The 72,089-nt window shown below is 37.0% G+C and overlaps 1 protein-coding gene and 1 long non-coding RNA gene across 4 annotated transcripts; both read left to right on the top strand.

Annotated features, from left to right (window-relative positions):
• The first annotated feature begins 36,462 nt into the window (after window positions 1-36,462).
• On the top strand, window positions 36,463-58,803 carry LOC110777038 (uncharacterized). The gene is made up of 2 exons (XM_056832237.1): window positions 36,463-36,926; window positions 58,497-58,803. The coding sequence occupies exons 1-2, from the start codon at window positions 36,463-36,465 to the stop codon at window positions 58,801-58,803; spliced, it is 771 nt and encodes a 256-aa protein (XP_056688215.1).
• A 783-nt stretch (window positions 58,804-59,586) lies between these two features.
• On the top strand, window positions 59,587-62,608 carry LOC130462972 (uncharacterized). 3 transcript variants are annotated; one of them, XR_008923733.1, is made up of 3 exons: window positions 59,587-60,585; window positions 61,198-61,269; window positions 61,376-62,608. It is a non-coding gene; the product is annotated as an uncharacterized lncRNA (long non-coding RNA). The 3 variants fall into 3 exon arrangements; XR_008923734.1 differs by lacking the exon at window positions 59,587-60,585 and having other exon boundaries at window positions 60,999-61,269; window positions 61,376-61,459; window positions 61,583-62,608; XR_008923732.1 differs by lacking the exon at window positions 59,587-60,585 and having other exon boundaries at window positions 60,999-61,269.
• The last annotated feature ends 9,481 nt before the right edge of the window (window positions 62,609-72,089 follow it).

The following is a 72,089-nucleotide window of genomic DNA, read 5'->3' as shown; positions in this document are numbered from 1 at the left end:
CAAGGAAACATCCCTCCCCTTTCTTAGCTTATTTTTATATAAATATCTTTAAAAACTAAGTAGAACTTTTTATGATCTGAACCCTTGAAACTGCCAGTAAGTGGATATGTAACAGATTTACATTGTCTCAGCACATTAGTGAGTACTATTTAATTTCTTATGCTTACCACTTATACCATGTTGGATGATAATATTTCTTATTTAGAAAGATCATAGTAGTATTTGCAGCGCGTCGTAATTGAGAGTGCAGTAACCGTACCTAATGCTTAAGCGCTGAAACATTAGATGGTCTGAAAACTAAGGCAGACATATAGTGTGGGCTAAGCCATAGATGTTTGGTTATATGCTTCATTATATGTTCTTTGTTTCTCTCATTCTTTTCCTTCAGCGACATTGATTTTTTCCCTTTTCTGTTCCCATAATAGTTATGTTAGTAACCATTTGCTCTTCTATCTATTTTGTTTTTACTACTGTCAACATATTCTCTTACAGTTACCCAATTCTAATTGTTGTTTATAATAATTCACATTATTATGTGTGAAAATAATTACCAAGTAAGATTGTAAAGTAAGGATTTTTTTTTGACAAATTTGCCTCTTTTTACTATCTAATATTGTCAAAATTTACGCAGGGGGCTTATAAAATTTAGCATTCTCAACTGAAACGATGTTAAGAAAATAGAAAAGAATCCAAAAGTTGGGTAGAAGTAACCACATTATTTCATTTGTATACTATGGTTGTTACAGTCTCAAAGGTTATACATAGTTTTATCTAGACTAACGTGTTTTGTTTTCGAATGAGTATAACATAAGTAGGAAAATGTTATTCCCTTGTCAGTGTAATTAAAGAATTATAGAGTTTTGATTGTTGTTACTGTAATTACACTCTTGTCATGCTGTTAGATTTTTGTCTAAAGGTGGTTTTAGATTGTAGGCAATTAAGTAAGATCACTCTCTTAAATTATAATAACATGGTCTATTCAATGATAGATTAGGCAGGACAACCTTAGTTGGGTGTACCTGTTTTGAGTTGATTGAGTTTGACCTGTCATGTGAATTGTGGGAGAGATTGATTCCAATTGAAGAACTTAGGCTGCTTTGGTAAACTGGTAGCTGTTGTTTGTTTTTTGTAGTGTGTTGGGTCTCTTCCTTTGTAAATCATCTTTGTTACAATTGTATATATATTACTTATATAAAAAAAAGGAGTGGAACTTAAAAAGAACTCAAACATAAACTAGCAACTTGAGGCTACCTATCTTGGAGATAGTGACTTTACGTCATAAGTGTCAATAAGGCAGTTTGTTCTTTGTTGAGGCTTTACCTGTTTTGTTAACAATTATAGAACAATGCATTTGTTTAACTACTAATTTTCTACTTATTACAGTTTTTTGAAGAAAATTATTCATCGGAAAATGTGGATGAGGTTAGAAACCTGCGGGTCGAGTATTTGCTCAAGCAAGAAGCGGATGAAGAAAACAAAATTGATGGTATGAAAATAACTCCATAGTTTCGGTTTCAATTGTTAGTAAATTGGTGTGAATGATTATATTTTGGGACTGGTTTTGTTTTACATTTTCGGAAACTGCGATGTAAAGCTTTGACGTTTATGGATCTTTGACGTTATGGAAATTACAATTAATGTAAAAGCTTTTGTGTTTTGAGCATTACTTTTTTTTTGGTAATATATGAATTATTATGAAATTGTTCTCAAATTATTACAAATTATATATTATAGCAGCAGGTTTGGTTTTATGGGTTTAATGCCTTCTAGTATCTATAGCATTGCAACCCAGCAGGTGTAATTTCAGGTTATATATGATGGTGTACGTATTTCGCAGCTCTTGAAGGTGTAATATATATTAATGTTGAATTGGTACATCTGGTGTATTCGCAGGTTCAAACCTGCTATTATTGATTATTTTTTTTGATTTTTTTTTTTGCAAAGAGACCCGTTAGGTATAAAAATGGCTCTTTAGTTATAATAATAAAAAAATTCAAAGAGACCTCATATCTAACATATGGGGTCTTAATTTGTAAAATATTAAAATATTAAAAGTAACAAAGAGACCCCCTATCCTATATACGAGGTCTTAATTTTTTGAATTAAAAGAATAAAAAATTCAAAGAGACCTCTTATCTTACATATGAGATCTCAATATTTTTAACAAACAGATCCCATATCTCTAAAAAGGGGTCTCTTTCCCTTCTAAATTATTTTCGACCAAGTTTATATAAGAGACCTTCTTTCTTACGTGAGGGGTCTCTAGCTTTTAACAAACAGACCCCCTCTAAATGAGGGGGTCTCTTTATCAAAGAGACCTTTGATATAGAGACCCCTTGAAAGGAGGTCTCTTATGTCATTTTGGAAGGGTCTCTTTGCCGTTTTTTGTAGTAGTGTTTCTTGATTGTGGTGGATGGAATGAGGAACAGCTGACACCAGTACACACTAATGCTCATAAGCACAGAATGCATTACTTCTTCTATAAACTTCCACTCAACAGTGTCATAGGCTTTCTTGAGATCCAGTTTCATCATACAACTTGGACTTGAATTTCCCCTATTATATAACTTGATGATATCTTGACAAATCAACACATTGTGTAAGATAGATCTGCCTGCAACCAATGCCCCTTGAGTGGGAGAAATAATAGCTGGCAGGATTTGCCTGAGTTTAGAACACATGATCTTGGATATACACTTGTAAATCACAGAGCAGCAAGCAATAGGTCTGAAGTCACTGACAGAGTTTGGCACTGTCAGTTTAGGAACAAGAGAGATAGAAGTTACATTCACTTCCTTGAGAATTTTCCTAGTTTTGAATAAATCCCCAATGGCCAAGCAAATGTCATCTTTGATAATTGGCCAAGTAGCTTTGAAGAATTGGCTGCTGAATCCATCTAAACCAGGTGCTTTGTTGTTAGGGATTGTGTTGAGAACTCTTTTGACATCATTTTCATCTATTGGAGCTCTCAAAATAGCTAGATGATCCTCATTCAGTCTAGCCCCTTGATCAATCACAATTGACTTCACTGCAGTCCTATTTTCCATGGTTACACTAAAGAGTGAAGTATAGAATTAGGTAAAAGCATCTTGAACCCCATCACTGGACTGAACCCAATTCCCCTCTTGATCGTGAATAGAGTTGATCTTGTTCTGCTTCCTCCTTTGTTTTATACTCAAATGAAAGTGTCTAGAGTTTTCATCTCCTAGTTCAAGACATTTGAGTTTGGCTGTTTGATGAAGGAAGGATAGATAATTCTGGTGGGCTTGCTGGTAGGCTGCATTAGCTTCTTTCTCCTCAGTAGCTAATTGACTGTCACCAGGTGCAGCATGGAGAGCATTCTGAGCCACAAGGAGTTCAACATGGGTTTTAATATCAGTAGCTTCCACTGCATCAAACCCAGATTTATTCAGAATTTTCAACTCTGCTTTGATCCATTTCAATCTCTGCAGAACTCTAAACATGTGACAGCCATGAACATTTTTCTTCCAGTTTGTTTCAATCAAGGGCATGAACTTATCAGAATGGATCCACATATTGTAGAACCTGAAGGGCTTCTTTTGTTAGACATTTTTATAGCAACTCAAGATCATAGGGCAGTGGTCCAATTCTTCTTCAGGCAAATAAGCAGCTTCAGCAGATGGGAAAGTGTCCTCCCATTGATTGTTAGCAAGCACTCTATCAATTCTAGTGAACACTCTAGCTGAACCATCTTGTTTGTTGGTCCAGGTATAATGTCTCCCCACAGTTTTGACTTCATTAAGCTGACAAGTTTTCATGCAGGATCTCATTGGTTGAATTTCAGCCATTCTAACAATAGAACCAATCCTGTCTTCAATTGCCATAATAGCATTGAAATCCCCCATGATCACCCAGGCTGAAGAGATCATGGTTGCAAGAGAGCAAAGATCCATCCAAAGAGATTCCCTCCCTTTCTTATCTGAGTAGCCATATATGAAAGTGCAATAAAACTTTTTGCCACTTGGTTTTGCAGTTACATGACAATGGACAAGTTGGGGGCTCATAGAGATGATGTTGACTTCAAAGGCATCTGGATCCCACCCCACTATTATTCTTCCATTCTTATGTTGACTGATGTTGGTAGTAAAACACCACCCAGGACACAGATTGAGGTAAAGAGGACCCATCTTAATCCCCTTAACCCTAGTTTCAAGGCAACTGAACAACTTAATTTGGTGATAGAGGAGGAATTTCTTCACCTTATTTTGCTTCTCCACCCTGTTCAGTCCCCTCACATTCCAACAAAGGATATTATCCATTAGGCAAAGGGGATTTCACCCCCTGGCCTAATGAACCATCCCCTTCCACCATATCAGAACACACACTTTCCACCTCATGTAGCACTGCAAAGCTATTCCTAGTGTGTACTGGCCTTAACTCTTGACATTTCTGCCAACTAAAACCTGTAGCCTGTATAAACCCTTCATCCTGTGCATCAGTAGTTACATCAGCAGCAACTGTGTTAGTCACAGTTAGACGGGCTTTCTTAGTTGGTTGTTTAGGAACCCAAACTTTCTTGGTAATAGGCTTTTTGGTGTGGATCTGACAGTCATTAGCTAGATGTCCCATGCCTTTGCACTTTGAACAGATCAAAGGCAGCCAGTCATAAGTAACTTGTTGATCAATCAAAGCACCCTTCTCATTCACAAATTGAATTGTGGTAGGAAATGATTGATCTAGTTGCACCTCAACTAGCACCTTTGCAAACATAAGCTTGTCTCTCTTAAGGGTGGCCTGGTCTACTCTAATGACTTGACCAATCTGGCCAGCAATCTTATTCAAACTCTTCTCAGCCCAGTATTTCACATCTAGAGCAGGTAGTTTAATCCAGATAGGTAAAGTTTTCACAGGTTCTTTTGTAATATTGGCATCAGCAGACCATTGTTTAATGATCAAGGGTTTTGAATCAAAAAATTGGGCATTCCCCTGTAACACCTTACTACAGTTCTCCATTGTTGTAAATCGAACCAGAAAGATACCCTTTCCAACTAATGACACTTTATCAACCCCCATCTTACCCCAAATTCTATGGAAAAAGCCTTCCATCACATGTTGTGGTGGATTAGCCCCCAAAACATAGCAAATGACAGCTGATTCCCAGAAACTCATTTCCTCCGCAATGTCATCAAAATCAATACAAACAGGAGGGGGTTTATTCAATGTTTCAGCATTATCAATCACAGGAATAGGATCAACATCAACAGTTTGATTAAAATCGCAAGGAAGAACAGGGGAGATTACTCTGTTTGTGTTCCCGCCAATTTGAGAACGAAAATGGGTTCGAATATCATTACCTGATTGGAGGCCATTAAGCCAGGCATTGAAATCATTCCGCACTTGAGATTGATGTTGCAAATCTTTTAGTGCCGTTTTGGGTGAGAGAATCAGTTCATCTGGGTCTGGGTATTCAACTTCGCTCTTCTCAGAATCGATTCCTTCAACCTCCATTGATGAGTTCAGCAATTCCTTTGTGGTCGCACGTGTATTAGGTCTATGTGAGGAAGGAGCTTGTCCTGTCTTCTTCCCTTTCTGAGATGATTGGTTGTGCTTGCGAGGCCTTGCCATGGCGTCGAAGACGAAGGAGAGGTTCCTGCTTCGAACCCTCTCAAGCGCAACCCACAATTTGCGTTACCATATAAATTATTATTTAAATCCTTTAATTTATTTTCAGTTGATTAAATTAATTAATTAAAATTTAATCAAGGTTTTAATTTTAGTAAAATAATTAGTATAAATAAATTTATAATAATTAAATTATTCAAAATTAAATTCCGAGAAAAAAATTAAATTACGAATTTAAATTTAATTAAAGTCTTATCAACCGAAAAATCAAAATTAAAACGAACCAATCGGGCCAAGACAAGGCCATGGGTTCGCGCCCATGACTCGTCGAGTTTACGTAGCAGCAGCCCCCCATGGGCTGCCGCTCGATTGATCGCATCGCAAGCCACGAGCAGCCACGCGCAAACGCAGCTGGCGTGCCAGCGCGCGCTGGCCGAAGCAGCGAACAAGGCAGGCGCTGCCTTGGCTTGCGAGCTGCGAGCAAGCAAGGGGCATCGCTGCCTTGGCTTGGGAGCAGCACGAGCAAAACGACGGGCCACGAGCAGTAATGGCTACGGTACGAGTGCGATGGGCCTGCGAGAGAGGGGCCTTGCTCCTCATGGCCTCGTACGGCGACAGCGCACTTGGCAGTGTTGGGCTGGGCGCAAGCCTAGCCCGTATTGCACAAAATTTGGCATTTTTTGTTCATTTGGGCTTTAAATTTAATATTTGCATTAAATGGCTAACGATGGACAATTATTTTACTATTTTATTTAACTTTGGCCGGTCTGTGAGTTTAATTAAATATTTAATATCAAATTATCCGAAATAAAATATTGGTTTGAGTGGGAGCCGCTCAATGAAATAAAAATAAATTATTATTTTTAATTATCTTCTTATGGCACTTTATTTTAATTAAATTAAATTTTGATTAGAATAAATTCTAAGGATTAATAATTTGGAATTGATTAATCTTTTAGGACCCGTTTATGTGAACGTGATTTTTAAATAAATCACGTAAATACTTGCATATTTAATTGGGCCATTCGTTTTAGGATACGAATGGATGAATGGATGAATGTATATTTTATGTAATGCATGTACTCAAAGTGACTAGTATGGCCAATCTAGGATAGTTAAATACGGTCTGCGAGCCGTTTTATCTTTGAATGTAATATTTTAAATATGGTCTGCGTACCATTGAAATTTTGATGTAATTTTTAATTATTTCAAGTATTTCTAGTTTAGAACTTTAAGTTAGCATTGAATGAAGTTCAAGACGATGCCAAGCTAATATGGTGGTGAAGAAGATTGGATGCTTCAAGACAAAAGTTTTGTGTCATACTAGTTCACCAAGTTTATCTATGCACTACATATATTGTGAATGAATGTATATTATGCATGAATGTTGTTTGTATGCTCGATTAGATTTAGTTCACTAAATAACCGAACCAACATAGAAACAACTAGGTCCAAAGTAATATTGAGTTTATAATTGCCTTCCAAATCAAGCAATTACAAAAATCTAAGGACCTAGCGTAGTAGGTTTCCGCCAAAGCGAGGTGCTATTTTAGTTGACTTAGATGGTAAGGTATCCTAAAGGAACACATTGATTGTGGTTTTAACTCAAACAACAATGGCATATGTTGTGGCAATGAAATAAATTATGGTATTAATTTATTAACCAAGAGTAATTTGGAGATTACTAGAAATAGGTATTTCTTACCTAAAATCTTAAAAGACTTAAGACATGCCAAAGCTGCTTAAGGATTTAGGACTTTTAGGGTCTTGGAATCGTTTCATTCATTTTGGACCATGTTTTTCTTTTGCATGAATGAAATGTTTAATAGCTTTAATGATTACATGTTAGCATTTATTTCAAGGTTATTAAAGGTTATGAATGGTTATTTATTGCAAATTCTTTTCAAATGTAGTAATCAAATGGCCGCAAAGAAAACAACAATCAAATCATCGGAAATTCTGGATGTCGAGTTAAACTTGACTAATTATCTTGAATGGGAAATGAAACTTATCGAAGTTTTAAATGTTAACGACATGCGCTATGTCATCGAACAACCTTTTCCTAGATATTATGCACGGGGTATGACTCCAGAAAGGTACAGAAACTGGGCACTTCACAAGGGCCAAAATGGGAGAGGGAGGTTCATTACCTTTGAGCCTCATGATCTCATAAGTCAACTAAGAGATAGATGTCGTGTGAGGTATCAACCCAAGGGCCAAAATGGTGGCAACAGGGTTGATGAATTGGCTAATTCAATGAGCAATCTCAAACTCATTACCCCACACAGGTCGTGTCTAGAGAACGAGCTTCTAGAGGCACAAAAGTGCATTTACTCAACTAAGATGGACAGAAACACACCAATTCTGTCTCATGTGAATATGATGACTGGATTATTCTTCACAATTGAGAGACTTGGTGGTTCCATCAGAGAGTCAATAGCTATTGCACTAGTGCTGAATTATCTTCATAGGGATTATATGGGGTTTAAGATGCACTATCTCTTTAATAAGAAAGAGAACACATTCAGTGAACTTGTGGAATTGCTCGAGAAATTCGAGAGAATCCTTAAGTTCAAGCAAGACCCTTTGAATGTGAAGTGCACCAAATTCAAGAAAGTGTGCAAGGGGAAGAAAAGAAAGGGTGCATCTTCATCCACTCCCTGAGGGCAACTGGCGCCTTCCAAGAGCAAGATGAGGAAGAACGCTTCTCCTTCTACATCGAAATGCTTCAATTGTAATGAAATTGGTCATTACAAACGAGATTTCCCCAAACTAAAGGAAGAAAAGAAGGACGGAAAGGTCGCTTCTCCTTCAGGTATGTATGTTAGACATTGTAATCTTTCTAATTCTACTTCTTGGGTATTAGATATTGGTTGTGGCTCACACTTATGTTCCAATTCGCAGGGACTAAGGAAAAGTAGAAAGCTTGATAAAGGCGAGATGGAATTACGAGTGGGAAATGGTGTACGGATTGCTGCATTAGCCGTAGGATCTTATTTTATTTCTTTGCCTAGTGGTTTTGTTTTGGAACTAGAAAAATGTTACTATGTTCCTAGTATCACCAGAAACATCATTTCCGTTTCAAGTTTGGATTCTAAAGGTTTTAGTTTTCAATTTAAAGACAATAGTTGTTCTTTTTCTTTGAATGGAATATTTTATGGTTCAGCACAACAAGAAAATGGTCTATATGTGTTAGATACGAGAAAACACATTTATAACATAAATACCAAAAAGGATAAAACTAGTGATTCCGATCTCACTTATCTGTGGCATTGTCGATTAGGCCATATAAACACAAAACGCATGGAAAGACTTCAAAGTGAGGGCATTCTAGAATCATTCGACTTAGAGAAGATTGATCAATGCGAATCTTGTTTACTTGGCAAAATGACAAAGTGACCTTTCTCAAAGGTGGGAGAAAGAGCAAGTGAACTACTACGGCTAATACATACGGACGTATGTGGGCCTATGAGTACGAAAGCTAGAGGTGAGTTCAGCTATTTCATAACGTTTACGGACGATTTCAGTAGATATGGCTATATTTAATTAATGAAACACAAGTCTGAATCGTTTGAGAAATTCCGAGAATTTCAAAATGAAGTAGAGAATTAACATGGAAAAAAAATAAAAGGTCTAAGATCAGATCGAGGAGGTGAATATCTTAGCCACGAGTTTGATGACCATCTAAAAGAATGTGGTATTCTTTCTGAATTGACTGCTCCGAGGACACCTCAATGGAATGGAGTGTCGGAACAGAGAAACAAGACCTTACTCGATATGGTCAGGTCAATGATGGGTCAAGCCGAACTTCCTTTAGAATTTTGGGGACATGCGTTGCAAATAGAAGTACTCACACTGAATCGTGCTCTGTCGAAGGCTGTTGAAAAGACTCCATACGAATTATGGACTGGGAAACTTCCAAAGTTATATTTTCTAAAGATTTGGGGTTGCGAAGCATATGCCAAGCGATTAATTTCGGACAAGCTCAAACCAAAATCTGAAAAATGTTTCTTCATTGGGTATCCAAGAGAAACAAATGGGTATTACTTCTACAACAATTCAGAGAACAAAGTATACGTTGCTCGTGATGGTGTCTTTTTGGAAAGAAATCATATTTCCAAATTGACAAGTGGGAGAATAATAAACCTCGAAGAGATTCGAGACGAACAACGAACCAAGAAATCTTTAGAAGAAGTTCAAGGTGATGAACCTCCAAGGCCTTTAGAAGAGCCAGTGGGAGTAGTTCCTCAAGACGTTGTTGCCCCTCGTAGGTCACAGAGAACTAAGGTTCAGTCGGATAGATGGACAGGCGTCCTCTTGACTGAAAACTTAGATGTTCTCATATTAGATAGTGATGAACCTATGACTTTCAAGCAAGCTATGAAGATCCCAAGCCCACTAAATGGTTAAAGGCCATAAAATCCGAGATAGACTCCATGTCTGAAAATCAAGTCTGGGATTTGGTAGATTTGCCGGATGGGTTTACACCTATCGGATGCAAATGGGTCTTCAAATTGAAGAAAGGCAAAGATGGAATTGTATACATATACATGGATAGATTGGTAGCAAAAGGTTACAGGCAAGTTCACGGCATTGACTACGATGAAACCTTTTCTTCAATCGCTATGCTTAAGTCTATTCGGATAATCCTTGCGATTGTCGCGTTTCATGACTATGAAATATGGCAAATGGATGTCAAAATTGCCTTCTTGAATGGTGTTCTTGAAGAGACTGTGTTTATGACACAGCCGGAGGGTTTTGTCGATCAAAATAACCAAGGAAAGGTATGCAATCTTAAGAAATCCATTTATGGATTAAAGCAGGCATCAAGGAGCTAGAATAAACGATTTGATGAAGCAGTCAATAAGTTTGGATTCATTAATAATCAGGACGAATCTTGTGTATACAAGAAGGTCAGTGGGAGTAAAATTGCATTCCTAGTCTTGTATGTAGATGACATACTACTTATTGGAAACGACATTCCTATGCTGGAGTCTGTAAAGACTTAGCTTGGAAAGTATTTCTCAATGAAGGACTTAGGAGAGGCACAATACATATTGGGTATCAAGATCTATAGGGATAGATCTAAGAGGATGATTGGACTAAGCCAGAGCACTTACATTGCCAAAGTGCTAGCTAGGTTCAATATGATGGAAGCCGAGAGAGGCCATCTACCCATGACACATGGCACATATCTAATCAAGACTCAGTGTCCCAAGACATCAGATGAGCACAGAAAGATGAGTGAAATTCCATACGTTTCGGCTATTGGATCCATCATGTATGCTATGATTTGTACAAGGTCGGATGTTTCGTTCGCACTCAGTGCAATGAGAAGGTACCAATCAACCAGGTGAAGCGCATTGGACTGCTGCCAAGAATCTCCTAAAGTACCTGAAAAGGACTAAGGATCAGTTTCTGATCTATGGTGGTACATATGAGTTGATTGTTAAAGGCTATACGGGCGCAAGCTTTCAAACCGATAGAGATGATTTCAAATCACGGTTTGGTTTTGTGTTCTGCCTTAATGGCGGAGCAATAAGCTGGAAAAGTGCTAAGCAAAGCACTATTGCGGATTCTACAACTGAAGCCGAGTACATTGCTGCTTCAGAAGCAGCAAAGGAAGTTGTTTGGATTCGGAAGTTCATCGAAGAACTTGAGGTTGTCCCCTCCATTAAAGGACCAATGGCTTTGTATTGCGACGATAGCGGAGCCATTCCCCGGGATAAGGAGCCTAGGAGCCACCAGAAGTCCAAGCACGTGCTGCGGCGATTTCATATACTTCGAGAAATCGTTGAAAGGAAAGAAATCAAGATTTGCAAGGTTGGAACTGACGACAACGTCGCGGATCCATTGACTAAACCGTTTCCACAAGTGAAGCACAACGCACATGTAGCAACCATGGGAATCAAGCATATTGGAGAATGGCTTTGATTTTCTAAGTTTTGTTTTAGAATATCTGTTAGATCTGTGTTTAAAACAATTGGTTTAACCATTTCATATTTATGAAATTTCTTATTTCATATTCATTTAATTTGGTTTAGAATTAAATGAAAAGTCCATGTGATTCAAAGCATTCAAATTGGATGTCAAGATGGATTCTTCGACAAAGAAAAACCCATAAGTGAACTTGAATATTGAAGTCACAAAGGATCCCTAATCCAGGTCATTGAAATGTGGACGACCAATGACTAATGAAGATTAGATTGCAAGTAGATTTATAGTTCGGTTTCTTGAACTAGATTTACTGGATGTTAAATCTTTTGCATAGATACTTATTGGATCTTGTATCGGATTGACCATGAGAAAACTTTAAGAGATTAAAGTCATGTCATAAGAAGTTCTCATTAATGGTGATTAGAACCATTCCTCAGAACATGATTAATTATGATTGCTCGTTTGAGAATTAGTTCTCTCTAATGCTTGCAAACGTCGTACCGTAAAAGGAGGCTATAAAAGCAGTTATTGGGCGTACTATGAATCAAAGTGAGTGTTCATAGATTGCAAGAATGGATTTTCCTCCTATCTTTGATAGGATATGGTGTTGTTGTGTAACAAGGCCTCTCTGAGAGTTAGATACTGTGAAAATGCATGGTCGTGCTCAGAATGGTTAAGGCTTAACCTTCTGTAAAAGTTTAACAGTTGAACTCAGTAATCCGAGAAACACTTCTGGACCTAATAAGGATGGCTTGGATCTTACCTTATGTTCAGCAAGTAACACTAAGCGACAAAGGAATGTGAATGCACACTTGTCTTAATGACAAGTGGGAGACCGAAGGAAATGTGTCCTTCACCCAAGGTGCATTAAGTCTAACACCAAGGTTCAGATTAATTACGAACAATTAATTCAGTGAGATCAAGTGATCGGAACAGCTAGTTGGAGCAATGCTTCCGATCAGTGAGTTCTAATCTATATTAGGCTCACGGCTTACTTTTGACTAGCTGAACCTTTAAGGTCACACCAACGACATGTAACAGATCACCGGATTAAATGAATCGGAAATTCATTTAGGCCCTGTTTGGTTAGGAGCTGTTAGCTGATAGCTGGTTTGACTACCTGTTAGTTGTTAGCTGTTTGCATTAGCTGCTTTGACTAGCTGGTTGCATTAGCTGTGTTAGGATATGATACATATGACAATTCATAAATCATGCGGAAAAACCATAAAGCCAGGAAAGCATATTATTTACACATAATCATTTAGCATAGTTTAGATGCATACACTTTGTTGCGTGCCTTCCCTAGCTGCGCCCGAACCGAACAAGAACAAGTCTTTAGGACTCCAAATGTCGTCCCTCCGTAGATAGTCCACAGCACGTCCGGATCCGCCTTAAGCTTGACCAACTAGAATCGCCCTTAAGGTACTTAGAATTTTCGGCTATTGTAGGCAATTATATGACTGAATTTTTGCTCTCAAAAATCACTTTGAATACTTGAATCGTGTATACAAATAATGACCCTAGGCCCTTATTTATAGAGGTATGGAAACGGAATTGTAATCCTACTAGGATGTGGATTTGTTAATTAGAACTTTATTAGGACTCTAAATAACAAAGCAAATCTAATAGGATTAGGATTTTAATCTTCGCACGAATCCTAATAGGATTAGGATTTCCCGCACACGCATCGTACAAGCCGTGCACCCGCGCAGGCCTCGCGGCCCACGACAAGCGCACAGCCCATGTGCGGGGCTGCGCGCGCGCGCGCCCTTGGCTGGGCCTGGCCTTGCGCTGGGCCTGGTCGAGGCGTGCGTTGCTGCGTGCGGCTCGCTGGGCGATGGCCTGGCTTCGTGCTGGGCCTTCGTCTAGCGGGCCTCGTCCGATGCTAATTCGTACGATACGCTTCCGATTAAATTCCTGATTCCGGAATTCATTTCCGATACGAACAACATTTAATATTTCCGATTCCGGAATTAATTTCCGTTTCGAACAAATATTTAATATTTCCGTTTCCGGAATTATTTTCCGATTCCGATAATATTTCCGATTCTGACAATATTTCCGTTTCCGGCAATATTTCCGATTCCGGCAATATTTCCATTTCCAATAATATTTTCCGATACGTACCATGTTTCCGTTTCCGGCAACATCTACGACTTGGATAATATTTATATTTCCGATACGATCCATATTTCCGTTTCCGGCAATATCATCGTTTCCGGAGTATTCATTTCTTGCCTGTGACGATCTCAGCTCCCACTGAAACCAAGATCCGTCGATTCCAAATATCCATAGATGGAGTATTTAATGCCATTAAATACTTGATCCGTTTACGTACTATTTGTGTGACCCTAAGGGTTCAGTCAAGAGTAAGCTGTGGATTAATATAATTAATTCCACTTGAACTAAAGCGGCCTCTAGCTAGGCATTCAGCTCACTTGATCTCACTGAATTATTAACTTGTTAATTAATACTGAACCGCATTTATTAGACTTAATATTATATGCATACTTGGACCAAGGGCACTATTTCCTTCAGTCTCCCACTTGTCCTTAGGGACAAGTGTGCATTTCCTAATTCCTTTGTCGCTCGATGCTTGCTCTTGAACATAAGGTAAGAGTTGTCATCCTTATTATGTCCAGAGGTGTTTCTCGGTTTCAGAGTTCAACTGATCAAATAAATAGATAATCATAGCCTATGATTCATCCGAGCACGGCCATGCATTTCACAGTTTCTAGCTCTCCGAGTGGCCTTGTACAACTTTTAAGCATCTCATCCCGATTTATGGGAGGACAATCCCAATCTTGGGATCTTGAGATTAGACTTCGTTTGGTAGGTGATTACCTGAGCGTTGCCTTTATAGCCTCCTTTTACGGTGCGACGGTTGGTCAACGTCAAAGCAACCAGTTCTCAAACAAGTAATCTCAAATCACTCAGGTATTGAGGATTTAGTGTCTAATAATTTTAATGAAATTTACTTATGACAGATTTTCATCTCTTACAGTAAAGTTTCATAGGTCTTGTCAGATACTAGTCTTCCCAAAGTAATTATCTATGCAAATGATTATGACATTGCCATGTCCACATAGTTCAAGAAACAGAACTACTAGTCATCTTGCATTCTAGTCGTCTAACGTTTTCTATGCGTCCAATTTTATAGAAAACTCCGACCAGGGACCATTTTCAACTTTTGACATTCAAGTTCACTTGATAGACATTTCTTAGTCACAAGACTGGTCCTGACAGTCTATCTTGAATATATCGTCAAATTGAAGGGACTCATCATTTAATACTAAACCAAGATTAAATGGAATATGAAAAATACATTTCATATATGATAAATGTTCAACCCCAACGTTTTACAACCATGAGCCTCTAACCCATCTTTAAAACACTTCATGGAATTCAAAGCTATGCTTGATTTCCAGTGCTACAATGTGAGTGTTGCTTCTCACTTGTTGCATAGGTTTAGTTATCATGCTTTGCTAATCTTAATATCCTTTTCATCGAATGTTTTTCGAGATAGGATGATAAGACCTTTTGAGTTTGTTTATTATGTGATCTAGTCTTTCTTTCTTAAATAGTGGTTCTACGCATTTTGCAATGAAGAACCATCAAGTCAGCAGACATGTGATCTCCCCAAGTTCACTGAAGAACTCTTTAACATAAACAACCCTGTTTTATTGCTTCTTAGGCAATAATTACTTTTACTTCAACTGTTTAGGTTGCTAGTGATGCTTTGTTTGGATTTCCTTATCCAAGCAGTTCACATATATGTGGAAGACTTTCCAACTATATCTTAGAACATTAATATTTAATTTCCCACGCAACAACTCATGGTCTCCAATCCATGTTGCCATTTCAAAACACGATGCTCTATAGCTTGTCCTTGCCAATGGTTAACTCCAAAGGGATCTTGCTTGATCCTTTACCAGTGTTTATGCGTGTAGCATCAATTTTTAGCATATCTTTATTTCCTTGAATCAAGAACTATTCCTATGTACCTTTTCAAGTACCATAAGTATTCTTGATCTCAATCTAGTTGATCTTCACTTAGATCAATAGAGATTGGTATATGTTCGTCATGCCTAAAGTCATACGATACCTTTTTGGCGATCCTCATATTATATCATACATGATAAATTATTTTGCAGAATAATTCCCAATTGAATTCTATTCATGTAACTTTAGCTCATTCTAGTTTCAGTAGATACTAAATCCAGCTAAACTATTTGACATATAATAAAGGTTAAGAATCTTACTTAGATCCTTTGATGTTTAACTTAGTAAATGTTTATACATAGTTCAAACATTCTTTACTTAGATTTATTCATATGGGTTGAATGTCTCCAATGGAGTATTTCGTGTTTGATTTAGTAAATGCCATTACTTAATCCAAAACAATATTATAAGATCTTTATAAATAGATCTTAATACCCAGTATGCACTAATTTTCGCCATGGTCCATCATTGATGAATAATTTCAAACCTAAGTTTTTAGCATTTGAATGTTATTTCACAATAGAGAGATATGTGTGTGATACACATAGGACCAATTAAGTTTTATGTACTCCCACTAAACTTCTTATATATCTATAAGAATCATGTACATTTTATGAAACTAAAATACTTATTAGCTTCACTAAAATACAATTTCAATTCCCAATTGCTTGCTTAAATCTGTACTTAGATTCTATAAGCTAGCTTTCTTTTTCGAGCATTTATTTGGATCCACAAATCCTATGACATACCATGTACATAGTTTATTCCAACATTTGATTGAGGAATACGTTTTGTCATCCAATTGCCATATTTACCAATATGCAATCATTGCTTGAATTATAGACTTGAGCATTACGATTATGCATGAGGTTTCAACGCCGTGAATTTGCTTGTAACCTTTAGCAACTAATCTAGCTTTGTGTGTGAACACAATTTCATGTTTGATGGTTTTTATCCTTAAAACAAACTTGCAACCAATAGGTGTGAAACTATTCTTGCAAATCAACAAAATTTCAATTTTGTCATCAAAACATTGAGTATGTTTTATGGCCTCTAACCATTTAAAACATTTGAGTCTATATAAGGCCTCTAACCATTTTAGGGAATCTGGGTTTCGTCATAGCTTTCTTACAGGTCACAAACTCATTAATCTACATGATAATAGTTTGACTGCAAGTTGTAGGTTTCTTCACTATCTAATAGAAGAATTGCATAGTTTTAGTGATTTGAACTCTATGCCTACTTGGGTATAGAACATCAAACAATAGAATATCAATAGCCACTTGAAAGTCCTTTGAATATTCTGTTCTCCTTGAAGCACTTGTAAAGTCTTCTAAGAGATGTCTATTCTTTAAAGCCACTTCTAAAGTTCTTAAAGAATAAGTTCGAATTTTTTGAAGCACTTCGAAAAGCCTCAGGAATGTCCGTTTATGTTTGTTGTTCGCCTCGAAGACTTTCGAGGTCTATTTTCTCCCACTTGTCATTTTGGAAACGAATCTCCAAAAGGATATTATTTCGAGCAAACAAACATTATGTTCTCAAAAATTCGTGGTAGAAACAATACCCTTGTGTCTCATTAGAATAAATCATAATGAAACATATATCTAGACATGGGCCTTAGTTTGTCGAATAACAAACACTAAGCTCCCACTGAGTTTAGCAACTCCCTAGATATATATTATGAAAAGATATTCTGAAATTACTTTTCAACAGCTTTGACGGATTTGGTTTAGTTTGGTGGTAGTTGAGCATTTTGTTTTAGAAATTATAGGAAAAGTCTTAATGATTCATCATTGATCGAATCAAGTATCAATTGACGTCGATTATTCCAACTTTAGATATGCCATATCTTATGGAGCTAGATTGTGAATTTTACTACACACAATCATTGATGATCATTCTTGGTATAAGTAATCAACAACATGATCTAACCTAGATCTTTATGATTTCTTGCCAAGTGGATTTTATACTTCTGAATCTTTGAACTAGCCAAACAGTTTCAACTTATATCACATTTGAGTAAATAAACCTATATTCACTCAAATCCATGTGAAATAATAAAGTCATAAAATCTTTCTTTAGCTTTGAACTCTATTGTCTAGGCGTTCTAACAATAGTTCATATCTTTTGTTACTTTCAACAAGTAAGACTAGTTGTCTTAAAATGATATAGAAATCAATCAACTTTCAAAAGTCCATCAAAATAGAGCTTTTGAATGTTAACTCGTTGATATGGTCTAAGCAACAATGCCAAAGATTAGTGGAACTCAAATCAAGGGGTTGATTTGAACCTAGTAAAGTTCTTTAAAGAGTTGTTTGTTTTAATCAAGCATATTGACTCAACCTGTAATTGACCATTTCATTCAAATAAACAAACAAACATTGTTTTTGTTTTTCTTGAATGTGAGTCTTTCTGTGTTTGAAAACAGAAATTTAGGTATGTTGATTATGGAACAAAATAGCCATTAAGTTCCAGCCTTTGAAAGGACTTACAACAAACTAGATGACCCTACAACTAATGTAGCATTGCCATGCTTCATTTCCCATTTGTAGGCCATTAGTGTAGCCTAGCTTCCATTGTTTGAGTTATTACCGAAGTAAGAACCTCAAGCGGTATATGATACCAAGGAAGTTTGATTGCTAGGTCACTTCTCTTTAAACATAAACTTATAGGTAGAACCAGACTCGTAAATTCCTTTCATTTGTTCCTTTGTTTTCCTATTTCTTGTACCCTTTCTTATAGTCTTAAGAATTGAATTCTCTAGTGTTGACTTTTATACTTTGTTAGACATGTCCAATGTCATTTTATCAAAGTTCTTACCATTTATGTTGAATATTCTGTTTCAACTTAGATGATCTTACCAGAAGCTTCTAAAGTTCTCTAAGCATCGATCTATTCGAATGTCTAGGAACTAGACTCATTCGAGAATTAAATGGAAAAAGGATTTTAGGTTGTTAACCATTGGTAAATATGAGCGTTTAAACTAAATGCTTTATGATCTCAAAACTACATTGTATTTTGAATTCACAAGCACCAATCGGTTTGCCATTCGACTTTGATACTCGAAAACAACCATAAAAGTCGATATAAGAAACGTACATTTTAAATTGCTCACTTTCTCTCATTTCCGTGAATCGTTCTTGGATTCACTACTAATCGAGGAAATTTACTGTTACCTTTCTAAAAGGATTTATTGCAGTGCAAGATATTCAATTATAAACAATAATTAAAGCATACATTGAAGCATGAAAAGTCTAAACATTTATCATGAATAATAACTTGAAAATTAAAGCAATCATGCAATTCAAACAAGTTATTAGCATTTTATTCGAATTTAATGTCCCGGCAGGTGTGAATAAAATGATTCCAAGATCCTAAAATCATTGAAGAATTAAGCACAGTTTGTCGACTTAATTCTAAAACATCTTAGGTAAGCAAAAACCGTTTGCTAATAGTCTAGAAACTATTCTTGGTTGATAGGCACGTCTAAGAACTTATTAGGTAAACCTATCGATTTTGCCACGACATAAAAGGACTCCTTACTTATATCGTTGAGTTTCACCAAAACTAACATGTACTCACAATTATTTGTGTACCTTGCCCCTTTAGGACCAATAATTAACACCTCGCTGAGCAAAAACTATTACTAGATTGATGTAAAGGATATCCATGCAAGTGTATATTTTGGCATGGCACCTTTTAACTCAATTTTTAAGTTTGGAACTTAAGGCTCTTACTATGTTGGTTAGATTTTAAGTGAACTAAAATCCTTAATCATGCAACATAATCAAGCCGCAATCTCATGCATAATTAAGACATATTTAAAGCAATAAATAACTTAAAGCATGCATAAGATAAATGTGATCTAGTATGGCCCGACTTCATCTTGAAGCTTCAACTTCAAAGTCCGTTTCGAAAATCTCCGTGGGAGGCACCATTTTCTTCAAATAGGATAAGCTATAATTAAACTGATTACAACTATTTGATGGTACGCAGACCATATTTGAATTGAAAAACAATTTTGGTACTTTAGACCAATTACATTCAAATTAATGGTACGCAGACCATATTTTCTATCCTATTTGGGCCATACTAGTCACTTCATAACCTGCATAACAGTACATATACAATATATACCATTCACCCATTCATTATCATGAATGGCCCACATAGCTGGTTAGTAAAACACATTATGCATCACATAAACATTTGCAGCAATTAATCAAGGGCACCAATAATCTACAAATTATTTAGTCCTTATTAATTCTAATCAAGTTGTTTTAACCTTAAGGATTTGTAGACCTAATCAAGAGTATATGACTAAAAGGGCTCCCACTTAAACCAATAAATTCATATGCTTTACTAATTTTAAAGATAAAAATGTATTTCTAGTCTAACCGGAAACATACAAATTTAATTAAAATTTAAAGCTCATATAAATTTATAATTGAATTCAAAATTTAATTTAATTTCAGTCGTATTTAAATTAATTCATGATTTTAATTTTAGTAAAATAATTAGAATAAATAAAATTTATTATAATTACAAAATTCAAAATTAAAATCCAAGAAAATAATTTAAATTATTAATTTTAAAATTAATTAAAATTACGTAAACTGAAAATTTCAAATTAAAATTTCAAAATGATCTAATCGCAACGCAACAATCCCACGCAACGCACGCCCATGGGCTACACGCATACAGCCATTGCTGGCCATGTGCCCGCAGCCCATGCGCTGCGTCGCATTGCTGCTGCTCACCATCGCGATGGCTCGCGAACACGCGAGCTGGTGCTCGCTGCGCGCCTGCCTTTCCCGCACGCGAGCTTGCGCTCATCGCACGAGGCAGCAGTATGCGAGCTGGCGCTCGCTGCGCGCGAGCCATTGACGCTGTGCGTAGCGCTCGTGGCACGCGAGCTTGCGCTCGCTGCGCGCGAGGCTCCGCATGCTTGCGCAAGGCAGTGCGCGCTGTGGCGCAGCACGCTTGCTGCCTACACGCGACTGCTCGTGCCTTGCTCTCGCCCCTGCCCACACGCCCATGGCTCACAGCCCACGACACAAGGCAGGGCTGCTGCCTTGTGCTCGTGCACCATGCCCTTGCTCGCTGCATTCGTACCGCATGGGCGACGAGCTCCCTTGCTCGTCGTCGCATGCCCGCACTATACAACACCCCTTAAGGGTAACACGTAGCGTCCATTGCTTTGTGCGTGCAAGTTATATGAGCGAGTCGCATAAAATTAAAAATTTATATTCAAAATTAATGACAAATTAATAAATAATATTAATTTCATAATTTTAGGGCGAAAAATCGAAAATTTATTATTTAATTGATTTCCGATTAACATGGATTCAAGTCTAGGTCATAAAAATTTAAAATTTAACATAAATTTACAATTTTTATGGTGGTTTTTAATCATAGGTATCTAATTAAATTATAACTAATTATGAAAATCAAATTAATTCTAAATTATTCCAATTTTCAACAAATTAATCATAATTACAAATTAGATTGCATAATTAACAAGGCTAGGCATTCATACTTGTTAAACATATACAGTAGGTCAATCAAAAATTCAAGATTTATCAACAAGAATCGCAAATATTTAATTTAACATCTTAAATTTACGAAATTTTGCATTCGAAAAACTAAAACCTCCGAAAAGTCATAGTTAGGCTTCGAATTTGAGAATTCTGGGTTCGGCCGAAAAATATTAATTTTGTCAAAATTTTAGAATGCATTTTACATGCGGAATTGACACAAAAATCACTCGATTTGGATGAGTAACGAAGAAACTGCCGAAAAACTGCGTACGTATAATTAAATAAACGCAATTTGCAATTAATTAACAATTACGAAAATTAATCACCCCTTTTAATTCTTGCAAATTTGTAATATTTAACCATGTTTATGCAAATTAGATTATGAAAATAATAAGAGGCTCTGATACCACTATTAGGATATGATACATATGACAATTCATAAATCATGCGGAAAAACCATAAAGCCAGGAAAGCATATTATTTACACATAATCATTTAGCATAGCTTAGATGCATACACTTTGTTGCGTGCCTTCCCTAGCTGCGCCCGAACCGAACAAGAACAAGTCTTTAGGACTCCAAATGTCGTCCCTCCGTAGATAGTCCACAGCACGTCCGGATCCGCCTTAAGCTTGACCAACTAGAATCGCCCTTAAGGTACTTAGAATTTTCGGCTATTGTAGGCAATTATATGACTGAATTTTTGCTCTCAAAAATCACTTTGAATACTTGAATCGTGTATACAAATAATGACCCTAGGCCCTTATTTATAGAGGTATGGAAAAGGAATTGTAATCCTACTAGGATGTGGATTTGTTAATTAGAACTTTATTAGGACTCTAAATAACAAAGCAAATCTAATAGGATTAGGATTTTAATCTTTGCACGAATCCTAATAGGATTAGGATTTCCCGCAAACGCATCGTATAAGCCGTGCACCCATGTGCACAGCCCATGTGCGGTGCTGCGCGCGCGCGCCCTTAGCTGGGCCTGGCCTTGCGCTGGGCCTGGTCGAGGCGTGCGTTGCTGCGTGCGGCTCGCTGGGCGATGGCCTGGCTTCGTGCTGGGCCTTCGTCTAGCGGGCCTCGTCCGATGCTAATTCGTACGATACGCTTCCGATTAAATTCCTGATTCCGGAATTCATTTCCGATACGAACAACATTTATTATTTCCGATTCCGGAATTAATTTCCGTTTCGACAAATATTTAATATTTCCGTTTTCGGAATTATTTTCCGATTCCGATAATATTTCCGATTCTGACAATATTTCCGTTTCCGGCAATATTTCCGATTCCGGAAATATTTCCATTTCCGATAATATTTTCCGATACGTACCATATTTCCGTTTCCGGCAACATCTACGACTTGGATAATATTTATATTTCCGATACGATCCATATTTCCGTTTCCGGCAATATCATCGTTTCCGGAGTATTCATTTCTTGCCTGTGACGATCTCAGCTCCCACTGAAACCAAGATCCGTCGATTCCGAATATCCATAGATGGAGTATTTAATGCCATTAAATACTTGATCCGTTTACGTACTATTTGTGTGACCCTACGGGTTCGGTCAAGAGTAAGCTGTGGATTAATATAATTAATTCCACTTGAACTAAAGCGGCCTCTAGCTAGGCATTCAGCTCACTTGATCTCACTGAATTATTAACTTGTTAATTAATACTGAACCGCATTTATTAGACTTAATATTATATGCATACTTGGACCAAGGGCACTATTTCCTTCAAGCTGTTTGTGTAAAAGTGTTTGGGAAATTAGCTGATAGTTGTTAGCTGTTTAATATGTAAAATGACCATTAAGGACATTGATATACTTTGTTTCTTATTAATATTAGACAAATATTTTATTGTGTTAATTTTTTTTGTCTATATTTTTCTAATAAACATTGACTAAATAAAACAAATTTTTTAAAAAAAAAATATTCTTTATTTTTTTTTTTTAATAATATATATTTTTCAAATAGATAAATATTACTAATGAAATTTTAAGCATGATTGCAATATACTTCAATTGCTTCAAAGTACTAATATAAAATTTATTACAACAAAAAACGAATCTAGTAAATATGATGAAATGAAAAAGAAAGTGTGAGTAATGTTTTCAGGAGAAAAATATGTAGGGTACCAAGGTTGATAGTGGTTGTAATAATAGGCAATAGTAGGATAAAATAGTAATTTTCATCCACTTTCTCAAACCTCTAATTGCAAAAAGCTCCTATATTGAGCTTTTTCAAAATTTGCTTTTTTACCCCAAAACTCTCTTCCAATCCTCTCCTAACCAAACACTCCCAATTAGCTTTTTCTAAAAGTCAAACCTCTAATTCACTCCAAAAAGCTCTTTTTCCCTCAAACCTCTCCTAACCAAACACCCCCTTAATAGATTTTCGGGAATTAGTTCGGAAAAACATAATATACAATATGACGTTAGATCGGAATTGTATATCTTATCGCGAATATTCGTAAGCTGGGCGAAACGAATAATCGTGTCGTACGACGGTGATTCGTCGAATACGATACGATAAATAATAGACGTAAGGCGTTGGTCGCGAATACGAGCCACAACGGAGCTGCGGCCCATCGAGCCAAGCGCGCATGCGCGCAAGGCCCAACGAGCCAGCAGCTCGCGTGCAGCAAGCAGCCAGCCCGCATGCATGGCGTGTGCTCGCAGCATGGGAAGCAGTGCAGCGAGCAAAGCAGCGAGGCCCACGGCCCACGGCTGCGATGCTCGGCTGCTGCTGGGCTTCGTTGAGTGTGGGCATGTGTGGTCGGTTGAGGCCTTGTGCCTTGGCCGGTTAAACAATATAACCTAAGTTTTATAATCCACACTCCAACTTATATTTTTACAACCCTAACCTAATTCTAAATTACGTACGTTCAGTTTTTGCCTCCGCTCTAAACTGTTCTTCCCAAAAAGCAAAACACTCTTAAGCATTGTCTAAGCTACGAATCTCAAGACGGATCTAAACGTGTCGGTGAACCAAATAGAGGAACGACGATTGGAGTTCTTTGTTCGTGTTCGTGAATCATAAACTCGGCAAAACACGCTTCGAATGTAAGTTTGCTTAATTTGTGCTTTATACATGTTTCCTGGCTTTGGGGATTGTTCCGCACATGTTATATGTATTTAAATTTATTCCCCTACACAGAAATGACGAACAATTTCCTGGAAACGCGGTTTAAAAGATGAGCAGCGCAAGAAATTAATTTCTTGCTCCAACCACGTAGGCTCAAATGTTTTCATGTACACAACAGTACAACGCGAAAATACTCTTTCGCCCAAACATGCTCTGACAAAATTTGTACGGGCCACTTAGCCTTAGCCCAACTACAAATCAACCGTTACACTTTACAATTTCCTTCCCGCGGAAAAAAGTAAAGGTTTTTCTTCAAAATTATTATTTTATTCAAAAAATAACTACACTCTCTTATAGTCTTCTTATTTTTCAAAAGTAATGGCATAAATTAATTTTTTATCATGAATAACTACACTCTCTTATAGTGTTATTCAGGATTTGTGAGTCCACGATATTCTCTGATTGAATTGTATGTTTCCTTCGTTTTGTGCAATTCAATTGGCTAAGAGGAACGATAAAGAACATTTAAGCTACAAAAACTAGTTAAATGAGGAGGCGAGTTTTTGAGTATTATTGGTTGCTCTGAAAATATCATACTGTCTTGATTTTTATGTCTTTTCTGTTGTACTTTAAGTAAAGATTGCCTCATTTATGCTGCAGGTGAAAAAAAACACAATGATGGCTGCAAAACACTACTAGGATTGAACAACCTTGAAGAGAAGATGAGATTACTTTGGTAAGAGGAGGCTGGTAGAATGGAAAGGGGACGGTTGGAGTTTGAGGAGAGAGAAAGGCAGTCTCTGCAAGCGTTGGAGATGGTGAAGAAGAGGCATCAGGAAGAAGAGGAAGAACAACGTAAACTCAAACTAAGAAGAATATCATAGAAGGCTGGTTAGTATTCTTTGCATTTTTGTTATGTTAAGTTGTTAATTAGTTTCTCTTGAATTTGAGATTGAGTAGAGACTAATATTGAATGAAAGTGACTAAATTTTCCGTTATCATCATAGTTTAATGAGATCTCGGCTTTGATATTTTGCTTGTACTTGAGAGACGATCAACCAATGTTTTGATTACCATAGTAATTGGAGAAAATATTAAGGTGTTAGGTGGATGTGTGCAATATATAATGATACGGTGACGAAAACATTTGATAACATTTCAACTGTGTAAAAAGAGCAGGAAAGGTGTCATTGATTTTGGTGGTAATGTTGGTCTTATTTGTGTGAGCTTTCTCCAGTATTTGTTAGTATAATCTGTACTATGGAGTATTCTCTAAGGTGTTGGACTGTTTTTATTCTTTTGCTAAATCGTTTAAATGGGTGCTTTATAAAATTTTATGTTAGGTTAACGATGAGAATGATAATGAGGCGAATGACGAAATAGCCTTTGAATTCCTTTACATTAAGAAAATGAGCTGCCATACCCTTAGACTCTTTTTTGGTTTTTGAATTTTGTTGATTATTAACATTTATCTAGAATGAACGTTGGATTTTGTTGAATTTTTGTTTGAGTTTGTTTTAACAGGTGAATTGATCAAAGAAGAAAATTATGTAAATGTCAGCTAAGATGCGATGGTCGGGATTTTCTTTTACAATTTTAGACTTGTGTGGTTGTTAAGACATATGAAATTTTGATGTATTGGTAACATCCCATGTGAATTTGAAGCAAAATTTGGATAATTTCTTAAAGCTAAATTGTCTAGAATCTGGTTACTATTGGTGCTTTTAAAATTCTTCATTTACGATCGATTACACCGAGTTGAGGGATTTTAGTAATGTGGAAAGGGATATGTTAAACACTTCGTAGTTAATATAAACTTTTATAGGTTTTGTTTAATGGGAAGATGAAAATGTTGGAGTGTCGTTATATGCCCCATTCCAGTTCCAATTATGCATTTTTATGCATTTTTTATTTCTGTATAAGAGATATATTTGGTCTTGTCCTGTTTGTTCCTTAAATGGGCTTGGTAGCTTGTTCGGGTTCAGTAGCATGCATGAATGTTTAACTTAATTGGACACACAGAAATGATGGGGGGAATCTGATTGCATTAAAGCTCCTTTACCTTGGTGGCAGATACAGGAGAAAGAAAACAAATCGTATATTTGTTCTGATGATCCCTGATTCAGCTTCATTACTTTATTTGTGAATTAGGTGATTGTTTTCAAGTTTGTGAATTAGGTGATTGTTTTCAAGTTTGGTGGAGTTAGAGGGTAATGCCAAGGAGAATTTGGAGGTTGCGGCAGAAGAGTAACACTTTCAGAAATGCCTCCCTTTTTATGTGTGCAAGCTCCGTAAAATCAATATTATGTATTTGTGAAGTTATGTAGTATCGAAATCATGTACGCCTTTTACAAGCAACCATTGTTTATGTTGTATGACTTTAGTATTTAAACTACATTTATGTGTTGGCTTTTCCTTAGAGGAACATGGAACACGATTTTATGTTCCAAGGACATAGCGTGTCATTGCACCTTTTGGATTACTTATGACTTGTGTATTAGGGATTTCTATATATGTAACTTACATCAAGTAATTAGTCGTGTTTCTTATCATCTAAGGACTATTGTATTCATGCTTTTAACTATTTCTGTAGAGTAATTAGGCTTGTGATTTACACAGCGTTTTGGGAGATCGTTTTTTTATATCTTGGGGATATGTTTATCTATATCTTCAAAATCACTAATAAAGTATAAAATTAATCTTCAAAATCACTAATAAAGTATAAAAAAATCTTCAAAATCACTAATAAAGTATAAAATTAATCATTTAACCCTTAAAATGTTTATCTATCAACTTTTTTTTAATAATATAAAAGTTAGAGAAAATAGGGTAAAAGTTAGAGAAAACTGAGTAATAGTTATGTTGGTGTACAATAAATTTATTGTACACATTGTGTATGCAAGACCTTTTGATTTTGATATTAGAGGAAAGAGAATGTATGATATTTTTTATATTGAAGATAGGAGAGTTGAAATTAAAAAAAAAAAAAAAAAAATTGTGGTGGGCCAAAGTGAGAAAGGTTCATCTATTAAAATATAAAAAAAAAACTTTCCTAAAATAGTTGGAAAAAAAAGGTATAACGAATAATTTGGGACAGATGAAAAAGGAAAGTATAATGAGTATGATAAAGACAGATAGAGTATTTTTTTTAGTTAACTTTGTCTCGGTACCCAGTTTAGAAATTTAGATACAGGGGTGTGAGTATGTGTATATTTATTTTGTTCTTCTTGTTAAGTTGCTAACTTGTTCGAATTTTATTTCATTTTTCTGTTTGATATAAGTTTAAAATATGTGTTGTTTTAGACCTGCATGCAGATTCTTTCATCATATGGGCTATGGCAATCAAGGATATATATCCTCATCTAACAAAGGGTTTATTCTTAAAGAGCGTGGATCATCATCAGGCCTAGTGGAAGAAATGAATCAAGGAATGTGTAACTCCTTCACCATTGAATCCGACATATATCACGAAGCTCCTAAGCTTTAGAAACGACTTTCGTGTTAGGGATAATATTTTAGACTTGTTAGATTTGAATAATTAATTATATTTTAACATTGTGGTTATGTAAAAGAGATATTAAGTTATTAATTATGACAATTTGCAAGCTTTGAGATTACATTTTATACAGTTTATTATAAGTGAGAATTAATATGAGCCACATCTATTTGATTTTGATTATTTCTTTAAGTTTAATCTTAAAAATGAAAGTTGGTTGTCTTTTTTTTAAATATATATTTGCAAGTATAGGTGAGAAAAAGCTTATACAAATAAATTTGGATGTTTTTTGATGTCGTGGTATCAGGCTCATTTAGATTTAAAATTCCCATACAAAAATTTCTGGACGCTTTTAGACGTCGAGAACATTAAATAGGTAAGTGTTACACGAAGCAGGAAAAAAATATTATCTACGTCAATGTCAATTTCTTGTCTTTTTTATAATCTCGACGCCAAACCAAAATGTGGAAAATAAAAAGCGTCCATATTGTTGGCGGGGCAAAGCACTGAGAAATCTCGACTCACTTTTTCTCGACGCTTTAGAGGACTAAATTCTCGACGTTTCTTGACGTCGAAAAATGGCTAACAGAGTTGCTAAAACGCGGGATTTGTTGTAGTGTGGGATAATTAGCAAAATTATTAAAATAGTCTTACTAAGTTTCATATTCTTTTCTCCTTTTTCCCTTTTTATTAAGGGTATACGGTGGGATAAAGAGGGATTTTATCCCTATCCTTATCCCCAATGGCGGATCTTTGTTGTGGCTGGGGTGGGCCTGGCCCCCCCGGCCGAAAAATTTTGTAGTGTATTTTTAGTTACGGCCCCCCTAAAATTTGTGTATAATTGTATAATTACATAGTATATTGCTTAACTTTTTTCTACCGGCCCCCTCGTAAAGCCGTTCAAGGTCCGCCACTGCTTATCCCTTTTTTTTCTCCAACCTTACAAACAAATTAACAAGGAATACTTATGAATTGTCGAATTGAGATTATAAATTCTTATCCCTACTCACCATCCCCGAAACAAATCTTGGGCATATTTGATTTTAAGTAAAACTATTCCCTAAAAAATGCTCTCAAACCGCGTCTCGGAAGAAACATATGATCACCATATCTCTACTGAAGAACGGGATCTCATTGCAAGAAATCAAAACGAAAAATCACCCATCTAATATTCGATCCAATACACCAACAAACTGACCATCCCACCGACGACGTGGAAATGCTGGAAGACTCCCCTGCAATGGAAAGGCACAATCCAGGACCGAGCTAAGTGGTACTCCAAAACCCCCAGAAAGCATCTTTCAGAGATATTCTGACGGGAGAAAGCCACCATGTTCAAGTAATGAGACCTTGTTCGAGCTTGAGGAAGAAGGGGATGATGGTGAGGTATCAGATGATGACATAGCCCCAGATTATGTCATTAATGATGTTCGATATCCAATGAATCTCCTATCTAAGGAAGAGAAGAAACAGCTTCAAAAATCATGGAAGCACACATTAATCATCCGGCAACTTTTGCGTAAGACCGCCTTACCTGAAAGACCACTTTGATTGTTTAACTAATTGATTCCATTTCTTAACTAATTGGTTACTTTGCTTAATTAATTGATTCAATTGCTTAACTAATTAATTCTTTTGCTTAACTAATTGGTTTCAGTGCTTAACTAATTAGTTCAAGTGCTTAACTAATTGGTTCCATGGATTAACTTGTATGATACCAATGTGGTCTTTTGTGTAAGACCGCCTTATAGAAAAATTTGTATTAATCATCAAGATGTTTGATGGTAATGTTGGGTATATGGGGCTTATGAGTAAACTTAAGAAGAAATGGAACCTACGTGGAGAATTAATTAGCCCTAACTGACATTGGACAAAAAAAATTCATTGCTAGGTTTACAAATGCAGCGGATTATAATTATGTGCTTACCCAAGACCCTTTCGATAATTGACAACAATTAACAATTCGAAAATGGGTACCCAACTTCATTCCCGATGAACCTCCAATTAAGGTATTTACGGCATGGGTTCGTATTCCTAACCTGTCTGTGGAGTATTTTTATGTCACTTTCCTAAACAAATTTGGCTCTAAAATAGGGAAGGGTTTACGTATTGACAAGAATACATCACAAGCTCAAAGAGGCCAATTTACCCAATTAATTGTGGAAATTGACCTTTCAAAACCCCTCATGTTAAAGTTCTGGCTCAAAGGCAGAATTGGCGCATAAAATACGAGGGTATTCGAATGGGAGGAAGTATTTGGCATATCAGATATGTATGGGCAAATACATATCAGAACAAAAGACAAAATAGGAAAAATGATAAAAAAGAAATTAAATGGTACTTTTTAAAACAAAAATAGTACTTTTTTTTACAGAATGGTACTTTTTTTTACAGAATGATACTTTTTTTAACATGAATGGTACTTCCTTTTTTGTCTTCTTACTATTGTCTTTTAGTTGATATGTGAGATATGCGAAAAAACATTCGAATGGTCTATTTCAAATTTGGCAAGATGGGTCACAATGAGGAAGACTTCCCATTGATGATGGTGTCCAACGATGAACAAGATTTAATGAATACTGACACACATCTTGACACCTCAGCTCGATTGTGAAAGGAAAACAAAAGAAGTAATACCAAAAACCAAACTAGAGGAAATACCAGAATCACGAGTATTTAGATCCAATTATAAGCCTTTTGCAGCACATATGCATTTGTACCCGTGCAATATATACAATATGCACAATTTACAAATCTAAATACCTAATTTATACAACATCAAATAACTTTAGTATAATGAGAATTGTTATATTCGCTCTGGATTTTTTTGTTGGTTACACTTATTTTCGTTCTTTTTCGTTGGTTACGCTTCTAGTTCGTTCCTATTTGGCAAAGTTTTGTCCCCTAATCCCACACTAATTGTAAATAAAATTAAGGGAGAGAGTGTTGTTTTATAGTTAGCATATTAGTCACTTATTCGCATTATATTGATTACCACAATTTGAGTGCTCAATAGATGTATTATTAAATTATTACATCGAGTAATTCATAAACTTAGTTAATCGGTTTGATTAAAATTTTGTGTCCTTCATATCTCTCCTTATTTAACCTTTTTCCAGCCGGAGAGAATGAATATAAAAGAATTGTTAAGTTTATAGGTTAACACGATATCAAAATGTTAACGTTATGATCCTAAATGGATCGAAAGGAAGGATCCTAGGTGCTTATAGTTTTATTTAAATTATCAATTTTAAATATGACATTTCTTTAATTTTTTGTTTAATGTGTTGCTAATAATTACTTAAAATGTTTGGTACTTATCTAGCATTCTTGAGATACATATTAGGAAGTGAGGGGGTAACTTAATTTCATACCTAATTAAGGTGTATTAACCTTTAGAGATAATTTTTCTACAGCGTAGCAATATGTCTATGAAAAATAATACGTTTTAAATTTGGTATGTCCAACATGTTAAAAAAAAAACTCATATTTAGAACGTATTGTACAAAATAGTAGAATATTTTGAAAACTCGTAAAAATTTCAAATACCATGATATAAATAATACATTTAAAATATTTTCTTTAGTTAACAATCCATATTTTCTTAACATATATAATAATATAGTGTTATCATAAATCAAGTAAAGTATATAATTGTTATTTTAATTTGGGAAGGAAAAGTATTGTTATAAATCAAGTAAAGATTATAATTATTTTGTTTAATTAGGGAAGGACAAAAGAGCGGAAAAATGTTGATTGTGAGAGCGACACGCGTCAATTTTATTTTAGGGGTCTCTCTTTTAGTATAGTTATAGATAGATTATGTATGCTCTGTATTTGATTGACCTTATTGCATCCATTTCCTAAAGTACGTACGTGTTTGGTAAGTGACATAACTACGGAATATAGGATAGTGCAAAAACGAATACAAACTTTTATATAAGACGGTCTTATACAAAAGACCCTAAAAGATTATCTTGTTGTCTTATAAGTTAAGCAATAAAATCAATTAGTTAAACACTCGAACTAATTATATAGTTAAGTACTGAAACCAATTAATTAGGCAATGAAACTAATTAGTAAAACACTAGAATTAATTAGTTAAGCAAAGAAAACAATTAGTTAAGCGATCAAAGTGATCTTTCCGATAAAACAGTGTACACAAAAGTTACGAAAAACAAAAGGGACGTGGAAAATCGATCTTAAACCTGAAGAACCCCTTTGAGTAAGGAAGAAGGGAAATTTGAGGATAAGCAACATTTAAATTTGTAGCAACAACCTTAGCTAGCAAGAGAAAGGCAGGAGTATTATATTTATACTAGTATAGTACCCGTGTAATTGCACAGTTTAAAAAGTTTAAAAATTAAGTTTGCACTAAAATAAAAATATAGATATTTTCATTAGTGACGATACGGAATATTAAACTTGTTCGAGAACTTATATACATACATTATTATATAATAAAAAATAATTATAACTTAGCTGAAAATCAAAATTTTACGCCTTAATTTGTACTCAGTGCTACCCGTGCAACACAAAAATTCATAGCACAAGTATACGTTACTCCACTATGTAAATTATTAGTTTCTCTATTTCTTTAATGTCATAAAGGATGTTATTGTGTACTCCGTACAAGTTCTAATAATTATTTATTAAACTACCTATAAATTCATTCTCTCTATAAAGTTCCACAAAATTTACTATTCATATGGATAAAGTTTGTAAACTTTGGCCGTAATTGATAGTTAAATATTACAAAAATTCATTTTCTTCTTGGATCTCATTGGATTAGTTTCAATATAAAATTTTCTAATATCTCTTTTTCTATCAATTCTATTACCCGTGGCAAGAAAAATAATCCAACGTGTTTTGTGGACGTGTGGAAATGTATTGATTGATTGCAATGAATTTATTTCATTCAAATGTTTGGTTGGTCCTTTTTAGATATATCATGCCAAAGGATCTCTAATTCCATATATTCCTCTAAAATCTCATACGCATTTCCCCTCTAAGACTCAAACTTTAATCTCTCTAGATTATAGATTTCATTCCAAAATTTGTACGGAGTATATATGAAGTGTTATGTTATTTTGAATGCATACCTCCCTTGAATATAACTCCATATACCTAATCCTAGTTTAGTTAAGTAACCAAACAACCCTGGAATTATTCTTCCATACGCATGTTTAGATATACTCATAAATCTGTAATACATGTTTTACCCGTTGTGATCAGAACTTTACCCACTCAAATAACCACGTCACTACCGTATTCACTAAATTTTCTCTAATGTTAATAATAAAATACAAAAAAAGAATGTTGTGAGGGGTCATATTAAAATGAGACAAACTTTTATACTCCTGTAAAAAAAATGACAAGTAAGATTAGGAATTCGTTATCACCAATTCACTACAATAAAACATCAATTTAAAATTTAATTGCAACAAAAAAGCAAACCAAGTTCCACTAAGCAAACCCTCTAGGAAGGTAATAATATTAATTCATTGTATTTACACAGATTCTTAATTAAGGCAGTGTATAATGATTATTGTACGTCGGGTTTAAAATTACTGATCAAAATATTTAAAAGTTGTCCCAGTATATGTAAATGTTTAGTTGATTTATTAAAGATAAAAAATTTATCGTTAATGAAAATTACCCTTACAATATCACTCATAATGTATACGGAGTAACGGTAATCATATGCTCATTAAAAATTTACTCATAACGTAAAACGTTAATTAAAACATGTTAGAGATTATGAAAAACTTATTAACACTTACCCCAACATATGAAAAATTTATTATACATCAAGTGCATGTAAGAAATTATATTGCATTTAAAGGTTGGAAAGATAGTCTACGCGTATTAGGACATGCATAAAAATGGTCTGTTATTTTAGTCTCCTTGAGTTTGATCGAGGTTAAAGGTTAGACAAAATTATAAAGAGTGTGTATTATCCTGTTAAACAACGTCTACGCAGTAGAATCATCGATCGTAGTATTAGCCTATTAAACAACGTCTATGTTGTAGAGTCATCGATCATAGTAAGTGAGCTCCCTCGACAATAATATAAAGTTGAGGCACGAGATATTATATAGGGGTATATCAACCTGTATTTTTGGTTAACATTCGCCCCGACCTTGTCAATATCTTTGATGCTTAATATATCAAGTATGTAGTATTTACTTCAGCCCTGTATAATAGAATATCAAAATACTATTCAATAAGATACGATATGATGAAATTAAATATACATTTTTGTGGGACTATTTGGATGAGGTTTTTATAATTTATAATTACTCGATCTTTTTCCTTTGGTTTCTTTGTCGTCTGTGTCAATTGTAGTTTCCCAAATAATGGCAATTCTCATTTCTTTTAATTATTCTCTTGGGGAGGGGAGACCATTGATTATTTCTATTTAATGAGCAATAATAATAAATGAATTTTGGACAATAAAAATTAAAATGGATGAAATCATAATTTGCGTAATATTGAAGGACTTATATAATGACATGTGTTATTGATTTATACGATAAACTCCGTATATTTTTAAAATTACAACATCATGTTTAATTTCATGCCAATCTAGATAGAAATAATTCAAATAAAATAAAAAGAATATACAATTTTATGTATATTTTCAAAGGATTTTTGATTAATATGGCATAAAATAATTTTAAATAAGTGGACAAATTGTAAACCTTAAAAAAAAACCCTTTCATTTGGTCAAAAAATTTAGGCTTAACGTTTGCATCAATTTTAGTAGAACAAATTTGTTTTGGCTACACGTTAGGGAATCAATAACCACGATATCTTTCTTATGTGAATAAATTAATTTTAGAATATTATTGATTCTGCAGGCATATTATATATAGCGGTAATACACTATATAAAATGCAACAAATATGACACAATAAATTTAAATAACATTATAAGATAATATTATGTTATTAAATTATTTTATTTAGGCATAGATAAATTGTAATTTTTTCCTTATGCAAAAGCATTTAGTACTTTTTTAAAGTAATGACATAATATATTAATAGCTAAGATAGTGTTTCTATAAATTAAAAACAATTACATAAGTGAATGCGTTTTATTAGGAAGGATAAAAGAGCGGGATTTATTTTAATGAGAACGTGACATGTGTCAGATGTGATTTTAGGGGTCTCTTTTTAATATAGTTATAGAAGATAGAGAGATAGATAGATTATATTATAAATATTGTGCTATATTTTGGTTGCAATGTATGTGAATTATATTTTTAAAAGAAAAACTTATTAATATAACATAATTTGATATACCCTTAAACTTATCTTCTTGTCAATTATTTCAATGTTAGGACAATAGTACTCCGTAATCCGCATCGTTCAATGCAAAACGGTAAGTTTTTAAATTTTATCAATTCTTTCAACTTTTACATTTTCACCAATTTGTACATTTTTTCAATTCGAGTACTTTGTTAATTATTATAATTGCACAATATTCTCATGCACCCAATATACATTGTTTTATATTGCTCTTTATTAGTATTTTTAACTAACTACTCATGCATCCGATTCATATATCATAACCTTGATCAAACTACTCGATTAGCTCGCATGTATTTCAATTCTGCTGTTGCAACGACTTATCTTACATATAAGGCTTCGTTTGGTAGGATGTAAAACGTTTTCATGTAAAATTTACGTTGTTTAGTTGGGCAAGGGATGGAAAACAATATTCCATAACTACAATATTCCATAGCTACGTTAAAGTTTACGTTGTTTAGTTGAGCAAGGGATGAAAACCTCTTTTTCTCTTTTCCTCCTTACCTCCCTCTCCTTTCTTCCCCTCAATCTTCACCATCTACTCACATTTTCTTTTAAGGAACCAAACAAAGAAAAAGTAGTTTGGATTTGTGTTTTCCCTTAGAAAATATTTTCCATGAAAAATCATTTTGCAATGAAAACATTTTACACCAAACCAAACGGGGCCTAATTTAAGTATCAAAGGTATTACACGCATAAGGTGTACAATAATTTTTTTTATGCACCGGGGTAACTTTTACCTTTTTTTTTAACTATTACCTAGTTTATTTTGTAAGTTTTATTACGTTTTAAGATTAACTTTCATATTATAAAAAAGAAAGAGTTGGTAGATAACATGCTAAAGGGTTAAATGATTAATTATGTACATTATTAGTGATTTTGAATAAATATTTTTATTAAAATAAAAGAATTTACCACTAAAAAATAGATAACTTTTAAACATTTTTAATTAACTTTTACTCCGTTGTACAATAAATTGTACACCGCTTGTAAATAAGAATTTGTATATCAAGTATATAAATACGGAGTAATACGTTAAATCCCAAAAGCATACTCCATACCAACCATACTAGCTACGGAGATCATGATATATACAGAGTATATTGCTTAATTCTTCTACTGTCACCATCGTAAAATGGTTAAAGAGTTGTCACTGTACTTACGTACATGCAACAATTTCTTTTCCTGACAGGTTATTTTTGCACTTTGTTAATCGTTCGTGGTTAATTTTGTTAATTCTTTCGTTCCACAATGATGTTCTAATTTAGGTTTTTGGCATTATTCACTTGTGAAGAGAATCTATTAAATTCTTTTCAATGTATAAAGAAAAACATATTCATGTGTGGTCTTGTTTGATTCGAGTCAATGAGTACTTTAATAATATCAAAATTTTATAATTCTTAATATTGTGTAATTAGAGATAAAACTAATATAAAATGTTCATTAACAAATGTGAAAAAAAAAGAAATTGGAACATCATTATGAAACGGAGTAAGTATATGCATGAAGTCACTAAGATTTGTAGATCTTTCCTTTGGAGTGGACAAGCTTATAGTCAGAAAAACAGTAACATCTCTTGGGATAGTTCCTGTTGTGATAAAAAGCAAGGTGGTCTTGGCTTCAGAGATGTTATCAACTGGAATATTGCAAGCATTGGAAAGTATGTTTGGGCCATTGCATCTAAACAGGATAATGTTTGGATCAAATGGGTCCATGTTGTATACATTAAAGATGGGGACTGGTGGGATTACATGCCTGTAGCCTCTGCTAGCTGGTATTGGAAGAAGATATGTGCTATAAAAGAGAGATTGAAGTTAGTGTATACTCAGGCTGAGTTAGCTGCTATGCCTCATTATTCTGTGAAAACAGTTTATGAGAAGATCATTGGACCTAAACCTGTGATTCATTGGGACAACATGCTGTGGAATAGGCTGAATATCCCAAAGCACAGATTTATATGCTGGTTGGCAGTGCAGGGTGTAGATGAAGGAAATAATGCCCTTGGTCCAAGTATGCATTCTATGTTAAGTCTAATAAATGCGGTTCAGTATTAATTAACAAGTTAATAATTCAGTGAGATCAAGTGAGCTGAATGCCTAGCTAGAGGCCGCTTCAGTTCAAGTGGAATTAATGATATTAATCCACAGCTTACTCTTGACTGAACCCGTAGGGTCACACAAATAGTACGTAAACGGATCAAGTATTTAATGGCATTAAATACTCCATCTATGAATATTCGGAACCGACGGATCTTGGTTTCAGTGGGAGCTAAGATCGTCACAGGCAAGAAATGAATACTCCGGAAACGATGATATTGCCGGAAACGGAAATATGGATCGTATCGGAAATATGAATATTATCCAAGTCGTAGATGTTGCCGGAAACGGAAACATGGTACGTATCGGAAAATATTGTTGGAAATGGAAATATTACCAGAATCGGAAATATTGCCGGAAACGGAAATATTGTCAGAATCGGAAATATTACCGGAATCGGAAAATAATTCCGGAAACGGAAATATTAAATATTTGTTCGAAACGGAAATTAATTCCGGAATCGGAAATATTGAATATTGTTCGTATCGGAAATAGATTCCGGAAATGGAATTTTAATCGGAAGCGTATCGTACGAATTAGCATCGGACGAGGCCTGCCGGACGAAGGCCCAGCACGAAGCCAGGCCATCGCCCAGCAAGCACGCACGCCACAGCCCAGCGCGCACAAGGCCACGCATGCGTGGGCCGCGCTGCGTGGGCTGCTGCTCGCATGCGTGGGCAGCCCTTGTGGCTGCCGTGTGTGTGTGAGTTTGAGCTCATGCGAGATTCCTGAATCTGCAAGAGTCAGTGTATGATTAAATGTCTATTCCTATTGGATAAATTGATTAAGTAGAATTCATGTAGAATTCTAATTCCAAATAATTCGCATCCTACTAGGATTACGATTCCTTTTCCATAACTCTATAAATAAAGGCCTAGGGGTCATAATTTATACACAAGTTTCAAAGTATTCAAAAGTGAGTTTTTTGAGAGAAAATTCAAACACCCATCTTGCCCCAAAAGTGCCGAATTTTCTGAGTACCTTAAGGGCGACAGCTAGGGAAGGCACGCAACAAAGAGTATGCATCTAAACTATGCTAAATGATTATGTGTAAATAATATGTTTCCTGGGTTAATGGTTGTTTCCGCATGATCTATGTAATGTCATATGTATCATAACCTAACAGTGGTATCACGAGCCCCTTATTATTTTCATAATCTAAATTGCATGAACATGGTTAAATATTACAAATTTGCAAGAATTAAAAGGGGTGATTAATTTTCGTAATTGTTAATTAATTGCAAATTGCGTTTATTTAATTATATGTACGCAGTTTTTTCGGCAGTTTCTTCGTTACTCATCCGAATTGAGTGATTTTTGTGTCAATTTCGCATGTAAAAGGCATTCTAAAATTTTGACAAAAATAATATTTTTCTGCCGAACCCAGAATTCTCAAATTCGAAGCCTAACTATGACTTTTCGAAGGTTTTAGTTTTTCGAATGCAAAATTTCGTAAATTTAAGATGTTAAATTAAATATTTGCGATTCTTGTTGATAAATCTTGAATTTTTGATTGACCTACTGCATATGTTTAACAAGTTTGAATGCCTAGTCTTGTTAATTATGCAATCTAATTTGTAATTATGATTAATTTGTTGAAAATTAGAATAATTTAGAATTAATTTGATTTTCATAATTAATTATAATTAATTAGAAACCTATGATTAAAAACCACCATAAAAATTGTAAATTTACGATAAATTTTAAATTTTTATGACCTAGACTTGAATCCATAACAATCGGAAATCAATTGGATAATAAATTTTCGATTTTTCGCCCTAAAATTATGAAATTAATAATATTTATTAATTTGTCATTAATTTTAAATATAAATTTTAAATTTTTATGCGATTCGTTCAAATAACTTGCACGCACGAAGCAATGGACGCTTCGTGTTACCCTTAAGGGGTGTTGTATAATGCGGGCATGCGACGACGAGCAAGGGAGCTCGTCGCCCGTGCGGCACGAATGCAATGAGCAAGGCCGTAGTGCACGAGCACAAGGCAGCAGCCCTGCCTTGTGTCGTGTGCCACGAGCAATGAACGTATGGGCATGGGCGAGGGGCGAGCCAAGGCAGTCGCGTGTGGGCAGCAAGCGAGCTGCGCCACAGCGCGCGCTGCCTCGCACAACAGCGCGCAGCCTCGTGCGCAGCGAGCGCAAGCTCGCGTGCCACGAGCGCTGCGCCCAGCATCACTCGCGCGCACCAGCGAGCGATCTCGCGCGCCAGCGCGCGATCTCGCGCGCCAGCGAGCGATGCAGCGCCCCAGCGAGCGATGGCTCGCGCGCACCAGCGAGCGATCTCGCGCGCCAGCGCGCGATCTCGCGCGCCAGCGAGCGATGCAGCGCCCCAGCGAGCGATGGCTCGCGCGCACCAGCGAGCGATCTCGCGCACCAGCGAGCGCGGTAACGCGCGCGCGCTGCGAGCGATAGCTCGCGTGCGGTGGGCGCTGTGCGGAGGCTTGCGTATGGGACAGCAGCAGCTATGCAACGAACGCATGGGCTGCGCGCACATGGCCAGCAATGGCTGTGTGCGTACAGCCCATGGGCGTGCAACGCGTAGGGTGTTTGCGTTACGATTAGATCGTTTTGAATGTTTAATTTGAAAATTTCAGTTCACGTAATTTTTAATTGATTTTAAAATTAATAATTTGAATTAATTTCTTGGATTTTAATTTTGAATATTATAATTATAATAAATGGCATTTATTCTAATTATTTTACTAAAATTAAAATCATAAATTAATTTAAATGTGACTGAAATTAAAATTAAATTTTTGGATTCAATTATAAATTTATATGAGCTTTAAATTTTAATTAAATTTGTATGTTTCCGGTTAGACTAGAAATACAATTTTATGTTTAAAATTAGTAAAGCATATGAATTTATTGGTTTGAGTGGGAGTGCTTTTAGTCATAAACTCTTGATTAGGTCTACAAATCCTTAAGGTTAAAACAACTCGATTAGAATTAATAAGGACTGAATAATTGGTAGATTATTGGTGCCCTTGATTAATTGCTGCAAATGTTTACGTGATGCATAATGTGTTTAACTAACCAGCTATGTGGGCCATTCATGATAATGAATGGGTGAATGGTATATATTGTATATGTACTGTTTTGCAGGTTATGAAGTGACTAGTATGGCCCAAATAGGATAGAAAATATGGTCTGCGTACCATTAATTTGAATGTAATTGGTCTAAAGTACCAAAGTTGTTTTTCAATTCAAATATGGTCTGCGTACCATCAAATAGTTGTAATTAGTTATAACTTATCCTATTTGAAGAAAATGGTGCCTCCCACGGAGATTTTCAAGACGGACTTTGAAGTCAAAGCTTCAAGATGAAGTCGGGCCATACTAGATCACAAATATCTTATGCATGTTTTAAGTTATTTATTGCTTTAAATATGTCTTAAAATGCATGAGATCAAAAGCTTGATTATGTTGCATGATTAAGGATTTTAGTTCACTTAAAATCTAACCAACATAGTAAGAGCCTTAAGTTCCAAACTTAAAAATTGAGTTAAAAGGTGCCATGCCAAAATATACACTTGCTTGGATATCCTTTACATCAATCTAGTAATAGTTTTCGCTCAGCGAGGTGTTACTTATTGGTCCTAAAGGGGCAAGGTACACAAATAATTGTGAGTACATGTTAGTTTTGGTGAAACTCAACGATATAAGTAAGGAGTCCTTTTATGTCGTGGCAAATTCGATAGGTTTACCTAATAAGTTCTTAGACGTACCTATCAACCAAGAATAGTTTCTAGACTATTAGCAAAAGGCTTTTGCTTACCTAAGATGTTCTAGGATTAAGTCGACAAACTGTGCTTAGTTCTTCAATGATTTTAGGATCTTGGAATCATTTTATTCACACCTGCCGGAACACATAACTTGAATAAAATGCTTAATAAACATTGAATTATGCATGAATGCTAGAATTTAAGTTTATTAAGAGAAACTGTGAATGGTTATTTATTTGTTTATTCTTTTCAATTGTAGTTTTTAATATGGCAAACAACAATTCATTCAACATTCGATCAATTCTCGAAAAGGAGAATTTGAACGGGAAAAACTTCCTTGACTGGCAAAGGAACTTGCAAATAGTTCTTATGCAGGAAGAAAAGGAGTATGTCCTAGATGAGGCGATGCCCGAAGCTCCAGGCGACGGGATCACTCAGGCAGCCCTCAATCGTTGGATTGATGCCAACAAGGATGTGAAATGTCTAATGCTCGCCACTATGAGTGCGGATCTGCAGAAAACGTTCATCAACTCAGATGCTTTCACAATCATCAGTGAGTTAAAGAACATGTTCCAAGATCTGGCTCGAGTCGAAAGATTCGAGACTCATAGGCAAATTCTTGAGACCAAGCTTAAGAAAGGCGAGCCCGTAAGTCCACATGTTCTCAAAATGATTGGACTCATTGAGAATATGAGTCGGCTGGATCAGCAATTTTCTCAGGAAATGGCTATAGACACCATCCTCCATTCTCTTCATAGCGGGTATGATCAGTTCAAACTGAACTACAGTATGAATAGTCTGGACAAAACGCTCACTGAGCTTCACGGTATGCTGAAGACCGCTGAAAAGACGCTCAAAAGTGATAAGCAGGATGTGCTTATGGTGCGTGGGGGCAAGTTCAAGAAATCTGGAAAGAAGAGGAATGCTAAGAAAGGTGGCAACAAGGCCAGCCCAACTAAGCAAACTGGCGCCAAATCTGCAAAGAGGAAGGTCAGTCAACCCACTTCTGAATCCGAATGCTTCTACTTCAAGAAGAAGGGGCATTGGAAGAAAGATTGCTTGAAGCTAAAGGAAGATCAGAAGAACGGAACAGTCGTTCCATCTTCAGGTATTTTCGTTATAGACTGTATACTTGCTAATTCAACTTCTTGGGTATTAGATACAGGTTGTGGCTCACACTTATGTTCCAATCCACAGGGACTAAGAAGAAGTAGAAAGTTAAGCAAGGGTGAAGTCGACCTACGAGTGGGAAATGGAGCACGGATTGCTGCATTAGCTGTAGGAACATACTATTTGTCGTTGCCCTCCGGGCTAGTTTTGGAACTGGAAGAATGTTTCCATGTTCCAAGTCTTACTAAAAACATCATTTCAGTTTCTTGCTTAGATGCTAAGGGATTTTCCTTTATAATAAAAGACAATAGTTGTTCGTTTTATTTTAAAGAGATGTTTTATGGATCTGCTAGATTAGTCAATGGACTTTATTTATTAGATCACGACAAACAAGTATATAACATAAATACCAAAAAGGCCAAAAAGGATGATTCAGATCTCACCTATCTGTGGCATTGTCGATTAGGCCATATAAACTTGAAACGCTTAGAAAGACTTCAAAGGGAAGGAATTCTAGAACCATTTGACTTAGAGGATTATGGTAAATGCGAATCATGTTTACTTGGCAAAATGACAAAGCAACCTTTCTCTAAAGTTGGAGAAAGAGCAAATGAACTAATGGGTTTAATCCATACAGATGTATGTGGACCAATGAGTACAAATGCTAGAGGTGGTTTCAGCTACTTTATCACTTTCACTGATGACTTCAGTAGGTATGGTTATGTCTACCTAATGAAGCATAAGTCTGAATCCTTTGACAAATTCAAGGAATTTCAGAGTGAAGTAGAGAATCAATTAGGCAAGAAGATCAAGGCACTGCGGTCTGATAGAGGCGGTGAATATCTGAGCTATGAATTTGATGACCATCTGAAAGAATGTGGAATTCTATCAGAATTGACTCCTCCTGGAACACCACAATGGAACGGTGTGTCAGAATGGAGGAACAGAACCTTGCTAGACATGGTCAGGTCAATGATGGGTCAGGCCGAACTTCCATTAGAATTTTGGGGACATGCACTAAATACAGCTGCACTCACTATAAATAGAGCTCCGTCTAAAGCTGTCGAAAAGACTCCATACGAATTATGGTTTGGAAAGCCTCCAAATGTGTCTTTTCTTAAGATTTGGGGATGTGAAGTATACGTCAAACGATTAATTTCAGACAAACTTCATCCAAAATCTGACAAATGTATCCTTGTGGGCTATCCAAAGGAAACAAAGGGGTATTACTTCTACAATACATCTGAGAACAAAGTGTTTGTTGCTCGAGATGGTGTCTTTTTGGAGAAAGATCACATTTCCAAAATGACAAGTGGGAGAAAAGTAGACCTCGAAGAAATTCGAGTCGAACAACAAACTCTAGAGAATGCTCAAGATGACATTCAGGATGAAACTCAGAGATCTTTAGAAGAATCTGGTGAGAATCATGGTCAATCTAGAAATGTTACCCCGCGTAGATCGCAAAGATATAGATCTCAACCGGAAAGGTACTTAGGTATTTTGACGAACGAGAGCTATGACGTTCTATTACTTGAAAGTGATGAACCTGCGACTTACAAGCAAGCTATGACGAGCCCTAGCTCCAAGCAATGGCAAGAAGCCATGCAATCTGAATTAGACTCCATGTCTGAAAACCAAGTATGGGATTTGGTCGATTTGCCAGATGGCTACCAAGCCATTGGAAGCAAATGGGTTTTCAAACTGAAAAAGGACAAGGATGGGAAACTTGAAGTTTTCAAAGCTAGATTGGTTGCGAAAGGTTACAGGCAAGTCCACGGTGTGGATTACGATGAAACCTTTTCACCAGTTGCAATGCTAAAGTCTATTCGAATAATGTTAGCAATCGCTGCATATTACGATTACGAAATATGGCAGATGGATGTCAAAACTGCTTTCTTAAACGGCGTTTTAACAGAAACTGTGTTTATGACACAGCCTGAAGGTTTTGAGGATCCAAAGAATGCTAAAAAGGTATGCAAGCTAAAGAAATCAATCTACGGATTGAAGCAGGCATCCAGGAGCTGGAATATACGTTTTGATGAAGCGGTCAGTGACTTTGGTTTCATCAAGAACGCAGACGAATCTTGTGTATACAAGAAGGTCAGTGGGAGCAAAATTGCTTTCCTAGTATTATATGTCGACGACATATTGCTTATCGGAAATGACATTCCTATGTTGAACTCTGTCAAGATTTGGCTTGGGAAATGTTTTTCGATGAAGGATCTAGGAGAAGCACAGTACATATTGGGCATCAAGATTTACAGAGATAGATCTAAAAAGATGATTGGACTTAGTCAAAGCACTTATATCAATAAGGTGCTTGATAGGTTCAAGATGGCGGACTCCAAGCGAGGCTACCTACCCATGTCTCATGGAATGACTCTAAGCAAGACTCAGTGCCCAAAAACACTTGATGAGCGTAGACGAATGAATGGGATTCCATATGCATCATTGATTGGTTCAATAATGTATGCTATGATATGTACACGCCCGGATGTTGCGTACGCACTCAGTGCTACGAGCAGATACCAGTCAGACCCAGGAGAGGCGCATTGGACTGCTGCCAAGAATATTCTGAAGTACCTGAAAAGGCACAAAGATGACTTCCTGGTCTATGGTGGAGATGATGAATTAATTGTTAAAGGCTATACGGACGCAAGTTTCCAAACCGACAAAGATGATTTCAGATCACAGTCTGGGTTTGTCTTCTGCCTCAACGGAGGAGCAGTAAGCTGGAAAAGTGCTAAGCAAAGCACCATTGCGGATTCTACAACTGAAGCGGAGTACATTGCTGCACATGAAGCAGCAAAGGAAGCTATATGGCTAAGGAAGTTCATAGGAGAACTTGGTGTAGTCCCCTCCATTAAAGGACCAATAGCCCTGTATTGTGATAATAACGGAGCTATTGCACAGGCAAAAGAGCCTAGACACCACCAGAGAGTCAAGCATGTACTTCGTAGATTTCACCTTCTACGAGAGTTCGTTGAAAGAAAAGAAGTCGAGATAAGCAAAATTGGAACTGATGACAACATATCAGATCCATTAACTAAACCTCTGCCGCAAGCGAAGCACAACTCGCACACTGCAGCTATGGGAATCAAGCATATTGGAGAATGGCTTTGATGTCTCTGTTTAATGTTTTAAAGTTTTAGAGTTTAAATCTTTGTAAAACATTATTGGTTAATCATTCACAATAAATGAAAGGAATTCATTTTTCCATTTAATTTGTGGTTTATTAAATGATGAGTCCCTTCAACTTGACGATATATTCAAGATAGACTGTCAGGACCAGTCCTGTGACTAAGAAATGTCTATCAAGTGAACTTGAATGTCAAAGGTTGAAAATGGTCCCTAGTCGGAGTTTTCTATAAAATTGGACGCATAGAAAACGTTAGACGATTAGAATGCAAGATGACTAGTAGTTCTGTTTCTTGAACTATGTGGACATGGCAATGTCATAATCATTTGCATAGATACTTACTTTGGGAAGACTAGTATCGGACAAGACCTATGAAACTTTACTGTAAGAGATGAAAGTCTGTCATAAGTAAATTTCATTAAATTATTAGACACTAAATCCTCAATACCTGAGTGATTTGAGATTACTTGTTTGAGAACTGGTTGCTTTGACGTTGACCAACCGTCGCACCGTAAAAGGAGGCTATAAAGGCAACGCTCAGGTAATCACCTATCAAACGAAGTCTAATCTCAAGATCGCAAGATTGGGATTGTCCTCCCATAAATCGGGATGAGATGCTTAAAAGTTGTACAAGGCCACTCGGAGAGCTAGAAACTGTGAAATGCATGGCCGTGCTCGGATGAATCATAGGCTATGATTATCTGTTTATTTGATCAGTTGAACTCTGAAACCGAGGAACACCTCTGGACATAATAAGGATGACAACTCTTACCTTATGTTCAAGAGCAAGCATCGAGCGACAAAGGAATTAGGAAATGCACACTTGTCCCTAAGGACAAGTGGGAGACTGAAGGAAATAATGCCCTTGGTCCAAGTATGCATTCTATGTTAAGTCTAATAAATGCGGTTCAGTATTAATTAACAAGTTAATAATTCAGTGAGATCAAGTGAGCTGAATGCCTAGCTAGAGGCCGCTTCAGTTCAAGTGGAATTAATGATATTAATCCACAGCTTACTCTTGACTGAACCCGTAGGGTCACACAAATAGTACGTAAACGGATCAAGTATTTAATGGCATTAAATACTCCATCTATGAATATTCGGAACCGACGGATCTTGGTTTCAGTGGGAGCTAAGATCGTCACAGGCAAGAAATGAATACTCCGGAAACGATGATATTGCCGGAAACGGAAATATGGATCGTATCGGAAATATGAATATTATCCAAGTCGTAGATGTTGCCGGAAACGGAAACATGGTACGTATCGGAAAATATTGTTGGAAATGGAAATATTACCAGAATCGGAAATATTGCCGGAAACGGAAATATTGTCAGAATCGGAAATATTACCGGAATCGGAAAATAATTCCGGAAACGGAAATATTAAATATTTGTTCGAAACGGAAATTAATTCCGGAATCGGAAATATTGAATATTGTTCGTATCGGAAATAGATTCCGGAAATGGAATTTTAATCGGAAGCGTATCGTACGAATTAGCATCGGACGAGGCCTGCCGGACGAAGGCCCAGCACGAAGCCAGGCCATCGCCCAGCAAGCACGCACGCCACAGCCCAGCGCGCACAAGGCCACGCATGCGTGGGCCGCGCTGCGTGGGCTGCTGCTCGCATGCGTGGGCAGCCCTTGTGGCTGCCGTGTGTGTGTGAGTTTGAGCTCATGCGAGATTCCTGAATCTGCAAGAGTCAGTGTATGATTAAATGTCTATTCCTATTGGATAAATTGATTAAGTAGAATTCATGTAGAATTCTAATTCCAAATAATTCGCATCCTACTAGGATTACGATTCCTTTTCCATAACTCTATAAATAAAGGCCTAGGGGTCATAATTTATACACAAGTTTCAAAGTATTCAAAAGTGAGTTTTTTGAGAGAAAATTCAAACACCCATCTTGCCCCAAAAGTGCCGAATTTTCTGAGTACCTTAAGGGCGATTCTAGTTGGTCAATCTTAAGGCGGATCCGGACGTGCTGTGGACTTTCTACGGAGGGACGACACTTGGAGTCCTAAAAGACTTGTTCTTGTTCGGTTCGGGCGCAGCTAGGGAAGGCACGCAACAAAGAGTATGCATCTAAACTATGCTAAATGATTATGTGTAAATAATATGTTTCCTGGGTTAATGGTTGTTTCCGCATGATCTATGTAATGTCATATGTATCATAACCTAACAGTAGACACCTACTTTTGTCCCCATTCCCGAAAGGGAAGGTTCGATGATGAAAACATAATTCTCCACTTGACAACGCATCTCCTATAAAATAACGAATCTCAATCACTCTTCTCGTTTCACCCGAAACCTGCTATTTATAGAAACCTGCTATTTGTGGAAACCTGCTAAAAATAGTAACTGCCGTAAAAGGTAGCTTCTAAAAGTGGCAAGTCATAAAAGATAGAAACCTGTCAGAATTAGGTGTTGCACTCCAACATAAATCCTAAATGAGATAGAAAACTGCGAGAATCCTATTCCTACTATGATTCGGAAATAAGAGTTACGTATTAATTAAAATCCTAACGAGCCTAGAGTTCGTAACGGGCCCAGACGCATTCCGTCATAAAATTGATACGCAATGAAAGACTCGATTAAATCTCAAACACTCTGGATTCTAGGAATCCAAATCTGACAAAGAACTCAGCCCAGACATCACTTTCAACGCCCAGAGCTGGGCGCCGAAATCTTTAACGCCCAGCCCTGGGCGTCGAAATTGCATGGATCTCTATTTTCAACGCCCAGCCCTGGGCGCCGAAATCTTTGACGCCCAGAGCTGGGCGCTGAAAATACCTGGGTACGTGTTTTTTCCTAATTCTTTGTGGATTAGAACTCTGCAATTCTATCTTTCCACAAACTCTTTTCTATAAATATAGCCCAAGTTCGACGTGAAATAACAACAACACACAATTCATATTATGAGTATTGACTCTAAACCCCTAAGCCTAAGCCTCACGCTGCGAAATTGATCACGCGTTCTGTCGCAATCGATCCAAAAATCGAACAGAACGTATCCTGTCCCGTAATTTGAGATTCGTTAAATAAAAGGAGAAATAGCAAAGTCAAAGTGGTTAGTTTTCTGAGAACCGTGACGCACCTCTCAAGGGTGCGTCGTAATGTGCCCCTTCGCATGATTTAATTGCTTTCCTCGCCCTTTCATGAACTGTTAAACTAATTAAACCTGATTGTTCTATCACGCCTAATAAAGATAATATGTTGGGAATTTGGATTATCATGCTAGGTCCCTTAAAACAATCTAAATCAGATAACCGCGCTCGATCTAGTATTATATGTTGCATATTATTAAAATCAACTCAGATTAGTTTAATAGTTAACGCATGTCCCTTCAATTATTTATGTTGAGCTAGTAAGGATATCCTGCCTCTGGAGTTATCGAAGAGCGAGTACTCCTCTCGGTAGTTACAGTCCCCCGAACCCTCAATCTCTACCTTGCGGGTGTATGTTGAGAGATCCCCACACCAGGGATCACAAGGGAACCTACGGCCGTCGTGGTCAAACATAATTGCACTCCCTTTATGTCACGATAACCGGGTTTTGTCAGCTTTTCTCATTGTCGTTAAAAACTGAATGGCGACTCGTATATTACTAGTCGATTGGGTGTAAACTCGCAGGAAATCCAATTACACTTGATTGAATTAAAAGAATCGTCACACCCACGAGGGACGAGGTCACGCATTAGCCTCGTGCTTTTTCGACCCCCTCACAGTGGCGACTCCACTGGGGATAGTGAAGGAAATACTCGTGCTTGTAGGTAATCAAAATAGCCGAAGGGTGAAACGATCCTACCCCGCGTTTATTTCCCCATCAAGTTGGGACGACCTGAAAATCAGCATATTAATGTGAACGGGCAGAACCGCATAACGAATCTCGGCTCCCTCGGGAGTTGGGACTAAGGATACCTTTTTTCGCCAATAGGGGGTGCATACGCCGCGCATGTTGCCCACTCGGTACTTGTGCAGGTAGTACACCTATCCCGAACCCAATCGCTCGCTCATTAGGTCCCTCTCGCCTGCATGCCCCCTTGGCTTGCACTTGTGGGTTGGCCTCTTGAGCAAAATTTGTCTGTTGAAGACACTACCTCGACCGGGGCATGTGTTGGATCTACGATAGAAGCGGTACCAAGCCAGGCGCAAATAACTACCCATAGAAGCCTATCATAAACTACATGACATGTTATTATCGCCTCATGATGAATGTTAGTTATGTGTAGCGAAATATGTGATTGTGTGTGACAAGCTATCCTAGAAAAAACCAACGACCTTAAAAATTGCCCAAACATTCTTAGACTAATTTGCCAAAGAGTTATACCGAAATACGTGTTCCACAAACCCGAACGATCGCCACCAAAATAAGCGACGCTCGGGATGGCCTGTAACGAATCCCACAAACGCTGCACAACGCGTAAAGGACGTTATTAGGCAAGCACGCAAAATCGAAGTCGCATAAACAAAAAGTAGACGCAAACAGAAAACGAGAACCAGCCATGGACGCATTTTCAACGCCCCTGGCTGGGCGCCCAAATTTCTCACGCCTCCGCTGGGCGCTGAAGTTGCTGCCTGGCCTTTTGGTCAGGCACAGCAGCCTCGGTGCCCACGCATGAAGAAAATACGTAGCAAAAAAAAAATCGTGAAAAAAAATTGCTACGAGGGCGTATGAAAAAGCGCTCGATTTCAAAAGCGACTTATCAAAAAAAAATAATAATAATAACTCTTTGTGTCGTTGATAGGCCTCCTACGACGGCAATGTTCGGCTCCAAAACCGAGCACGCTAATTGAAATAACCTTGAATGTCACATGGGCAAAGTATTCAAAAAATAATGTTCAAATGAAGTTTTCAAGAAAAATAATGTTCGAAAAAAAATAAATCCGAGTCTAGACTAGGCTATGCCAAAGTACAATCTAAATCCTAAGTCTCAGTTGTCTTATCCATAGAATCGGTCCTAATGCTTGGTGTCGTTCTGCAAGTTAAAAGGTTAAACCATATTGAGTCTCCCTTCCTGACATTTAAATCAATAGGCACCCATATGTAATTGTTATCCCTTGCTAAGAGTCTACGGCCTCAATACTCTCTCTCACCAATAAAAGAATATATTATAGTATTTGCAAAATGGAAACAGTCACATTCTGAAAATCATTCCTCCATAGTCGCACAACCCCCAAAGTGAACCTAAGGTATCAATACCATTGGCAAAAAATTATTAATGGCCTCAAGGCTTATGATCACATTGGGTCACGACTATCATAGTCTTTCGAGCCACTCGCTCCTTGAAATACTACCAAGTACGGACTAAAAGATTTTCCATGAATGCAACATGACAAACCATGAAAATACCCAAATCGGCATGCCATAAGGCTACCATTGGGGTAAAGCAATACACACTAAGAGAGAAGCCGCACTAATGATTCTAGTCTTGCAAAAATAAAAATTCGATCTCCCCAACCAACTACCTTGCCAACATTAAGCAAAATGGCGCATGAAAAATGAACACCCAAGGGTTAAAATCTAAAGTGTCAACCAACGAAAGTTATGGTCCAATTAGCCTAAGTCTGAGAGTTGCTTGGTCAAGTATTATAGGCTTACGCCACGTCATTATTTTGAGTCTAGGCCACCTCCTTGTATTCATATACGAGTTATAATCAGAAAAATTAATGAAAGTTCGAGTCTAAATCACAACTTCCAATTAAATCCCAGAAACTGGAATCTGAAAAGAAGCAAAAAAAATTATTTTCGATGTAATTCTTTCGTTAAATTTCAATAAGGTAAAAATAACATTTTTAATCTACGCTATTTGCACATTTTTTAAAAAAAACGACTAAATACGCTTGCAAAGTAAGACAATTTAAAGGTCCACCCTAGGCCTAGTAAAATTAAAAGTCCACCCTAGGTCTACTAAAGTTAAAAGGTCCACTATAGGCCTACCAAACGAGGCTCACTCAGTCGCGCCTCGTGACTCAAAGACCACAACCATCTACCTTTTAGCCCAAATAAAAATTTTTGAAGGATTTATGTTGGGGAAAAATCCCAAGCAAAAAGAGAAAATAGAAAGAGAAAAGGGAGAGCGAAAAGAGCAAGCCATGAAATGCTTAAAAAGAGAGAGAAAAGAGAGAGCGAAAAGAGCGAGCCATGAAATACTTAGCCCATACCTCCCAAAGTGCGGAATTTACCCAAGAAAACGAATGAAAAGAATTGAGTCAACCAATCCAAATCATAAAATTCTACGATGTCTACCCTATCCAATCCTTATGTTCTTAGACGCTTTCGCTCTGGGGCCCCTGTTCAGCTCATTTAACCCATCCATGTTCTCATTTCCATAACCCAAGAAACCATTACCTCAACTCTTGTTTTTGAACTTGTTATCAACCGCAAACCACGCACGGCCATTGACACGTGCGTCATGCCCATCATTTCCAAAGTCCAAACCTGCTCTTACACCACCATTAGCATAATGACCATATAACTTGTTTGGATACATCCTGTTGATATACCCTTAAGCCGTCCCCATCCTATTCATTGGCCTTGGTTGATGTAATCCTCATGCTCGACTAATACCTATACAACTTATCCTATCTCATTCAACCCATCTTTCAAGCCGTCTCGAGTCACAAATAAAAAAGAGACAAATGAAGAGTACATTCTACGCTCAAAGTAAAAATAAAAAAAATAAAAAAATGTAAAAAAGAAACTTTGCAAAGCGCCTCTAAAGTTAGTCTAAAAAAGGAAAAGAAGCATTTGGCGCACCAAAAAAGATCCGCCCAGGAAACATTTCCAGCGCCCACACCTGGGCGCCGAAAACTTTGACGCCCCAGCCTGGGCGCTGAATCTCTCTGCTTGCTAAAATTTTGTCCAGAAGTGCTCGTCATTTTATCCGCACATACACGGAACAATAACGAACACTTGGGGGGGTACAACACGTATTCAGACATAAGTACCACAAAAAAAAATACATGTACTCAAAAAAAAAATATATAACAAATTTTTGGCTTACGGCAAGGCAGCAGATTAAAATAATAATAAACTTCACTTATTCTACCGTTTCAAATAATATGTTTCCACCTCAGAACGTACTTGTTTAAAATCGGCATTCTAAGAAACCATTTTCTAGGCTAAGAACTACGCAAGACCTGATTCCAAATTAAATCTATTTAAGGCGGATACGTAGGCAATCCATGATTCGGTCCAACCAATTTGCAAAAATATTAAAGCCTATAGAAAAACAAGAATAAAGAATAGAAGTCCCTTATTGAAATTTAATTACTTGCAACCCAAGTCGAAAGAAAAGTCAAAGGAAGAATCCAAGTCACCAAGATGCCAAAACGAGCACACATCGAAAAATAATAAGGGCACATACCCTTGCCAGGAGGAGCACTCACACTCCTAGGCACTTAGCCAAGACTCAAAAAGATCGATTTGCCTCAATTGAATGGGGGCTAGCGCAAGCGTCCATGACCTCTAAAATACTCGACTTGACCCTCCCTAAAGCGAACTAACTCACTTAAAGACCTTCTTTCACCACTAGACATAGTCGTTCGCTTAAAGACCTTCTTTCACCCCTAGACACAGTCATAGTCGCCGACAAGTAGTAAAGGCAGTAAGCTTGCAATAAAGAGGATTGTTCTACGGCATCACCCCATCGTTCCTTCGAACTCAGGGCACCCGTTCATGGTAATTCAAATGCTTGCTAATCCCCTTTGGAAAAAAATAAGACATTGTCAATAGGACTTGGCACTTAACCAAGGCTCACCCTACTCAGACATATGACATGGGCATCTAAAATCGAAATCTGAAAACATTATTAATGGGAAGACATAACAGCAACTGGGGGCTAAAAATTGAAATGAAAGAGATAGGGAAGGAACTAAGTATACCTCGACCTTTTATACAGACATACACCAAGTAAATCTAAGTCAATTTGAAAACGGTTTATATTCCTGCAATTTTGGAAAAGATGGCCCTAAAAGCCTAAAGTATATGCCAAACGGGCACAAGTATACCCTGACGCCTGCACCTTGGCTTCCAGCAAATCCTTAGACAGCATTCCAAAAAACGTAACAGTATTTTGATTCACTCATGTGATCTTGTATGAACCCTTCTATAAGTCAACCTACTTAGGACACCTCGGATTGTACGCAGTAGGACTCGGATTTTAAATAATTCTCAAATAATTTTCAAAGACTTTTTCGAACATAATAAAGTGTCGTTGGTTTAAGCTAAGTATGCGTTTATCTCAATGTTGCAAGTAAGTCAAAAGATTTCCAAATATGATTATGGGTAAAGAAAGGCACCTAGCTTTTGGACAAGGCACACTTCAACATGTGACTACCTTGACTATGGCAATGTCGCACAATACGACATTTATAAGAGAAGCAGCAAAATCACTACTCGAACGTACCTCGCCCTAAACGAGTCTGGTTCAAACTATTCATGATCCGTGTCACCATGAATGCATAAAAACGTATGCAAAGCATTATAGCACCAAGCCAATCCCGTAGCTACAGTTGGGGGCTTGAGAAAAACACTCTAAAATTGCTCGAAATGACGATTTTATCGCAAATTCTCAACGCTAATGCTATACATACATCATAGGGGCACAATCCTAAGCTTTAATCGTGTAAAACGAACCTTAGAATGGCTACAACCCCTCCCAAATTCTAAAGCACTACTTAGAATATATAAAGTCACCCCACTATCAAGGGTAACTGAAAATCGCGAGTCACCAAAACTCCGATCAAACCACTGCACATAACGCTCGCCCTATAAAGCGCCCGTTAAACAGTCTACATCGTTCCAAAGCAAAAGCGAAAGAAAAAAAATCAAGGATAAGAACTGTCAAAATATACCCAGAAATCATTTTCAACGCCCAGAGCTGGGCGCCGATATCTTCAACGCCCCAGCCTGGGCGCTGAATCTTTCTGCTAGCCAAGTTTTGCCCATATATAAAAATAAGAAAGAAACACCTATGAATCCTCGCATCGAACGAAGTAATAAGCCGTGCAAACCCACGCAGAAGGTGCTACACTTGTTCGAGCACCTGAACGAGGCGTGATGAAATATTCCAATGCAAAAAATAATAATGATACCCCAATGCCTGGAGAAATGTTCTAATACACGCCGTTAGGCCACACAAGCCTACGTCGCACCATAAAGTTTAACCATCCCACAGTACAAGTCTAAAAAAAGAGAGTAAGGCATACTGCACTAATGCGGGCACGACCAAAGAGTATGTGTAAAAGAGGCAAAGACTACTTATCGCCCAAATTCAAAATGCAAGCCACGCGACTTCTATATTAAGGATTAAAGGTAGCAAAATATTACCTACCACGAAGGGGATAGCTCGCACCTACACGAGTGGAACCCCAGGGCATCTTTCTCGAAAGAACCTACAAAAATCGTACGCCAAAAGGAAGCATCCCAACATGGATACTTGGGGGCTCCAAGCTACGAAACAACCATAGCAAAATAAAAAAAATCTCGAAGCAAATGTTTGAACAATCGAAAGGGCACGATGTTTGAGCCCACCCCGTGAATAGGACTGACCCCTATCAAGCTTCTAAGCAAACTATTCAAAATCAGTCATTGCTCAAAAAAATGATTCAAGCGAACTGATTAATGGACCGCACACAACGGCCATTCTATGAATGCTCGTGCGCACATACATATCATCATTCACGAACACGAGCGATCAAAGTCTTACACCTCAAGGTATGTTCCTCGGGCCACATAGACTCGCCCAACTATTGCAATAACTGTACGCCTTAAGAGCAACAGTTCCTTAAAATAATCGCCCCAAAGCGACAAGCACCATAGTCCACCAATCGGCTACGGCTTCTCAAAAAAATCATCACGTTCTAAAAATAAAGAAAAAACAAAAGAGAAGAGATTACATATAACTTCCAAGTGAAATTAACGAATGAACAAGAGGCCAACTGTGTCATCAAAAGACCAGCCCAAACAACACTTTCAACGCCCCACCTGGGCGTGAATTATTTCAACGCCCAGGCCTGGGCGCCAAAAATGAACCCAGGCTCAAAAAAGGCCCTAACTTCTATTGAGCCCTGCCGCATCCATTCGACTCGAAAATTTCCGATTTCCTTACTGAAAGTCGCACCTCACGACTTTGTCAAGAGTAGCACACCACTACAAAGATCGCTCGCACTTACGAGCACGATCCCAAACACGATCAAGGACATTACAAAATGCGTATCCCCAAAGAACCTCTTTGACAAGAACTAACCGCCAAGCACGAGTACTTGGTGGCTCGAAAGAAAAAAAATATATCTTAAAAGAAAGTATGCAAAGTTAAAACAATATTCCCAGACTACGCCATACACCATCTCATGTTTAGATATCTCAAAAAAAAGCGCAGGTTCGACCTCAGAGAAAGGTCGTCGTTGACACTTGTGCATGGTCCTCTGATCAAAGACCAAGTAGTGGCAAAAATCGAGCCGTAAAGACCAGCTCAAAACCACGAAAGCAGACGGTCGCAAGACAAAGGTCCGTCTAAACCCGTTGTCAACCCACGTTCAGGTTACAACTAAATCCGAGCATCCCTCGAAAGAATTCGCTCTTGCAAGAATGAATAAAAGAAATTCTCAAAAAAAAAAAGAAATCACGAAGAAAAAAGTAGGAAACTTGCCCATCTTAGTGGGCAGGATCGCGTCACGAACCACGCGAGTCCCAAATTGAAAAACGAATTCAGGGGCGTCCACCCTCAGCGGACAGGGCTCGCCCACCCGCAGAGGGCGGGGTCTGCGTCACTAGCCGCGCAGGTCCTCAGTTTTTCGAAAAATAGAATCTTCAAAAACAAAATGAAACAGGCTCGCCATCTTCAGCCGGCGGGGTCTACGTCACAAACCACGTAGGTCCTTATTTTCAAAAAAGCACAAACAAATTTCAAAATAGATTCGTCCACTTCTTTCGGACGGGGCGTCCACCCTAAGCGGACAGGTTCGCCATCTTTAGCCGGCGGGGTCTACGTCACAAGCCGCGTAGGTCCTTATTTTCAAATTTCAAAAACAAGATTCGTCCACTTTTTCGGACGGGGCGTCCACCCTTAGCGGACAGGCTCGCCATCTTTAGCCGGCGGGGTCTACTTCACAAGCCGCGTAGGTCCTTATTTTCAAATTTCAAAAACAGGATTCGTCCACTTTTTCGGACGGGGCGTCCACCCTTAGCGGACAGGCTCGCCATCTTTAGCCGACGAGGTCTGCGTCACAAGACGCGCAGGTCCTTAGTCGCTGCAGCGATAACTTTTTCTGGTTTTCCCTTTTCCAAAAATTAAAAGGATTGGTTTTCCGTTTTTTTCCAAAAAAGAGCGATGTGCTGGATTTTCCTTCGTTTTACGTCCTGTGAAAACAAGGGGGTTTTCTCGTTTAGCTAACCCTAAAAATGAGAATCTTTAAAAACATTTTTACCTCGTGATTGGGCTTGGCCAGGCCCAATTACACTTTACAGCTTTCATTTCGAAAACATCTGTAGCTACTCCCAATGACAAAGTGAGGGAGTTTCTACGCACCTTTAGATCCTTCCAATGACAAAGTGAGGAAGTTTCTATACTATCAGTTGATAAATCCCAATGACACGTGAGGGATATGTCGACACTTCAAAGTGATGACCCTTAAGTCAAATGTTATCACTCGGGGGCTCGTGAGACCCTCGCAAAACAAGCCACATACACTATGGCTTGTGCGACGCACTCTGTCTAATACTTTGAACATCGTCTTACTCCAAGACTCAGTCAAAGTGGGGGCTAACTGTAGACACCTACTTTTGTCCCCATTCCAGAAAGGGAAGGTTCGATGATGAAAACATAAATCTCCACTTGACAACGCATCTCCTATAAAATAACGAATCTCAATCACCCTTCTCGTTTCACCCAAAACCTGCTATTTATAGAAACCTGTTATTTATGGAAACCTGCTAAAAATAGTAACTACCGTAAAGGGTAGGTAGCTTCTAAAAGTGGCAAGTCATAAAAGATAGAAACCTGTCAGAATTAGGTGTTGCACTCCAACATAAATCCTAAATGAGATAGAAAATTGCGAGAATCCTATTCCTAATATGACTCGGAAATAAGAGTTACGTATTAATTAAAATCCTAACGAGCCTAGAGTTCGTAACGGGCCCAGACGCATTCCGTCATTAAATTGATACGCAATGAAAGACTCGATTAAATCTCAAACACTCCGGATTCTAGGAATCCAAATTTGACAAAGAACTCGGCCCAGACATCACTTTCAACGCCCAGAGCTGGGCGCCGAAATCTTTAACGCCCAGCCCTGGGCGTCGAAATTGCATGGATCTCTATTTTCAACGCCCAGCCCTGGGCGCCGAAATCTTTGACGCCCAGAGCTGGGCGCTGAAAATACCTGGGTACGTGTTTTTTCCTAATTCTTTGTGGATTAGAACTCTGCAATTCTATCTTTCCACAAACTCTTTTCTATAAATATAGCCCAAGTTCGACGTGAAATAACAACAACACACAATTCATATTATGAGTATTGACTCTAAACCCCTAAGCCTAAGCCTCACGCTGCGAAATTGATCACGCGTTCTGTCGCAATCGATCCAAAAATCGAACATAACGTATCCTGTCCCGTAATTTGAGATTCGTTAAATAAAAGGAGAAATAGCAAAGTCAAAGTGGTTAGTTTTCTGAGAACCATGACGCACCTCTCAAGGGTGCGTCGTAATGTGCCCCTTCGCATGATTTAATTGCTTTCCTCGCCCTTTCATGAACTGTTAAACTAATTAAACCTGATTGTTCTATCACGCCTAATAAAGATAATATGTTGGGAAATTGGATTATCATGCTAGGTCCCTTAAAACAATCTAAATCAGATAATCGCGCTCGATCTAGTATTATATGTTGCATATTATTAAAATCAACTCAGATTAGTTTAATAGTTAACGCATGTCCCTTCAATTATTTATGCTGAGCTAGTAAGGATATCCTGCCTCTGGAGTTATCGAAGAGCGAGTACTCCTCTCGGTAGTTACAGTCCCCCGAACCCTCAATCTCTACCTTGCGGGTGTATGTTGAGAGATCCCCACACCAGGGATCACAAGGGAACCTACGGTCGTCGTGGTCAAACATAATTGCACTCCCTTTATGTCACGATAACCGAGTTTTATCAGTTTTTCTCATTGTCGTTAAAAACTGAATGGCGACTCCTATATTACTAGTCGATTGGGTGTAAACTCGCAGGAAATCCAATTATACTTGATTGAATAAAAAGAATCGTCACACCCACGAGGGACGAGGTCACGCATTAGCCTCGTGCTTTTTCGACCCCCTCACACAGGGTAGGCTTCAAACCACTGCAAAGTTGGCAAGATTTGGTGTAAGAAATACTGCAACTTGTTTGATTTGTGGACAAGCTGATGAAGATCATAATCATCTGTTTTTTGCTTGTCCTTACAGCAGCAGATGCATCAGTGCACTCAAAGTTTGGTTGGGTATCTCTTACTCCACTGGTAATCTGAAACAGCTTATGAGGTTCATTGCTTATGGCAGAATGTCTAAGTTCAGAAAGCAAGTTAGCTTTGCAATGCTAGCTGCTGCAGTCTATTCTGTTTGGTCAAGCAGGAATAGTAGTTTTTGGAATGCTTCTTTCCCAACTGTGCAGAATATAGTAACTAGAATTAAGCAAAATGTTAGAGATCGAATCTTGTTTGTTATGCCTAAAAATGTAACTAGGAGAGATAGCTTGTGGTTTGCTACTCTGTAAGCTTGGTTAGTCTGTTTTTTAACTCTTTGGTGGGATGGTCCAACCTAGTTGGTTAATTTGTTCCACCTCAGAGTTAGCTTAGGTTGTAAAATTGTTTTGTGCTTAATATTATTCGATCTTGCTTGCCTAGCAAAAAAAAAAAAAAAAAAAAAGAAAGGCCTACACGTTGCTGAAGGGCTAAAATCAATTTATATTGAATGGGATGGCTTGCCTATATAGGGAATAGCTTAGGGCAAGCATTACTTGTATTTTACTTGCAATATATTATACGGAGTATTATGATATATTATGATCCATGATTCGTTTGAAATTGATCGATAAAATTAAACTTCAAAGGTGAACTTATTTCTTAGTGGGCAAACTTACATGGGCATGTTTACTACTTTACTTTTAACTGTGGGGATGACGAGGTTACATGATGCTACCACACTAGTAGGATACCAATACAAAGGGACCATAATGGTATACGGAGTTATATTGTAATTCAAGATGGGTAACCTTTTGACAAAGACTTTCGATATAGGTTTTGTTCTCCTTACATTGCTTTAACTTTATTATTTTAAGATAATAGATTAGTAGATACGAGCATATAAGCTTATAATTAGGTAAGTTATGTTTAGGACAAATATAAATTCTCATGAAAGACTTTATACTTGAAACTGGTAAAAATAAGTGATGTCAAACAACCTGATAGGAGACGAGTTGGTCGAATATAAGTTCCTTAATACTCTGAACGTTTGTCCTTTTGTTTTTTCTTTTATCTTTCAAGTTTTACATGTATACAAGGGTTCTCATTGGTGGTTATTGCCCAAGTTTCAGCTCGAGTGGGAAAGGGAATGTGGGTGTGCAATATGAGGCCGACAATCAAGGGCCAACAAGCAAAGTGTCTATTATGTTTGTTGTTTTTAATGTTTTGCGTCTAAAGTGGGATGTAAGAGCTAGTAGAGCTCATATTAAAAGTTTCAGATGTGAAAAGTCTTAAACGACCTCGAAACTTTCATAGTTTGTAAAGTGACGAAGCTACGTTGGGGCCAAGGGGGCCTGGGCCCTGTCAAAAACCAAAAGATCTCTGTATCAGTAATATACCTGACGAATCTCTATTATATAAAGGAACAGCCGAGGTCTTTTTGGTAAAATAACTTTTCGTGTCCCCTTTTGAAAAGTCCGTTATACCCTCACATATCTCTCCTTCTGTTTCGTTGTTTATGCACTCTCTTCAGTCTTCCCCCTCTCACTTTTCTCTCTCCTCCCTTTTCCCTCACTGACCCATTCCTAGGGTTAGACATTCTCGTCGTCTCCTGCGATTTCTCCCCTCCATCTCTCCCGCAACTGCGATTGACTCGGGTGTTGCTTCCTCATACTCAAACTCCATATCGTCGTAGGTTTCAAGCTCTACCAATTCGCCTTCAATGGCGAAGAATAGAGGAAATGGGGTTTCTGGGAGGTCGTTTTCGTCGATTTCAATGGCGTCGTCGGAGATTGTGGTCTCAGGTACTAATTCTATATCGAAATTTAAGACCTGGTTTTCCATTTGAAATTTTAAGTGTGAAATTTAGGGATTTAATTTGATTTTAGGGTTTTCCGCCAGGTTAATTTGATTTTAGGGTTTTCCGCCAGGTTAATTAATTAGTTTATTTATTGTTTGATTTTAGGGTTTACATAATTTTTCGGCGGATTAATTAGTGATTTGGGTTTGTAAAACTGCAGACTGTTGCTATGAATTTTATAATGAAGCATGGGAAGGGTGATTAAGATCTTCACAATCTTAGGAAGGAGATTGAGGTAATATTTGCAGATTTTTGATTAATTTTTATTCTAAAAACGGTAATTGGTTTCATACATGGGAAGTTTGGACTTTGAAATTCAAATTATCAGTTGCAATTATAGTTGAATTTTCTTAATTAGTGTACTTCTGAATCGTGTAATGTACTTGATGATTGGTGCTGAAAATGGAATGAAGGTTTGTGGGTTTGTTGAAACTGTACAGCTTAAACTGGGTTTTATTTAAACCTGGGTTCTGTGATTAATCCACCTGAAAATCAAGTAAATGCCTGTAAATGCCTGAAAATCAAGTAATTATCTCTTATTTTTAATTTTCTGGGTTTTATTTCAGTTTTAGGGTTTTAATTCCAATTTCAATTTTAATTTTTTATTTCAGTAATTGGAAGCAGGGGAATAAAATAAAACGAGTTCTTATACTCCAATTGATTCAATTGATTTAATTCCTCTTCCTGCTAATTCCTGTGAAGACTGACTCCTCTTTCTGATCTGAATTGGCTAATGGACTCCTCTTACTGGACTTTGAGCTAATTCCAATTTATTCTGAAATAACATCCACAAAGTTCAGTTTTAGGGTTTTTATTCTAATATCATAATTTGTTGATTTCTGCTCAGTTTCTTAATAAAGAGCTTCCTATTCGAATTGCGCGCAAGCTATTGAACTTGATAATGCGTTATTGAATTCGGGTGAGATTTCAACAATTTTTATTAAATTTTCATTTTTTTTGAATTGATTTTGGAGATTTTGTTTATTAGATGTGTTTTTCCTATTTTTGTTTGAATTTCTTAACAGGCTCTTCAATAATCAAATCGTGGGCCTTACATCGCTTCCCACCGTCGGCCTTCCATCGCTTCCCATGGATCTCTGCCGGAAATGGTGCAGCAACCCAGATCGTTTTTTCACTTTGAATAACTTTCTTACTTAGATCTTTTAACTAATTGTTGTTGTTTGTTGATTGTTGTTTGTTGATTGTTGTTTGTTGATTTTGCATTCATATAGGTTGAAAAATTGAGAAATAGAAAAATGGGAAGGGGAAAGATCTCGATCGAGAGGATTGACAACTTGACAAGCAGGCAGTAACCTTTACTAAAGAGGATTGACAATTTAAAGATTGTGTTTCTTGAGTTTTTTCATTGGTTTTTGTTTTATTTCGTTAAAGAATGGTTTTTGTGAAGTGTATCTTAATACAGTTCACATTTTTATGAACTTTATTGGACTTAAAAATCTAATTAATGACTCTCTCCACATTAAAAATGACAGTTATTTTATTGGGTAGAGTTAGATCTTGGGGTTTTCTCTTTGAATGCTAATGAGTAGTTTGACTTCAGTTGTGTTTGGGATAGTTAGAACCCTTAGAAGTAGTTATGTCGGTGTTGGCCACGGAATATTATGCATTTAGATATCTTATTGTCTAGCCGTAATGACTTCAAATAACTTCTCTCTTCGCTAGAGGGGATTTTGTTATTAGTCCAATTTATTTTTCAAAGGCTCTGAGCTATCCATTTTCTCTTGATTGATGTACTTTGCGAATTATAATCATAGTATATGTATGCATATCTTTCGGTTGAAATAACCAGAATTTGTGCAAGAAAAAGATTTTTTGCAGGATATTGAGAAGGAGAAGAAGAGAAGCAAGAACACTGATAGTATGAAAGAAGATGAAAGTGAAGAGGTGTCTGAGATCAAGGCATCAGACTTTGAAGAGTCGATGAAGTATGCACGAAGAAGTGTCAGCGATGCAGACATTAGGAAATACAAGTCGTTTACACAAACGTTGCAGCAGTCTCGCGTGTTTGGTACTGAATCCCGTTTTGACACAAATCAGAGTGCAACTGTTGCTAATGCTACTACCTCTGCTGAAGCCACTAATGATTTATATGATTAGAAGTTCGTTGCACATGAATGTTAATACGAAGTAATATAGTCGTAAATTGTAGAGGTAGAATTTAAGGTTTTATTCATGTCGGTTTTAATCTTATTTGATGAAACTCAATTTATTTCACAATGAATATTCTTTATCTTCAATTGTAATACCTCATTTATTGGATCAAAAATAGCTAATTTGTCTAATTGTTTTACTAAAAACGATTATTTTTAAGTTTTAATTCCAAAACTAGCTATAATTTTCACTTACATTTGTAAGCCCTGTTGAACCAATCTGTTCTTTTTATTTAATTTGGTTAGGGTGAATTGGCCTGGAGTTTTCATTAAAATAGACAAGTTCAGCTTCTTATAATCAAGTTTTTGTGAGCATATACTCGGTATATATTACTGTAGTTTATCACACCATAATGGCTAATAAGGGAAAGATTGACTTTTTGTGTGTATCACACCATAATGGCTAATAAGGGAAAGATTGACTCTTTGTGTGGTAGGAGCTAATAATGGCTACATTGACAAGCCTTTATTATATAATGAAACGCTTGAGCGGCGTAAATAATGATTACCTATTTTACCCTTATTAAGTTAAAAAACACAAAAACATTTTATATTACAATGTAATTAATTTAAAAGAGATTTACTAAAACCATCAAATATTATAACTAAGAAAAAATAAAAGAAAAAAAATAATTAACCAAATAAATATTTTTGTACGTGCGTTTTAAATATAAGCACGCATCGCGTGCATAGAAAACTAGTAAATACATAAACTTTGCAGTTGGCACAGTGGTATAGTCAGTTTTGACATAGCCTCATAAGTCCGTGATCGACGATTCTTCTTATAGTTTGGATTTGTCTTCTGCTTTTTTTTTATACCTCATTCTTTTTCCCCTTTTCCATTTATTCTTTTATAGTCCACTTTGTATTTGTCAATTCATCCTGTGTCTATCATTTGCATTTTTGATTTGTTTAGTTTAATCTTTTCTTGTTTTTTCTAATATTTTTTTGTTACTTGTAGTTTGTTTGACAATTTTTTCTTTAAATGTCAATTGTAAAATTATACGGAGGTAGATAAAACTTAAAAATATTATACATAAACGGCTCCCGTTGAGAAAGTGTTCTGCCTTCGTCTGGTTGTTGTTATAGGTTTTTAATTTCTTTTCGTTAATGTAGGTTCAAGCCGATGTAAAAAAAAAAACAAAAAAGAGAAACTTTGTAGAAATTGCGCTCGCATGCAATTTGGATTATCTATAGAGAAAAATTTAGTTACGGATTCCATTTGTAAACATTTATATGCTCTAATTAATTTAGTTAAGAATTCCATTCGTAAACATTTATATGATCTAATAAATTTGTTTTAAGTCACTAGGTTTATTGATAAATTTGTAGAACAGCTTTTTCTATAATCATCTACAAGTACTTACCAATGAGGTATTGGTCTAATGGTGATAACTGAGAGCATGTCTACAATAAGTTCAGGTTTGAATGCCCATATTCCAATTTGTAATGTTTTTTTTTTTTTTGAGGGAAAAATTAAGCTAGTATATTAATTTAAGGACAAAGTGTCCATCAATACATACGGAGAGATTTCAGTAGGACAATGATTTTCCCATACTTGTTCGACTCCAAATGGAACTAGCTTAGCAAGGTGATGAGCGACACAATTGCCATCCCTTTTAACATGAGTCCCATTAACAGACTTGAAACAACTACACAAATCCAAAATATCTCTCAACACTCCATCAAGACCAGATAGGTGTAGAAGATATACGTAGTATATCTTAGTCAATATTATAGTTATTGTAATCCCTAATATTACTCCTTGCATTTAGGTTATTTGTCAATGTAAATCCCTAATTGTTAGTCAAAGAATATCTCTAATTCCTAGGATTAAGCTAGGTTAGTTGTTACTATTATAGCTATATAATGTAATTCATACAATGCAATATACTCAAGCTTTCTCATAACTCTATCATGGTATCATGAGCTATAGATCCATTTTTTTTTTTGCTTCCGCTATCCACCTCCTTTCTCAAGACTCTCATCTTTTCATGGCGACACCATCAATCACCATTGTCGACAACGACAAATTAATGATGGTGACCATAATAGTTCCCTCTCCATGTCTATCAAACATCATTTCTACCCTATTCTTCTTCCTAATGACATGAAAATGGAAACCCTCTATATGCAACCTCCCTCCTCTCTTCCCTCTCTTCAATAGAGAAAGCTTCAAAACTCCATCTTAACTTTTCGGCATCACCCCGTAGTTAGACTACCAAGAGCATTGCCGAACGTAAATCTCCTTCATCCAACCCCTAGGGAATACCTCCTTTGTGGCAATGAAAGTATGAAACCCTACCCCTCCTCATTCTTATGGAATATGGAGAAACATAAACTCGTACCCTAACCTTTTACCCTCTCCTTCATTGATGGTAATTGGTAATGGAACTTTCTATGAAAAATTTAAATATGCATCAACACTCCCTTCATTCCCCTCTTTATTTTTAAAATTATCTTTCTCTCAAAAAAAAAAAAAAAAAAAAAGAAAAGAGCAGTTGATGATTTTGTTTCGCACATCTCTTTCTCATGTAGCAAATTTGGTGGCTTTCTTTGTTCTCACCCAACAAGCCAAAACCCCAACATCCTGGAGCACGCTCTACTCTTCATATTTTTGGTCGCTCAACCTCACGTTGGAGCTCCGACAACTTCTCCTATGGTGAAACCGTGCAACCCACATCTTCGGTGTTCGCTACCTCCTCTACTTCGATCTGTTCAAGACTGGTCTCTCGTCCCGGTCGTCCGTCTTGCGGGGGCGTGTAGAAGATATACGTAGTATATCTTAGTCAATATTATAGTTATTGTAATCCCTAATATTACTCCTTGCATTTAGGTTATTTGTCAATGTAAATCCCTAATTGTTAGTCAAAGAATATCTCTAATTCCTAGGATTAAGCTAGATTAGTTGTTACTATTATAGCTATATAATGTAATTCATACAATGCAATATACTCAAGCTTTCTCATAACTCTATCAATAGGTAGATTACACCTTTCGAAAGCCTAGTAATCAATGATTGCAATCGGTCTCCAAAATAACATCATCAAATTCATACTTTCTTCCCAACTTTGCTGCTAGTACAAGAGCCTTCGCCTCCGCTATTTCCGGTGGCCAAAATGCTTTAGTTTTTCTAGTAGCTGCAAACATGACCTTCCCCTCATGATTCCTAGCCACAATGCCAAGACCCACCCATCCTCTCTCAATTAGTGAAGCATCCGCATTAATTTTGATCACACCTTCAAGTGGAGCTTGCCAAGAACATGGACTAGCTGTCCTCCTCAGACCCATAGGCTTATAAATTACGAGCAGCATATTTGCCTTGTTCCTCTGCGAGCCTGTTGACCCTCTCTATAAGCACTGCGTTTGGTGTTATTTTGTTCTCAAATATTTTTCTGGTTACGATCACCCCAAATACACCAAGCTAAAATTGCTCCCTTTTGCCTTGTTTTTGAGTCTAAGGTCTTCCAACTCTCAACAAAATCACACATATATTGTACTGGCACCATTCCAATCAGTCATCCCGATGCACCCACACTCTTCCCAAAAGTCCTTCACCCGCACACATTTGAAGAGTACGTGTCCAAACGTTTCATCCTCTTTACACCATGGACTTAGACTCGTCAATTAAGTGACGCTGCTTCAATAACTCACGGACCGGTAGTGTACCTGTACAAAGCTTCCACATGAATTGTCTAACTTTTGGGCTAACATCCATCCTCCAAATGTCCACAAAGGCCTGATGAAAAGTGTCCAAATTACAACCTTTTCCTAACATATAGGAGGTCTTCACTGAGTATTCTCCATCATTGGAATATGCCCACGTAATCTCGTCAGCTTGGTCATGCAGGCTCAAGGGGATGGCTAAAATACATTCAGCATCTCTCACACCAAATTGTTCCTCTATCACCTCCACCTTCCACTCGTGTGATCTATGATCAATCAGGTCACTAACATTTATCAAATCATCCACTTTTTCACTCAACACAAACCTACCATTCTCATCTGTCAACCAAGGTGCACTCCAAATATTTATGTTTACTCCATTTCCTACCCTCCAAATCATGCCCTCCTTAATTAATGACTTTGAGCTCCAGATACTTTTCCAGGGAAAGCTACAATTATATCCGAGTGAGGCTTCAAGGAAAGAGCAATTGGGGTAGTACTTAGCCTTCATTACTCTACCGAATAAAGTCTCGGGTGCACGAACAAGTCTCCAAGCTTGGCGCCCAAGAAGGGCGTCATTAAACACAGACAAGTCTTTAAAGCCCATACCCCCCCCAAACATTTTGGGATACATAGAGTATCCCAACTTTTCCAATGCATCTTCCGTTGTGAACCTTTCTGGCCCCACCAAAACCTCGCCATCGCCGAGTGTATGCTCTGAATAATTGAGACCGGTAGCTTATACACTCCCATGAGATAGGTCGGTATTGCCTGTATTACTGATTTTAGGAGTACTTATTTTCCCGCACGAGAGAGAAATTTCTCCTTCCACCCTTGTAGTTTTTTCCATATCCTGTCTAACAAAGCACCAAACACAGCCGTTTTCGATCTTCCCACAATCGTTGGGATGCCTATATATTTCTCATGCCTGTCAACTTGCCGCATATTCAAAACCGTCATCAGCTCTTCTCTTCGCTCCACACTAACCCCTTTACTAAATGAGACCTCCGACTTTTCATAATTAATTTTCTGTCCGGATGCTACTTCATACTGGTTGAGAATATCAACTACAACTGAGCATTCTTGTCGGTTGGCCCTCTTAAAGAGTAGGTTGTCATCTGCAAATAAAAGATGTGAGATTTCCGGTCCACTCCTACTAGCCTTAGCCCCGTGTAACTTCTTTTCTTGCACTTTATTCTGTAGCGTCCTAGAAAAAGCATCAGCTACAAGAATAAAAAGATATGGGGATAGAGGATCTCCCTGTCGGTGTCACAGAACCACAAACACCTCCATTCAGGACAAAAGAGTATGATACAGTTGAAACACACTCCATTACTAGGTTCACCCAACGACCGTCAAAACCCATTGTAAGTAATAATTTCCTCAGAAAGCCCCATTCGACTCTGTCATGAGCCTTACTCATATCAAGCTTCGTAGAAATTAGGCCCCTTCGACATCGGCTCCTCTTCTTCATAGTATGGAAAATTTCCATTGTTATAAGTGCATTATCTGTAATCAGTCTTCCCGGAACCAACGCACTTTGATTATCTGTCACAACCTCGGGGAGCAAATTTTTAAGTCTCATCACAATCGACTTCGATACCATCTTTTAGAGGACATTACAAAGAGCAATAGGTCTAAATTCTGCCGTAGAAGTAGGAGACTTAACTTTCGGGATCAATACAATGTTAGTCTTATTTACACAGCTAGGAGATGTGATACCGTGTAGAATATTACTAACAAACTCCGTGACATCATCACCTACAATATGCCAGAATCGCTGATAAAAATTAGCGTGCATACCATCTGGACCCGGAGCTTTACAGGGATGCATTTGTTGCAGGGCTGCAAAAATCTCATCCTTCGAGAATGGTAATAAGAGATCCGTATTAATCTCAGGAGAAATGAATGAGTTAACACATTTTAATACCTCCTGCATATCAATATGTAATGGGTTAGTTGAGGAAAATAAATTATCATAATAATGTGAAATAATTCGTACAATATCATCCTCCTCCGTTCGCAACACTCCCATCTCATCAAGTAATCCCTTAATATGGTTACGTCTCTTCCTTTGTGAAGCTTTATGGTGGAAGTATTTTGTGTTCCTATCTCCGTCCCGAACCTCCGACACTCGTGATCTTATGTACCAGTAAGCCTCATATTTATCATTTAAATCATCAAGTTTTTTTCTCTAACCTGGCACACTCTTCACAACTGCTCGCCGAAATAGGTTGTTGTTGGGCTTTATGTAGAGCCCTCTCTGCCTCCGTAATCTGCTTGCCCAACTTGTTAAACTTCTCCCCGCTCCACCAAGCTAGGCCTCGGCCTACAGCAGCTATTCTCTCTAGTGTTATTGCCCCCTCCGACATCTCCCAAGCCTCTTTCACAGCGAGCTTACAACTCTCATCCAACAACCAACTTGTTTCAAACTTAAAAAAGAGTTTGCTTGTAGTTAGAGGAGAGAGAGACGTGTGAAATAGATGAGAGAGAATTGTAAGTGGAGGAATCTTGTGATTAACAGTACCAATGTTTTCATTTTTCTTTTTCCTTTTTTTTCAATTGAAAGAAATATGCATAATAAATGAAAGTAGTGTTTCCTTTCCATTCCTTTACTAATCATTCCAAACAAAAAGAAAGGGAATGTATTATAATTGTTTCCATTCCATTATAATACCAAACAATCATTTAAGGTAACATTTTTTATTACCATTTCCCCTTCTTATCAAAATCCTTTCCATTTCATTTCCAGTGATCTTACCAAACACTCCCTAAGTTCTTATAATAACGAATTAACTCACCACCAAATTTCTATAGTACTCCGAAATACTCAATATTTTAACAAATTTAACTCAAAGTCACAAATTTCGACATGTAACGGTTAAAGACTTAAAAAAGCCCGAAAGGAGTACGTACTATGTTTAGAACCACAAGCTTAATTAATTTTTTTATCCATAATTTACATGTATCAATTATCGATGAAATAACATATAGGATGACAAAGAATGTGAGTCACATTTATGTCATTTAACCTTTTTCCAAAAGTAGATAACTCTAATTTCAACATCAAAACACACTTGATCTTGCAACTTGTATCACTAGGTGGGGTTAACATAGGAGGTTTGTGGAGCCCTTGGATCTTCCTTTAGCTTTGATGATCACGTGATTTCTGTAGTGGGAAAAGTATGTTTACACAAGAAGAAGCAGCCAATCAGAAGAAAGACGAGTGAAGGATAGTAATTAGTAAATGATGATTGAATGGGTTTTAAACTTAATGTTGGGGTTTGTTGAAACCGTGAAACTAACTCAAACTCTTGCTTAACACAAATCTAATCAATTAACAATATAATGGTGGATAAAGGATACCCCCACACTTCACTTGTGAATTCACAGCTGCCTTCAATTCCATTCTATTCGATCATCATTTTACAACTGTCTGCCTTAATTTTGAGGATTTGCTAGGACTTTAGGAGGTGCCAAATGTTGATCATAAGGTTGTAAACACTACAAGAAATTGTACTATTAACTACAGGAAATCCCGTTGTTAATTAAGGCTAATAATTGTTGATTAATGACGGGATTTCCTGTCGCGAACTCGTCATAAAAGGGGGTCGTCATTAATGAAAAATCTTATCATTAACCCGTCGTAAAAGACATTTACGACGGTTGTTCCCGTCTTTATTTGGTTGTCAGCCCCGTCGCAAAAGACTTTTATGACGGGATTTTTGACCCGTCGTAATTAGGTTGTTATTAAAGAGACAAATTCTTGTAATGAAGCCGTAGGGATGACTATCTAATGGTTATCCTTTTATTAATTGATAGGTGGTTATTAAATGGGTGAAAAGCGGGTGACAAATCATATTGTATTCAGGTGATGTAACTTTTTTTATAATATTATATTTATTAGATCCAAATATTGAGGATGGCCGGTGGATGGCGGATGGATGATGCAGGTGATGGGTTAAGCGGGTGAGTTGTGAAGCTGAAAGGAAATGAATGGAATGAGTTGGAATCCGAACCTGATCTAATGGCGAAGGCATTCCTAAATTTGGTCATGTTTACAATCCATGTGAGTGGAGGTGGGGAAGAGCCAAACGGGCCGAACCATTAGGCTTTTTTTGGATCTCTAAGGCTGAACCATTAGCCAAATTTTCAAAATGGTATCCATGGGCCATGGCGTGCATGGCCCCATTACCCATCAGTGTGACTCTCTTGCCATATCGGGCTTATGATGGGATCATGTTTTGTTGGGCCCACTTTATGTTGGCCTGGGCCATGCCCATGCACAACTCTAGTTATTCACTTATAATAAGTAACAAAAATACTTATCATTGGCTAAAATAGTGAAATATAGCCAGAACTAACTTGGGAAAATGGATAGTAAATCAATATAGAAAATCAATATACTACTCCGTAATACTACGTTGGTTCATGATGAGTTGTTCGAAAATAGTATAGCATTGGAAGAAGCTAATTGACTGCAAAATTGCAATTAATAAAGTGGTAGTTCTGGCCCGGCCCTAGACGGAAATTTGGTTGTATTGGTGTCTGCAACACACAACATATAACACATTCACTAGTGCCTTATGACTCATTTGCTTTAACCAACTCGATCATTCAATTCTCTGGTGCAGACAAATTATTCAAGTGGCAACTGGCAACTGGCAACTGGTAAAGCATAAACTTACATTTGCTTGAATGCTTGGTGCTACAACCACTCTTTGCTATACTTCCTCTGTTCTCTTTTAGTTACAATTGTTAGACATAGTCTTCATTTTATATATGTAGGAGTTTTCTCTCACACGGAAAAAACATGTTTTGTTGAATACCTTTAAATAAATCTACTAGTATGTGTCCGTACTAATACACGGGATAATTTTAAAAGTATAAGCATGCTAAATCAATATAATAACTAACAATATTTATAAAAAATCAACATCACAATGGACATGAATATAATGTTTGGATGGACATAAAAACCAAAGTAAGAAACTAATCAAGAGAATAATACATTTCAAGAAAGTCATGATGGCATTTGACAAATTAAACAAAAAATGGTTATGTGGTTAATTTTAATATGCAGATGCCCTATCGTAAAATAAAGTTATTCTTCTCATCTCATTCAAATAATTGATGCAACCCACATTTCTCCAGTTTCTTCTTGTAAAACATGTAGAATAAAAGTAAACGAATCAAACGACGCTTACGTAAATATTGTTTGAAAATATCATATCAATTTCTTTTTTTTATTATGAATAAAATATTATGTAAAATAAATGAAGAGATATCTATATTATTAAAATCAACAGTGTATATTCATTGGCGGACCCGGAAATTTGAACTTGGTATGACACCTTCTCACCATCAACTATAAAACTTCAAGCAAAGTAAATTATTACCTCCATTTAGTTTATATTTGTACTTAATAATAGTTGTATTCCGTAGGTTAATACCACGTAGGTTCAAATATCTATATCGTTAGAAAATAAAATTCAATACTGGAGTCGCAAATCCAATTTAGGACCAATATATGCTAGCCCATCATGACAAAGATTGAGTGTACAATCAAATTTATCATTTTTTGTTGCAAAAATTTGAAAAAGATAAATAGGAAAACATAAATTAAAAAAAATTGCAAACAAAAAAATGAAGGAAAAAAACCCAAAAGTATTTATGAGTGAGTGGGGAAAACAACTGAACATAAAGGAAAACAAAGAGAGGCGAATAAAAAGTATAGCAAATATGCATGATTGGGATTCGAACCCAGGATCCCTGCAAAAAAGCAAATGTCTACTAATCACTGAGACAAGACCATTACATTGGTACTGTAGGGCACACGTATTTTATATAACTTGTTTTTACATATAATGGTGGGGCACGTGCCCCACCATGCCCAGTGTTG

This window comes from Spinacia oleracea, chromosome 6, assembly GCF_020520425.1.
Source record: "Spinacia oleracea cultivar Varoflay chromosome 6, BTI_SOV_V1, whole genome shotgun sequence".
In the NCBI taxonomy this organism is placed as follows: domain Eukaryota; kingdom Viridiplantae; phylum Streptophyta; class Magnoliopsida; order Caryophyllales; family Amaranthaceae; genus Spinacia; species Spinacia oleracea.
Note: the sequence above shows the minus strand (reverse complement) of the source record. Positions and strands in the feature narration are given on the sequence as shown.

What these genes read in the sequence shown, in the direction of transcription:
- LOC110777038 (XM_056832237.1), top strand. Translation starts at nt 36,463, where the DNA reads ATGCATGAAGTCACTAAGATTTGTAGATCTTTCCTTTGGAGTGGACAA. An exon ending in AAGCACAGATTTATATGCTG is followed by an intron (nt 36,927 to 58,496) that starts GTTGGCAGTGCA and finishes TTGTCCTTACAG; the next exon opens with CAGCAGATGCATCAGTGCAC.